This window comes from Psittacula echo, assembly GCF_963264785.1.
Source record: "Psittacula echo genome assembly, chromosome: 4".
NCBI lineage: Eukaryota > Metazoa > Chordata > Aves > Psittaciformes > Psittacidae > Psittacula > Psittacula echo.
The window spans coordinates 36924758-36984910 of NC_137738.1; the positions used below are offsets into that span (position 1 = coordinate 36924758).

At 43.6% G+C, this 60153-nt stretch overlaps 4 protein-coding genes across 6 annotated transcripts; 1 reads left to right on the forward strand and 3 right to left on the reverse strand.

Annotated features, from left to right (window-relative positions):
• Positions 1–19149: 19149 nt before the first annotated feature.
• PNLDC1 (PARN like ribonuclease domain containing exonuclease 1) lies at positions 19150–30141 on the reverse strand. Its single transcript, XM_080615487.1, has 17 exons — positions 29701–30141; positions 28404–28437; positions 28160–28283; positions 27369–27457; positions 26979–27079; positions 26292–26371; positions 25195–25332; positions 24276–24345; positions 23936–24021; positions 23663–23718; positions 22533–22597; positions 21652–21705; positions 21397–21439; positions 20735–20834; positions 20108–20283; positions 19846–19944; positions 19150–19283 (listed from the first exon to the last, which is right to left on the reverse strand). Exons 1-17 carry the CDS (start codon positions 29903–29905, stop codon positions 19211–19213), a joined length of 1593 nt encoding a protein of 530 aa, XP_080471613.1. The 5' UTR covers positions 29906–30141; the 3' UTR covers positions 19150–19210.
• A 1492-nt stretch (positions 30142–31633) lies between these two features.
• MRPL18 (mitochondrial ribosomal protein L18) lies at positions 31634–34991 on the reverse strand. Of its 2 annotated transcripts, XM_080615770.1 has the most exons (4): positions 34293–34983; positions 33381–33561; positions 32103–32337; positions 31634–31842 (listed from the first exon to the last, which is right to left on the reverse strand). In XM_080615770.1, exons 1-4 carry the CDS (start codon positions 34354–34356, stop codon positions 31771–31773), a joined length of 552 nt encoding a protein of 183 aa, XP_080471896.1. In that variant the 5' UTR covers positions 34357–34983; the 3' UTR covers positions 31634–31770. The 2 variants fall into 2 exon arrangements, with proteins under 2 accessions (XP_080471896.1, XP_080471895.1); XM_080615769.1 differs by having other exon boundaries at positions 31634–32337; positions 34293–34991.
• Positions 34992–35111: 120 nt separating this feature from the next.
• On the forward strand, positions 35112–43930 carry TCP1 (t-complex 1). Of its 2 annotated transcripts, none has more exons than XM_080615767.1 (12): positions 35112–35376; positions 36832–36917; positions 37660–37788; positions 38362–38459; positions 38792–38902; positions 39565–39746; positions 40383–40509; positions 40838–41013; positions 41549–41672; positions 42577–42769; positions 43071–43234; positions 43640–43930. In XM_080615767.1, exons 1-12 carry the CDS (start codon positions 35250–35252, stop codon positions 43851–43853), a joined length of 1731 nt encoding a protein of 576 aa, XP_080471893.1. In that variant the 5' UTR covers positions 35112–35249; the 3' UTR covers positions 43854–43930. The 2 variants fall into 2 exon arrangements, with proteins under 2 accessions (XP_080471893.1, XP_080471894.1); XM_080615768.1 differs by lacking the exon at positions 35112–35376 and adding an exon at positions 35910–36035.
• Positions 43931–44178: 248 nt separating this feature from the next.
• On the reverse strand, positions 44179–51876 carry ACAT2 (acetyl-CoA acetyltransferase 2; the record flags this gene model as incomplete). The annotated part of the gene is made up of 9 exons (XM_080615521.1): positions 51781–51876; positions 51563–51697; positions 50135–50316; positions 49173–49290; positions 48238–48381; positions 47893–48015; positions 47014–47168; positions 44896–45006; positions 44179–44346 (listed from the first exon to the last, which is right to left on the reverse strand). Exons 1-9 carry the CDS (start codon positions 51827–51829, stop codon positions 44179–44181), a joined length of 1185 nt encoding a protein of 394 aa, XP_080471647.1. The 5' UTR covers positions 51830–51876.
• Positions 51877–60153: the final 8277 nt, after the last annotated feature.

The window sequence follows — 60153 nt, forward strand, 5'->3', positions numbered from 1 at the left end:
AATATTCTTTCATGAGGCCTGGTTTCAAAACAGCTTCTTAAGACAAGATATCACAGTCTGAAAAACAGCATTCAGTAAACAGCCTATGAAGCCTCAGGGCTTGCTGGCATTTAAACCTGTGCTAAAACGTTACTGATGATCCCACCTGCGTGTTGACCATTCCACTGTCTCAGACACAGTCAGAGGGAACAAACAACATAGGTGGGAAATGTGGTAGAGCAGTGAGCGTGAAGGCAATAAGTAAATGCAGTGACCAGAATGAGTGGCAAGCCTCTCACAAGCAGTGTTCTGCAAAAACTTTAGAGAGAAGGTACTCAAACCCTGTGCTGCTGGAAGTGTAGTAAAGCTTCAAAGAGAGAAGGAGAGGAAAAGCTATCTACTTTGAGAGTTAAAATTAATACAAAAGGAATAAAATAATTAGAAGACTCAAGTATGAAGGAAAGACTCAAAGTATGAAAAGACTCAAGAAAATTCTTGATTCATATTGTATAAATAGAGCATTTCTCTCTGAAGAGTAAAACAAAGAAGAAAAAGTTCTGGACTTACTAAGGTCATTCCCACATGAGAGCATTCAGAGATGAGAATGGAATGAATCCTCGCCTTCCAGATTCATCCATGGTCTGTTCAGATTTCCCTGAAGTTGGTGAAGAACTCCCTTGAAGAAGCTGAAGTTTACCTTCTCCAACCATTTGCCTTTGGTAAGAGCAGGAGCAAATAGTGACTCTGACCATGACTCAGAAAGAAGTGTGCGCTTCTCCCATTGCTCCAAAGGTCTGAGGCATGCCAAATAAAGGGCCCCAGGCTCATCATCTGAGGCTGTGCTTCAAATGGCATCACTCGGTAACTGGCAAATCATCTAGCTGAAATCCTGGGAGTTAACTCTTGTGGGAACTGAATGGCAGTAAGTGGAAAGTTGTCTTGAGTTGCTACAATACCAAGAGACATAGTTTAAACAAACAAATGCAAAGTGAGTAGGAAATCTATTTGGAGATGATTCTGATGATAAGATCTGAAGGAAAAAAAATTTCAACTTAGAACTGTGCCACCACATGGCATCTAAAATAATACAAGTTGATGCATAAATTTATCTTACATTTTTTAATATGAGAAAACAAAGTGAGAAAGAGGGAGGGGGAGAATGAAAGAGAAGAAAGGAAGAGAAAAATGATAAAAGGAGAGAAAAAAAAGAATGAAGAAGGAAGGGAAGGAAAGAAAAATAATTCACAGAATGAAAAGAGAGAAAGAAACCACAGAGCAAAGAGAACAGCCACATCATTGTGCTAGTTTTATATATCCATTTCTCTTGGTAAAAACTGCACCTTGAGATTATTCTACTAAAACAAAACAATCCAGCAATGTGAACCAAATATCTGTTTAAACAGTCTCCCCTGAAAAGTTCAAACAGGCCTAGGAGTAGATAAACTTTTGGAAAAGTCCCCTGAGGATGTCCCCTGCTTTTGCCCCAAGCATTAGGTTGTTTTTATATTCAGATACTAGCAGAACAAGCATTCATAGCCAAAAAAGGAGAGAGTTTTCTTGGTCTTCTCCTTTATATGTTTCACTAAAACTACCAAATCCCCAAATGGGAAAAACTACTAACTAATGTGAGAAATAAATGACCCCAAATGGAGGGTCAGAATAAAGTTAGGAAAGAAACAAAGTCAAATAAAACAACTTCTAATTGCTTTTTGTTGGTTTAAGTTGTAACTTTACGTTCAACATGTACCTTACATTCAAAAACTATGGGACAAAAGATTTTAAGCTACCTCTGAAAAAGAAAAACCCTGTTTCTTTCCCGTAAAATGAAATATGCATATGCATAATGAGAAGGGTTATTGTAGGAATACATTAACATTTCAAGACTGACCAGGTACCTGGGCTCGTAGCCCACTGTGCAAATGCACTCAGAAGCCAGGGATGCTTTGGCCTTTGTGTCTCCAGAGGGCTGGTGGCTGGTGATACCTCTCTCACACGCACAGCACCTCCGTCATGACTGGTCCCCGGGGCACCATCAGTCATCATCTACATGGCCATGGCAGCAGCGTGAAACTTGGTCTTGAGGGAATAGGTCACAAACACAGCTTATCCTTCAGGAGAGGAAGCTTGGGTAGCACGTGGTGACCCCATGCCTGCTGACCATTGGAGTGTTTATATCAGATGCTGCCAAGAGATGGAGTGGCTATTTCTGAATCAGTTTAACTATTCAGATGTGGAACAAGGAAGCTACAATAATAAAACGTGGAGCCCATGGTATATGGATACTCTGTTAATTTCAATCTATACTGAATATACAGTAAGATGTGACATGAATGATAATTTATCCCAAAACTTTTCTCTCTGACACTAACCTGGTGGGACAGAGCAGCTTTGTAGTGCATGTAAATTGAATATACTGACATTTTCAAATATCCTGCATGTACAAAGCTAGCAGTGTTACCTTTTTATCATTTTTACTTTTAATTTTATCATTTTCATATTTGTATCTCCAATTCCTGGAAGCAGAAGGCAGTCTGAAAAGAACATGCAATTCATTCACTAAACACGACCCAACAATTTAGGCCATATATAAGCCATTTTAGAGGGATTGATACGTGAGCCGGTATATAAAAGAGCCTCTGAGTACCTGGGAGTCAGGTCTCCTAATCATATACTTACATAAGCCATAACAGAAACCCTGAAGGGGTGAGCTTTGGCAGCACTTTCAGGCAGTGCAATTTTTCCTGATGGTCCTTCAGTCATTACAACTCTCCAGCTGAAATTCATTCCATAAGTACTCAGCTCAAACAAAGGTTAGGAACTGAGCTGAGGTTTCAGAGGAGTGTGGACTAAAGAGCTGGGCTCAAACAACTAACAGAGGGTTGAGGGGCACACTGGAAAATAGAGGGGTTGTAAGGTAACCAAAGCCCAAACAGAGGGCTTTAGTGTACCATGGAGAGCAGAGGGCTGTGGAGCAGTGAGGACAGATGCATTGGTCAGAAGTATCTTAAGATCCAGTAAGGCTCACAGATACTAGATGAGGCAGAATGACATATAGTTACATAAGTGAGATGAGAGTATCATTAAAGTAGGAGTTAGGCTTAGGGTAAACCTTAGGGTTAAAGTTACCCTAAGTCAAAACCCACCACAGAACTCGCTAGACATCTTTTATCCTCCTCATGTCAGAATGATCCTAGCATATGCCCAGTTCCCTAAAGGGTGGTGACTGGTGGACTGTGTTTTATATGCAACAGGTATGAGAGCTGGATTTATTGTTGGCTTCTACAAAGCAAGGTTAAAGTATGTGTCACCAGCCAGTTTTGAGGCCAGCAGGGATCATCTGCTCATAGTAAAAGTAAGGCTATGGTTGAAGTTAAGATTTAAGAAAACAGAACATAAAGACTAACAAAATGAAGTCCAGAGTAAGGGTTAGGATGAAGACTCCTTAGTGGCTACTTAGTTGTTATAAAGCCAGTTGTAAAATCCTGTTAATTGAAATCACGGTGGTGTGTTTTTATGAGAACAGTAGGGAATAGCAGGCTCCAAACGGAAGGATTACTGCTTAATCCCAAAATCCTACTGAGAGATTTTGACAACTAAAGTTAATAGAGGTGAATGGGTCATATTTTTTTCTGCGTGGTGAAGACCCACCGCATATTGTTTATGAAAGTGGATTTAGGGTGTGTGGCAGAGGGCCTGAAAACCAGAGAAAACCTGTTAAAAGCCTTATCTGAGGTAAGAATAAGGTGGCTAGTGAGAGACGGGCAGTTTACGGTTAGCATACCCTAGGCCCCTAAAAATAGTTTGGTAAGGCTATTTTCAGATATCTTTTCTATTCTTAGCCAGAGGTATTTTTGGATAATTCATGCATTTTAGGTTCTGCTCTGAAATGCTTGATGAGAAAAGGGTTGATAATAGCAGATAGAAAGCTAGGGATAGATGGGCCCAAAACCAGTGTGTCGGGCTCTGGAAATCCCTGGAAGCAAAGTGCGATGTCTGTCCCATTACTGCATCACCCAGGTTGGTGGCAGGTTGGAAAAATTGTTTGCCTGTACCTTCATGGACTGATTGTCAGGTGAGCATGGGAGGATTTGGAGATGTTCCTGCTCTTGACTTGAGCCGCACCTTCGTCTTTCCTACTGGCACAGCTCTGGTGGCATGCCAGGGATCAGCACTCAGGGGTGATGCCACGTGGCAGGAGCTCTGCAGCACCAGAGTGAGGTGCGTGCTGCCCAGACACGTTTCTGCTGGCCAGGAGAGCAACTCCAGGCTGTCTTCACTTGTGCAACCCCACAGTTTCCAGAGGGGAAATCAGACATTTGTGTACAGAAGCTGCCAGATGCATCCATGGCCATGTTTAGTTGCCTAGGTGCAACACACGTGGTGTTCTGCATCTGACTTGTACCTCTGTGTCCTGTCACAGTGCTGGGGAGGAAGCAGCCAGAGGACAATTGCAGGGAGTTTCCCAAGTCAGAGAGGGGTGGGAAGAAGAGAGAGAGTGCTAGGAAGCAAGGAGATGTGAATGATGCTGTGAGCTTAGGAGAAACTGATATAAAATAACAAGGTTTTCTATTGCCCATCTTTCTGTGGGTTGGGGGGAGAAGAAGGAAAAAATATAAAAAAATTTAAAATATAAAATTTTAAAATGCATGAAAATGAGTGGAGAATTTGTTGCTGGGCAAGGAGAAGAATAAATGTCTTTATTAAAACCAGTCAGTGTTTACCTCTCAAAGAATCTCCATATTTCTGTATCTATTGTTTTAGAAGTGTCCTTTGCAAGTGGAAATGTGTTACTGCTCTCTTCCTGCCTCCCACCAAGTCACAGAGAGGGGGAACCTGGGCCTTAATGAAGTACAGAGCAGCTGTCTTCTTTCTTCACAAACCAGCCTCACTTCTTTCTGTATTCCGATCCGCTGTTGGTTATGCTTTGGCTGAGTCTTTGGCCATTGGCATTCAGTTCGCTGCAAAGCCTCAGCACCATTTAGTTCTCTATCTCCCTCTTAATGATAAATCACCATGAGTCCTTCACAAAACCTTGTTTATTCAGACAGCTTCTATCGTTAGCCATGCTGAATGTGAGGTCTCCTCTATCCTTGGGTTTCAGAGGCTCTTTAACTGTCTGTAGATCTACCCTTTAGCCCTAACGTGCATTACAGGTGGCAGCTCTTACCTTGGGGACAGTGGGGTCTGTCCCCAGCAGAAATTTACCCTTGCTAAAATCACTCTGAGTCTTACTTCCCTCTTGGTCCAGTCACCAATCGCACAAACGCTAGCACCAAACCCAGCATTGTGGCACATCACAAGAGAAAACACACTGCACCTGCCTGATGGCAGCCCCACCAGCTACCAAGCATTAGGGCAACCACTGCTATGTAGTGTAAGGCAATACAGGAAAGAGTATTTTTATTCTACATTTTCATTTTATACACGTAAGACAATACAGGAAACATTGGGAAGAGAATAGGATAAGAATGGAAGAAATAACTCAGCATATATGATTAACTCTTCTAGGCAGTTTAGACCATTTTAGCTTTAGTCATGCAAAGCAGAAGTTCCGGGATTAGAAAATATGAGAGATGTGACAGAAATGAGTCGGAGCTTTCCATGATAAAAGATTAGAAGAAAAAGTGTGAGTGCCAAGTAGCCGGTAAACTTAGCTTTTGCTTTTGTTTCGGTTGAGATTAGATGGTGTGGTTATATCCACTTACCTCACAGAGACTAAGGTGTTTTGTGTTACTGATAATGAAAGAAGGCTCTGGTACCATAGTGCTCTATTCAATCTGTGTTGTTCTTGGAGGTTCCCATCAACAGATATCCAAATCCTTCTTGAAACAGAGTTGTTGGTCAGACTAAGTTGTATGAAGTGTCTGCTCTAGGAAGAAAGATTGTCCTGAAATAATCTTTGCTCCTGATTGTATTACTCTGCCTGCCTTCTTTCTTTTACCCCTCTTTTTATTTTTATTGTGTATCACACACTCATCATTTACATGCATTTCCAACCTATCACAGCATTTAGCCATTATTCTTTATTTGCTCTCAGACTGCAGGAATAGTTGGTTAAGTAAAATGCTTGATGCCTGTTACTGTGAAACCTTAGTCTCTTTGGTTGGGTTTGCTGAACAGTCACAATTTTTCGGCTGAAGTCTGTGTGTCCACCTATCTCCCTCCACTCTTCTGCACACAAGAGAAAGAGCTATGGTGCTGAGGATCCCTTGTATTGAAAAATTATTTAAAAGGATGGTTAGCATCCTTGGTAAAAAATCCAAGTAGATGACATAGGAATTGTTGACAGCCTTTTCTGAACACTCTTGGGCTCAACCAGGATAGGTCTGTGAGTCCTTAGGGCAATATCTTTACAAGTCATCTAATAGCATGCTTGCAAATGTAACTGTCATGTTGGGATGTAATTAGGTAACAAGCAATAAACAACAAGAGCTTTGTAGGGACATGACTGAAAGAGCTGTGTATTGCCATGTGATGCTGGGATTTAATAAAGGAATTTCCATCTGAACTGTGAAAGTGGCCTAAAAGTCCATGGATTAATTCAGTATTTTAAAATCAAAAATTCACTGTGGATATCACATTGTGGTTCTGCAGGGAAACTGTAGCCCAGTTTTCTCATGTCTCCTTTCTCCTTTGCTGGATTAAACACCATGCACCATGGAATACAACTTTGCAATACAATTCTCTTTTTCTTTTGCTGTCCGACTGGGAGCCTGGCTGACAGAGATGAACCAGAGCAGACTGCATCAAAACTTCATTTCAGAAAGGAAATACTTCTTTCAACTCTCAAATTTTCCTCAGATGTTGGATTTTTAAAATGAAGAAACTCAAGTAGCCAAACATTTCCCTTTGACCTAAGTTTTTCTATTATTTTTGAACCACTTCTAATGCTAGTCTCTTTTCAAAGACAAATCGTAGGCTCAGGGATAATTTGTATTTTTAAGGTGATCCAGCTTGAATACAAATACAAAACAAGCTCATGCACAAGATTTACTGCATAAAGCCAGAAGTCACTGAATGAAAACACTGAACTGTCTGTCTCTTCTATCCAGCATATATAGAATCATAGAATCGTTAGGGTTGGAAAGGACCTTAAGATCATCAAGTTCCAAACCCCTGCCGTGGGCAGGAACACCTCACACTGGATCATGTTTCCCAAGGTTCTGTCCAGCCTGGCCTCAAACACCTCCAGGGATGGAGCATTTACCACTTCTTTGGGCAACCAGTTCCAGTGCCTCACCATCCTCACAGTAAAGAACTTCTTCCTTATGTCTACCCTGAACTTCTCATGTTTAAGTTTTAACCTGTTACCCCTTGTCCTGTCACTACAGTCCCTAATCAAGAGTCAATCCCCAGCATCCTTGTAGGCCCCCTTCAGATACTGGAAGGCTGCTCTGAGGTCTCCACGCAGCCTTCTCTTCTCCAGGCTGAACAGCCCCAACTTTCTCAGCCTATCTTCATACAGGAGGTGCTCCAGTCCCCTGATCGTCCTCCTGGCCCTCCTCTGGACTTGTTCCAACAGTTCCATGTCCTTTTCATGTTGAGGACACCAGAACTGCACACAATACTCAAGTGAGGTCTCACGAGAGCAGAGTAGAGGGGCAGGATCACCTCCTTCGACCTGCTGGTCACGCTCCTCTTGATGCAGCCCATGATACGGTTGGCTTTCTGGGCTGCGAGCGCACACTGCTGGCTCATGTTCATTTTCTCATCAACCAACAAGGAATTCATCTACTACTTCAACCTCACCAACACAATAAGAAACAAGTTTGATTCTAATACAGCAAAAACAAGCGGTCTTGGCTTTTTCAGTTTTCCACCTTTTCCAGCTTTCTCCTTTATACCTGCAACAGAAATGGGACAAGATGCTCAGCTGTGGAAATTCATCAGAAATCCATGGCAATCAGTGTCAGTAAACCAGGTAACTATTCAGCCCCTGCACGTGAACAAAAGCTGCTCATTAGGATTCCAGTTTCAGGATTTCTGTCTCCCACAGTGATGTGGTGGTTCATCTTGCCAAAGGTTCAGCATGAACATCTATACTAGCTGTGTCATTAGTTTGCTTCCAAAGCCAGTATTGACTTGTTCTCTTCTATTCATAGGTTGGTTTGGTGACAGCATTTGCTTTGCAGAACTGAGGTAACACAAAATAGGTTAGGTGGTGAGCAACAACCACCTGAACTGCAGCTGCAGATAAAGAACCTGAGGTTCTGCATTTTTTAGGAATTCTATTTCTTCTTCCTGCATCAAAGCATCAGGTTCCTTCATTCTTTGATGTGGAGAGGTTAAAGATGTCTCCACATTCTCCCTCTCCTTAACAAGGACTTCCAGGGACTCACTTGATGCCCCAGTCTTTTGTTAACAAAAAATATTTTCCTCAGAACTCCAGGGACTATTGCTGCTTTTATTTCCTGCTGAACACATTTCCTAGGACTATGTTTTTCTATCTTGTCATGCTTTCTCTTCATCTTTTGATATCAAGGACACGTTTTTTCTTGCCCTACGAACAACACACCAGCATTTCTGTGTGGCGCTTGGCCATACAGTCCATGCTGCTGACCGCAGTGGAGCCAGCCACAGGAAGGGCTTCAAAGGCATGTCCCAGGTGGGCTGTACTGCCTGCTTGTGCACTCACTGTGGGCCGGAGTGGGGCTGAGCTGGCTGTGCAGGGGAGAGCCAGGGTACCATAGAAATGTTCAGGGTACCACCAGCCCCCTAGCCAACACAGTCCCAGGAAAAAACACAGGATACAGCCCTGGCAAGGAAGCACTTAACTGCGCTTCAACTGCTCACAAGGCACTTGGGTTAAAAAGCTAGAAGGTCGGCAGCACTGCATCATCTGTCCTGTTTCTCTGCCTCACTGCCCTATATTTTTTTTCTCACAGTTCCTGGCCTAATCTTTTAATACCTTGTTGTGGTTTGCACCCACGTTCCCGCTGATAGGAATATATATTCTGATTTAGGAGCAGAGTTTACAAGCGTGACTCAAGGCATACTTAATACCCATAACAGATTGAGTTTTCTCCACCTACGCTGTTGTGTGGACTGTTCTGCTGTGGTATGAAGAAATCAGACTCTGATCTGAGATATATTCTCAGCAAAGCTATTTCCTTAGTACTCCTCCAAATATGTATTGGTGGAAGGAGATAACAAGGCGTCAGTCACAGAGCTATTCAACGCCTCCTCATCAGGCTGAATGTACCAATACTCCAGATGACTCTATAGTATATAAAATGCATAATATTTATACACACACACAAACCTTGCCAAAATACTTACTTATGAACTTACCACTCTCCTGGGTGAAGAAACGCTTAGTTTCTGGTGGTATTTTTGAGAAAGAGAAGGAAGAATCACTAAGAGATTAGGATATACCTGATGGTTTAGAAACCATATTAGTCAGAAGAAAAAAATCAGGTAAAGAGATCAGTAAATAACTAGATGGACTGTATCTCTTCAATTCACTATAAAGTTGTGGAGATATTGTGATGGCTGAAGACCAAAACCAGAGCTGTCTTTTGACACTGCATAGAGATTGAGTGTCATCCTTCAGATGATTCTGACCTTCAGGTCAGAATCCTGAAACAGGCAGCAGAGGGGTGACAAGCTGATCTCTCCTTTCCAAATAAATGGTATAGTGGAATTAATAGGGGAGGAGCCGAACTGCAGAAGGAAATGGTCTCAAAGTGGTCAGCCACCAGCAGGTCACCACTGTTCTGGGCCAAGCAGTGCTCCACTAGCCCTGCGGACAAGGTGCAGATGTCTAGTGCCAATGCAGAGCCACTGAGGCATCCTTGGTGTGCGCTACCTGCCCTGCCTGCTACCACAGCAGCTTGTCTTGGTGCTGAGGGCTGCACAGATCAATGGACCTCTGAAGCTGGTGCTATTATCCGCATCCGTACCCCTGCATAGTGATGATGAGGGAGGTTGTGGCACTCACCCGCTACTGTCAATGATCTGGGCATGATGGGGAGCTCTGGGAGAGCCATGGAGACAGTGGCTAGTTGCCACAAAGAGCCACATGCAGCACCATGTCAAGATGACGAGGCAGTGGGGTTCATCCCTCACCTGGCAGGAGTCTGTATCTTTTTTGTTGACTGTGCTGTGACAGAGGAGGCAATATGGGAGGATGCTGGCCAGGACCTGTAAATATGCATTTTTGTTTCATATCACCTGTGATAGTCTCCATGGGCAATTACTAGCCCTGTTTTGGCGGTGTTAAACTACAGTACAGAATTTGTGAGCCCAACAACAGGGAATAAGCCTCAGGCTGTAGGGTGCTTCCTGATCCCAGCTAACTAGGTTTGCAGGGGATTCTTGCATCTTCTCAGCTACTTAAGCAAGCTGGTTTGTGTACCTGAGGATGGGATGAGGGTGGAGCTTCTGAATACAAAAGCCTTGAATGGGATACAAACCACTAACTCTTCTGAAGGGTAAGCTCAAGTCAGCATGGTGTGAACGCATGGCTTTAATCACAGCACCTGAATGCAAACCTGTGTTCAGGCCCTTTATTCAATCAAGGCTTTAATCCTTCAGTCCTCACATTTTCATCAGCTGGGAAGGAACCGCTGAGGGGGTGGCACTGTCTGTTCCATAATTGCAAAAACAAATCTTTCTCATGATGATCATTAAATTGTAGGTGCGGGTTTCCTGCAGGCATGTCACACCAGGCAAAACAAGGCCGGGCTCTTCAAGCATTCATCTCCTGTGTCGGTGGTGAAACAGAATTCCCCAGTGGAAATGTGATTGAGTAAGACTAATTATACCTTCTGGCTTCCAAGAACAGGCCTTTATGTTAACGCAACATGAGATGCATTCTTTGCCCTAATTCACAGCCAAGAGCAGTCCCCAACTGCAGTAACCGGCACGATCCTCCAGAGTGGCAATACTTGTACTTTCCCTTGTTGCTCACATGTCTCAAACGTACTCTTGTACCACAAGCAGATCAGCCCCTTGTACTGCTCTTGGACATGGCTGTTATAGCACCATGAGGAGAATAAAGCGTACTTTGGAAAGCCTTTCTTCCCATGCAAGACGTTACATAAGAGTCAAAATTGTTCTGGAATGGGCACAGGTGGCCCCTCCCTTCTGGGGTCATTTCTTTCTCATATGCTAAAGCCAAGCTGTTTTTCTCAGATGAGGATTTGGAAACACTTCTGGGGAAAAGTGGGGAAGCATTTCCTTTCTGGGCCTCTGCCCTTGCCCCTTCTGCTCTTGGATAACTTCACAATCTGATGGATGCAGAAGCCAGAGATGCCCTCCTGGGGCTAGGCAAAGGCCTGGGATGCCAAATTGTCTGTTAGACAGCTGGTCTGAAAACAAACAGACCTTAAAATAGTATTTCTGCCATTGCATTGGCTTCAAACTCTCAGCCCTGTGTTGAATTGGACAAAGCAAAAGGAGCAGAATAAGCAGTGCTAAAGTGCCTATTGTGCCTCCTTTGTCTTTCATATCACTCCAATGTCTGCAGCTTTTTATTTCCTCTCTTCTTCCTTTATGTCTGTTTCTTGATTACTTTTTTGCTCTGCCTTTTCTCTCATCATCTATGTGCTCTGCAGCTCTCCCTTGAGGTGTTACCTTCCTTCTTGTGACAACCTGAAGCGCCATACGAGACTTGAGAGACCGGGTAAATTAATAGAAGAATGATAGAAAGGAAAAAAACTCTAAAGAACAAAGCCATGTGACTTTTTCCTTTACTTCAGTGCACACAGAGCCCTCAAAGCACAAGTAAAACCAGTATGAAGAGCACGTATCTTCAGTATCTCCCTGCAACATCTCATCATTTCATTTCTACCCAGTGGTTCTCCACACTCAGTCTTATCATACCCTGCTTCATAGAATCATAGAATCATTAGGGTTGGAAAGGACCTTAAGATCAGCTGGTTCCAACCCCCCTGCCACAGGGGGTTCCTCCCACTAGACCATGTCACCCAAGAATCCGTCCAGCCTGGCCTTGCCCTCCTCTTGTCATGCCACCAGCAGTCAAAGCTCTTCTGTCTGTACACACCCATTCCAAAATCACCCACTGGCTCCAGGGGGCTGCCTTCACCCCCTCTTACACTGTGCTCCTTCTACCTCACATAATAAATTGGATGATTTATTTTTGTCCAATTGTTTACATGAAGTCTTTATTTGGTACAGGTCTTCCAGGACTCAGACATACACGCAAACCAGGGGATCTCAGAAGCTTATTCGCTTTCCTAATTTAGGCAGAAAAGAAAATCTCTTTCATATTAACCCTTTAGATTCACTGAGGAAATATGACCTGTTTGGAGGCTTTGTGCTGGCCCTGCAGTTCCAATGTCAACCCTGGAGCTTGTCAGAGCACACACAGTGACCTGCCTTGGCTTTGCTTTTCGCTCTTGCTCCCACACAGCTCTTCTACAGACCGTGGGTCATCACTAACCCACCTGGTGGAGAAGTCATGAGCTGGATTAGCTGGGGTTCCTCTCACAACGAGCATGGCAGCTGCCACTGACCGTGTGCAATTCCTCTCATGCACAACTACCCGTTTTCCACCAAAATTAGCATGCCAGCATTGTTCCAGATGAAAGTAATTATTTTTAAGCATGTATTTTAAACATTTTAATTACTGCAGCAGCTGCCATCAAAAGATCCAGCAAAGCTCACTCCTTGGCTTGACTGGGAACAGGACCCAGCCTGAAACTTGCTTGAGTCTTGACTTACGTTTTTGCTCTGACAACCTAAAGGGCACTTCCCGTGAAGCACACTTTTTCCCTTTAGTTAGGAAATGACATAGTTACTTATGTCAGACATTATCTAATCTGAGAGTGTCAGAGTGCCTTGGCCTGTCTAACAAGATCGTATCACCTCTAGCATGGTAGTGCATCTGGGCTCCAAACTGATCTGGTCCTCAGAGAACTGCAGCTGCTGGACAAGCTGGGAGAAGAATGGGAAGAAAATCCTGAATGCTTTCAGGAAGGAGTATGATCAGCTTAAATATGGGGGGGGGGGGGGGGGGTGTGTGGGGTGTGTGTTAATGTAATAACAAGAAATTGGTCTTTGGGAAGTGCGAGCTCTCTTCTGGTCCTGTGTTCCCACTTACTTCAGCACATTAATGACTTTACCTCAACTTAGGGAAAAATAAATAAATAAATAAAATCAGTATATTTTGCTTTGCAAATGTTCTGCTCCTGGGAATTCTGGATTCGAGTGCTATGCCTGCAGCAGTAGTACTAGTGAAATCTGGTTATTTAGCTTTAATGTCTTTCATAGGTATGTCTGGGACTTTGACCAGGAGAGCCTTCAGCATCCCATTTGCTTTGTTTTGCAAGTTCTGCAAGCAAGAGAGTTGTCTGAGAAGGAAGGCAGCCATTGCCTGCAATTCCCTGGGGACCAGAGCAGCCTTAAACAATTGCAAGAGCAAGTGTATGCCCTTGTGGCCACAGTTCCTCATTCAAGGGAGCTGAAAAACACGAGAAGCTGCCACAAGGCTCATGCTGTGCCCCAGCAAGAGCAGCTGGGCGATGGTAGGTGTGGGTGCTGTCAGCATAAAAAAAGTAGTCTCAGCAAATGTCTCCTGGCCTACTTTGCTTACAAAAGAAGAAAAGTAATCTGAATTGCAGTACTGGTTGGTTATTGTTTTACATCAGTGGCATCTAGTACTCAGATTTTTCTGAGTCTTTTTGAGTAGTGGAGTATACAAACACGTATTTAAACAGCATAAAGGATTTTTGCCATTTCATTCAAAACTCAGAGATCAAATGCACCAGAATAAGGATTTCATCCCAAACTTATTTATTTTTTCCAGTTTTCATAGTCTTATTTTTAAAGACCAATGGTAAAGTTTTATTCTTATTTATATACTTTTAAAATGCCCCTGGGCATTCCCTGCTAGCTCTCTAAAAGCAGACTGATAAGGGGGTGCTTTGCCTTTGTTGACAGGAGATAACTCAGAACACCCTGGGAAGGTCACAGTGACAGAGCTGAGTACCCAGCCTTTCACAACACATACATTGAGGCTGTGTCTCAGAGCTCTGGGAGCACAGGCCTATGACACAACCAACCTCTCCTCTGTTCTGCGGAGTATAGAGAAGCATTGGCATTAGCGCACCAGTTAGATCCTTGGAGACAAATCACAATGAAATCCACGGCTCATGGAAAATGCAGCCCCTCTTCCCACAATGCACTGAACGTTATCAGCTGTTAGTACCAGCCTTTAAAGACAGGGCATCACTGCACAAGATTACTGAGGAAGGCTTCACAGCCTTCAGCAGAAGCAGATTTGGAGGGAGGGGAAACAAGCGGTGGGTGGTATTGTCAGAACCACAGTGTGACAGAAACAAAGCATTTTCCATTGGCAAAGAAAGGCAGGTTTTGGAAAGTTAAAGTCAACTATCTGCTTTCTGCTTTTATTTTTCAAAACATTGCCCTGTTTTTGTGGTGAAAGCTCCTTGCTGCAGCCTATGAGCTCCTCATGTCAGCTGCTCCAGCCCTCTCAACCATCTCTGGTCAGCTGGATGGGTTTAGTGCTAATGTTACAGATTAGAGGGCGAATGTGCAAAACCCTGAGAGAAGTGGTAACCTTCAGCGAGGAGGAAGTGATGTGCAGCTGAAGGTTCCAGAATCTCCAGTGCTTTGCGCAGCAGCAGCAGCCCTGCCTCCTGCTCAGTGTGACCCCGCCATGGGCCAGCAGCCACCAACAGACATGATTGATTCCTGCAGCAGTGACACTCAGTAGGGAGTGCATGTGGAATCAGAGGTGCCAGCCAGACTGTACAAGTGTTTGGGAGTCTGAAGCTGGTGACAGGTGCCTGTGGGATTAGGAAAAGCATTAGCTGCCTTCCTGTCCCCCACCACTGTGCTCTTCTTCCTGCTAAGTTACAACACATGTCAGATACTCATCAGTGCAAGCTGTGGAGCAAGAGCATCTCCCCTTCCACAGGGATGCCTCTGGCTGCAGCCAGCCCCTGGACACCCTTTGCCAAGCCCCAGTCCCAGCCCATCCCCGGGAGGCTGCCCAGCTGCTGGAGGCTGCAGGACCACAGGGGAGGCCCAGGAGCCCAGCACGTCTCCTGTGGCATCAGTTCCCATGACCCAGTGGCCCTATGGAACAATTACATCAAACTACTTCAGTCCCGCATCCCAGGGGAGGGGGCAAGTTCTGAGCACTGCAGGCAGCTGTGGGAGCCTCTGGGTTTGCAGATCCTCACATTCATGTAGGAATGGCAGAGCCCATTGTATGTGTTCCATGCACAGGACAAACGAGTTCCAGTGGGTGAGTGGAAGACTGCCAGATTTGGTTACACTGGCTGCACTTATTAGCAAGCAGCTTGTTAAACAATGAGAAATTCTAGACAGCGTGAACTTTGGTAACCAACAGCTGGAGGCAAAGCAGAGATTTCTAGCAGTATCTAGAGCAAGCCTAGACCATCCTATGAGCTCTGTCTGATCACAACCACCAAGGTTTATGGGACACGTAAATTAAGTTTGTATTACTTCAAAATATGGAATGAGGATTGACAATTACTCTCTCTCTGCGTAGAAACACAGGTGAACATCAGGGATGTCAATTGGTTGGATCAGGTCCAAAATTAGAAATACTGTAGGATCTCCTCAGTTTGTGTGTGCCTGGGTGGTGTTAATAACCCATTTTCATGCACTATTGGTTGTTGTTTTTTGGCTGGCATTTAAGTGGTTGTGGTTCTGCCAGGACACCACACGTTTCTCCTGCATTGTAACCATTACCTTTTGCAGATGTCCATCTGATAGATATTTTGAAAGCAAGCCTAACTTACAGCACTGACATTAGGTTCTTTGCCAACAGACTTGCTATTGCCATTTTCTTTTAAAGCCTGGCTGCAGAAAGTCTAGGTCTATGGCTTAGCACACTTGCTCCAGAAACAGAAAGTGTCAATCACTCCTGTGTGAGGAGGCCCTTGGCTGTCCTATGCAGAGAGCCCCATCTGCATCTTGCTGGTGGTGATACATCTGTCTGTTCATCTCTACATGCTCACCTTGTTGGGGAGAAGCTGCAAGAGGATTTGACTACTTGCCTGTTAGGATGCCAATGGGAAAAACACACTTGAATCCCCCCATGCTGAGGATCCAGGTCTTGTTCCCCTGCACAAGCTGCATGGGAGCATTTCAGTATGCAGTGCCTTGCTTCACAGCGAGCAGCCCTTGCCCAAGAACCCCTCAGCGCTGCAAGTGCCCCATGCTCTGTCCCTGAAGGGGAGCACAAAGGCGCTCACACAGTGACTGAAGTACTGTTTTTGTTAAAACCACAAACTTCAGCAAGGTAGGTTTTGCAGCGAGAGAAAGCACAGGTGAGCTGGGTGAGAGACGCTGAGCATAACCTTTCCCTCATCCCCCACACATCCCAGCATTACAACTTTTCTCCACTTTTCAAGGCCTTCCACTTCACAGTGAATTCACAGCTCCTCAGGGACCTCCGGCAGAAAAGCTTCCCTTCCACGACCTCTGCCTGCACGTGTTCTCCTTCCAGTCTCCATCCTTGCTGAGCCTCTGCTTTCTGCCTGCCCCAGCTTGTGCCCTGCAATCACCGTCTTCTGTCCTGAGAGCTCCATGTGTCTCTAGGGTTAAGGCACAGATAAGGTCCTTTAAGCATAAAGAGTGTCTGAAGAAATATGGCTACAATATTTCATGCACTGCCCCCTCAATTAATCCTCCGGGAGGGGATCGCCAGTGGTGGGGATCACAGCAACCAATGGAAAAAGGCTGCTGGGAAAAGCCATAGGAAAAAGGGATATAAAACCAGAAAATAAAAGTCAGATCTACTGCTGTACATGGAGAAAAGCGCAGACATGTGTAGAGCAGGGTTTTCCCATGTTTAGGGCATACCCTTCATCAGCACACAAAGGTCTGAACCAGCTGTGGTGCTGCAATACAGCTGAAGGCATTTTGACTTGCCAGGCTACGTTGCATCAAGGAGGTGATACAAGCACTTAGCATCAGGCTGTTTCACTCAATTCATCCTGCAAGACATTTGCAACCTCACCATTCCAAGATACACCAAGGTTTTAATCTGTGATGTGTTATGAATGAATGCATAATATTAAGAAGAATCATTGAGTCACACTGTTAGAAAACACAGGAATATATGAAATTTTCTTCTATATAACAAAAATACTGTGACTTTTAAGAGAGGTAAATCCTGCTCTCTTCCAGTGCCAGTGCGTATCTGCCATATCAGCACTGAAGGCACGAGAAGCAAAAATGAAGGAATATTTAAGATAGCATTGCCTTTTCCCTGCCTTCTCCCCAGAGCACAGATGTTCTCTCAAGCCCCACATATTTAATCTTGAACACGTCAAATAAAACCCAATGTACTAAAAATCTAATTGTTTTTGGAATAGATATATTGTGATCTGCAGTGCTCCATCTGCAGGGATATACTTTCAATGCACACCTTCACAACTTGAATTCTAACGTCTTGTTTCATTGAAGGTTAGAATTTTCCTTTGAAGCCTTGCAGCTGAAGTACGAGTGTCTCACAGTACTGAGAAGCAGGTGTGCTGTAACTGCTGTGAGGGACTTTGCTGTGGTTTTGTCATTGTCTTAGGTTTGATTTTCTGAGCTGCCACTCAGCAACTTTAACCCGTCCATCTTCAGAGCCAGAATTACAAGGCAGGTTCCACCACCGTAAGCTGGCTTCACCAGAGTCAGAAGTACCATTTGCTCCTTGCAGAAGACACACAGGAACAAGCATAATCTGAACTACCTCTGATACTTTCAACTTAAACTAGTAACAATTCCCTGTTCTGGAGCAGAAGCAAGAGCTGGGGTAGTAATAGCCAGATTCACATGTTCAGGGAGACTTTACCTTGATCTGTAGCCTCTCAGAGAAACTTGCAAATCTGCTCCCACAGCTAGAAGCTGCTGATAGACTAGCTCCCAGCTATTCATTTTCTTGCGAATTGAGTGTAGTATGTCTGATTAACTGACAGATCTCTTTAAAAGGTTCCGGACAGCAAGCGATCTACACAACACACAAAGCCTGTGCTCTCCTTGACATAAAGGGAGTGCCTAATGGTGCTAAAAAGACAAAAAATCATTACAAAATAAACAGGGAGATACTTACACTGGCAACTGAAGGAACACTGTGACAGACAGCCCCATCGCTGAAGGGGTTACTATAAAGAATGAAAAAGATAATAAAAAAACCTCAGTCACTTCTCTGGCTAGGAGCTGGTTTGTGAAATCAGAGCTGTAAGCCACAAGCTCTGCAGAACTCGAGAGCCATGTCTGAAGACACGCTGCCCTTTTCTCCTGGAGAGCAGCAAACAATTAACAGTAAAGAGCACATGATGCTGGGGCACACCACAGTACTGTGCTCCTGCGCAATACCCTGCTGCTGCTTTAAGGTGGCCTGCAGCAACTCCCATCTTACAGTCAACTAAAGGCCGATTCTACACATTAGATGATCATGGGGCCCATCCCATTAGGTCTGACTGATGAAATCTGGAGACTATTATTTACAAACCATGGATCAGGAAGCTGTTTTTGAGAAGCAAATTACTAAGAAAGATTGCTGAAGAGCACAGTCCCCAGCCTGACAAATACTCCAGCTCTATCAGAGAAACTGATCAACAAAGCATGCCCCATGGTATTTTTGGATAAAGGACTGATCACATGCTGTGCACTGGAAGGAAACAGCAGTGTGTGCCAACTCACCTGACCTGGATGTATTATACAGATTGGAAGCTGATAAATTCCACTTACCTGTGTCTACCCTCAGCTATGCTGCCAATGAAAATACCTCTGCATGACACCAACAGCACTGCAGATTATTTACTACTCCCCAGCATCTTCTGTGAGCCCCAAGAGTAGTTTTTTCATCAACTCTGCTTATTTTCATTTGGCAAACAGTGACATTTCCCCTGCTTTACAACTGAAGCTAAAATAGCCTCTTTCATTTCGTAACTTCCCAAACTTCACCAGAAATGTGTTTTATGCAGCAGCACAAGCACTGGGAACAAGCTGGGGTTATGAATAGCTGTCAAGAACCAACAGAGGATCAAAGTAAATTAGTTATTGAAAGAAGCATATCTCCTTCTTCAGAGAGGACTATACTTTGAAAAAATACAACAAATTGGAAACCAGCATATCCTCTTTGAAAACACGTTCCCAAGAAAGCAATTAAACCCACCATTGATAGCTTTTCTTTAATCATAATTTATTGAACGCAGTGAAACAAAACAAACCATAGACAAACACAAGAAGTTCCTCATGTCACATCTGTAAGACTTTAGAACAAGCAGCGAGGAGCTCCTCCAAGTACAAAGGCCAAGAGAGACCACAGTGCCACAACACTAGAGACTCTAAAGGGCAAGAATAATAAAATGCTGTTAGGCTACTTGTACTTAGGGCTTAATTTTGTTCTTACTAAGCACTGAGATTGTTTTCCAAACTGTGTCAGGCCAGAAGTTCACCCTGCATGACCACTGCTGTCACCACCTCACGAGAGGGGTGCACCTGAAATCTAGAATCCTCTCCTACTATAGAACTGTCAACTCTGCTGTAAAAAAGGAAAACCACATCCATCCCACCCCTGGGAGACTCTCCCTCTCTCTCCTCAAGCTTCTTAGAGCCAGTATTACAACTACGGATCATTAAGATAACCCTCTGTCCGTAATAACAGCACATACATAGTTTTGTGCTATCTATGGGGTAACATTCCCTAGTTAATCTGGATGAGGAAGTGCAGTTGCCCAGGGCTGAAAGCTCACAAGTCAGCAAGCAAATCTGCTCCTGAACCCCTTGTTCTCCTGGGAGGCTGGCAGAAGAACGCTGCACAAGAGCGCAGGCTGCTGCTGTGCCAGGGCCAGGCACCCCGAAAGGAATAATTTTCCCCTTCCGGTTCTTGTGGTGTCCGTTACTCACTGCATCAGGCAGTTCACGCCCGGAGAGTGCCTCCAGTGGCGATAGACGGAAATCCGCAGGTGAGGGTGATGTTTATAATCTCGCAGAACAAGCCTGACTCTGCAATAAAAGCAGATGTGATGAGCCGCAGCTTGCAAGGTGCTTATAACATCCCACAGCTCAGGACAGGAATCTCTTTGAGCTGTCACAACAGAGGGAGGGTGGGATGAAGGTTTGTATGAGAGAGGCTCAAGGGACAAAATAAGACTTTCCAGTCACTTACTGCTTAAATTTATTGGAAAGCAGAAGAAACTGGTTCTTTGAAAGCCGCCTGACATCAAAGCGACAAAGAGCTTTGAACTCCTGGTAAATCTCCCTTTCGTTCAGCCCTGGCCAGCCTCGAACATGGACAACCAGGAGAGGGGGATGGTGGCAGGGAACATCTTCCCCAGAAAAATTCTGGAAAATGGACAATACTGAGACATACCTGAGTTCAGAAATACTACAGAAGCACTACTGATATAAACAGGGAATATGTAAAACATGGCACATAAATAAGACAGGTTCTACAACACAGCTGCTGCTGCTGTAAGATAATGTTTCTTTTGTCTCAGGATTCTTTTAAACGTCAGTCATAAAAGCAAACAGTCACCATTAATAAGTACCCACAAGAGAATCAGCAAACTAAGCGGACTAATGCCATCTTAGAGGATAGCAATATAAATATATTTCACAAAGCTGAAATTCAGCTCAGTTGCCATTTTGAAAGGCCAGTTGTGTCACTTGTATGACAGCTTCTGCCAAAGTGGGCCCAGGCACTGGTGGATTTTTCTCCTCTAATGAAGCCATCAACTAGGCTACTGACCTACGCACCACCCAAACTGGTCACAGACCTGCCATTCATACGCACAATGCTTGAAACACCACCTCGGATGAAATTCACTTTGTTCAGGTGCTCAGCTAACACGGAGAGATACTGAGGGAAAGAGGGATCAGCCTCCACTGCACCGCTACATCAGAAAACAAAATGGAACAGAGGTTTGTTTCTCCAGTGCTGCACAGCGTCTCTGGAGCAAGCGCTCCCAAAGCAGCTCTTTAACTAGTGACAAAACAGGTGTTTCAGACCTTGGGATCCTGTACAGAAGCCAAACAGCTGCAAGCAAGGGAAGGGATTTGAAAAGTTGCCTCTTAAGAACTTAACTGAAGGCACTGAATCACACAGATATCAAAAATGGAAACTAATGGAAAATGATTTGACCCTTACCCAAGTGAACTAAACTCAAGACAGCCAGTTCAAGGGTAAAGGGGTCACAGTGCCATTTCCCAACCTCCAGGCCACCGCATGGCCCTTGATTTAATTTTTAAAATGTCAGCTTTGACATAAAGCTACTACTTTCAGATATATAAAATAAAAATCTAATTAGGACAGTGACATTTCCAGTAACACTTTCTCTCATCCAAAAGGAAAGCCAGCCTTCAAAACAAAAAGTCAGCCAGAGCAGACTGGCGACTCTTTCCCATAGGACCCATCCATGTAACGCAATTTTCAGTAAGCATTTAAACATCACTCACTCTGTGGATGTGCACAGTAGCAAATGGGCTGACTTCAGAAGAACTAGGAGGAGGAATAATGAGGTGGTATTAGAACAAAGCTAGAGACATAACTAAACAAACAGAAAGCAAAAACTCACTGAAGTGCAGCTAAGTTACTAAGAGCAACAGACTCTCTATAAACAAGTATTTCTTAGCATGCAATGGAGCTGCAGAGCAGGAAAGGTATTTCTGAGTCCCAACACAAACTGAAGAGGTGTTGAAGAGGCATTTTACCTGAACCACAGAGAAATGCATCATAGCCTGCCTCGTGAGGTGATTTCTTCTCAGCTGTAAGTGCCCAACAAAACCAAAAAGAGTGAATACCTTTAGCACACTGTGGAAACTGCCCCACTGCAGAGTCTTAACATTCATAAGATCCACTCTTTGGTTTTGGAGTTGCATCCTCCTACCCTCAGCTCTGTTTCCTTCCTCACCTTGAGATCTTTACACCCTATAGAAAGTCTATGCTTCTACCATGCATTTTAAAGTTATACCAACAAAAAGGCAGCAGTTACATGAATACCTGAAAAGCTTAGCAAGATGCACATTAGAAACTTTTATGAAGATCTAAACTGTTGCATGTGTTATCAATGCCATGGTAAGCATTTCAAAACACAAGGAGGCCTTGTGCTGCCAGAAGTCAAGAAATGCCTGCCTTGCAGGCAGTATCACACCACGTACTGAACACAGTCTCCTGCACACACAGCACCACTAACCCTGCACATGAGCCACCAAGCTCCTGCAACTTCCCAGGACTTCCTTGCCATTAACTCCCATTATTGTCCAGTCTAGGACCACAGTTTTCAGCCTCCCCTCACCCCTTAGAAGGGCTATTGATGCTTCACACCCACAAGTCAGGCTCAGTTCAACCCAACTTAGTGTAAATGCCATCTGTGCTAGCAGGACCATGGAAGCCTGCCCCGCATTACCCTCGGCAGCTACCAGAGATACACAGAACACTTTGGGAGTCCAGGCTTTGGGTCTGGACAAAAATGTGTATGTGCAAATTCAGGCAGGCATACTGGCACTCACTCATGGTTTGCACATGAACATCCAGACTGTAAAACAAACCCCTTTTTAGCTACCTGACTTTGAAGACTTGCTTAAAAACATACCATATCTTGAGCAGTCACTTGCAAGAGCTATCTCAGGGCACATTGAATCCTTGGGATTTGGGTTGCTGCTGAAGACAAGTGGATGTGTAAGATATTTTTCTTTCTTCAGTATGTTAGAGACAAGTTAGTGTTCTCTAATGAGCCATGGCTTCATTTCAGGGAAAGCTACTGAAGACTTTAAAAGGGACTTTGTCAGCATCCTGTGAAAAGGCTAAAAGATACTTAGATGAATAGTATCTACCAGTTTTCTTCCTGAAAACTAACTCCTAAACATTTCGTCACTCTCTTCCCACAGTCAAATCTTCTAAGAAGCAAATTTGCTGCAACTGCATGCAAAAAAATGTGATCAGAACAAAAAAAAAAAAAAAAAAAAAAAAAACACAAAGGAAAACTCCAAGGAAAGGGATTAAGTAGACAGTCCTATTTCAGTGGGGAACTCCAGAAGATAGATTAATAAACAGATATCCACAGAATGACTGAAATAAAAGAAAGAACAAGCAAGCATAAGACCTCTGAGAATCTTCAGTCTGAAAACAAATACACACACACACACACAAAAAAAAAACCCAAACCTACAAACCCACCTCAGAATCACAGCACTTTTTTCATAAGCACTAATTTTACATCTCCTTCTTAGGAGTAAACAGGCAAAATAAGAGAGAACTCTACCACATCACAGCTAAACTCATGAGATATGCTATTTGCTATTGTGCTCCATTTAAACATTTATTTAGTTACTGCTTTGGGATCAGTGCAGCCCTTTTTTGGGAGCTGGCATTTGAAATCGGGGTGTATTTTCAGAGAACTGAAAATCACTCATTCATTTCATAACACAACATAAGCAACATCCAGCTCCAAAGTTGTATGTACGGATATCTTCAAGGTAAACTTGTGACCAATGAGTTAATGGTGGTATGATACCAGAAGTGACTTAGAACATATAATTTACTCCACAATTACTTTATAAGAAAAGATGTGCAAATATTTTGCTTTTAAATTTAGAAAAACAAGAAACCAGCTGGAAAACATGTGGCAGGAGGGAAAGTATGAACATATGAAATTCCTGACTTAGAAATATCTTTCCCAAGAAAACAAAGGGTTTGCTAAAGGCCTTATAGCCCACCACTTACCTGCACAAAACTGCATACACCTCCATAAGACTAGATACCCGAGGAAACTGACATTTCTATAAGACAAGAACATGTTAGAAAACCAATCAAGACAGACCTCGTAGTAAGTGAACTCATTTGCTGTTACTGCCAATTCATCAAATGAGATCTAAAATCAGAATGTCTCAGGGCAACAGAGAACAGTTCTGTAACCACAGGACACTAAGACAAGACATCCTCTCTTCTGGGTGAAGACAAGCTTTAATTCTAAACCAAAAGACCTTTCCATCTCACCTTCCATATGGATTTTGTTACAGTCTTGGTGTCTATTATGACAGGAAACAGGTTGTGAATATTCCTTTTAAACTCCTCATAGCTTTCTGAAAGCAAAACGCATGTGGAGAAAGAAATCATAAAACACTGGGGAAAAGCCAATGGTATTGCAAATGAATAAGAGAGGTGAAGTCAGAGAAATAGTGCACCACTCCAGCAGTTAAGAGCTCAGAAGAGGCAACTAGTGCTGCTACTTGCTAAGCGCTGTGGGTGGCTGGGGTGATGAGCTGCCATTGTGCTTACTGTCCCATCCCCACTGCAAAGGCAGCAGCCTAGGGAGAGCAGCTATGTGTAGCATTACCTGGAAGGGGCTTGTAGAACTTGTCATGAAGATGCATAAGGTCCATGAGCATGTTGTGTCCCACCAGAGGCTACAGGAAAAACAAACATAACAGCCCATTGGAGCATATTTTTGAAGAGAGCTCTGAGATAACCAACTTTAGACATGCTCAGCAGGCTCCAATGCTCAAAGGACTACTGCTTTCAGGAGACCAGACCTATTGACTCTCTGAGGAGGGTGTTTTTTCAGCAGGCATTCTATTTTTAGTGGATGTAAGGAGCTAGGTGGATTCTCAGTTCAGCAGAGCACTGGTAAAATCTTCCATCAATCAAATTTATAGGCTCACCCACAAGGAGAGGTACAGCCTATGCACATCATCCATAGTCTCTTGAAGCTGAAATTCATTTAATAATCTCCATACAGAACATAACAATTGCCACATGTAATCACACCAATGGTCCAGTAAACTAATTTGTCACATGCTGAAAAGCATAACTTGCCCAAAAGGCAAGAATCTGCTCCAGTTTCTTCGATGGTGACTCATGCTGTATAACACAAGGATTTTTAACATTGCAGACTCCTGCATTTTCTCAAGTGAAGCAAGAACCACATTGCAAGAATGGGTTCTGGCTCCCTCTACCCTGGCTGCATTTGGTCTGCAGGAGGAGTAGAAAAGTAACAGGGAATAATAATTGTGTTTGGATCCACAATTATGAGCATGCTTTGGGAGTGGGACCTGGTCAGTAAGATGTAGTGTTTAATAGTCTTTTTTTCTCAACATGACTGCAATCTAAGAATTCATCTCAGTTTTACTGACAAGAGAATGATCACACTGAATTACTTGAGTCATTTAATGCAAATTACTACTTTATCTTCTATCATCCTTCTACATCCACCAAAAACAGAGCTAAAAAGTGACAATAGGGATAAGCCATTTTACCTTCTTGGCTTGAACAAGTATCTGGAAGAGGTTGGTGAAGCCCCGGGCAGACAGGAGAATGAGCTCCTTCTGGCAGCAGTCATAAGGAGAGTTCTCCAGAAGCTGGCGACGCTGGGGACTCACTTTTTTCACCATTACCTGAAAAGAGCAGTCATTTGGTATCCCAGCCTAGTGTCAGCTAGTTGCATGTACACTGCTTACTGGCATTCAGTAACACTGAGGACAGATTCAGCTTCCAGGCTACGCAGAATGAAGAGACAGTGCATCCCCTGGGACCTCAGGACTGTCGCACTTCCCTTCCTTATGGAGATCATATGGAAGCACTCCAGCAATAAAAAGGATGTCTTATTAATGCTTCTCTTGTTTAGAGGATGGTTCCTACCACAGGTTTTTCTGGAGCACAACTGATAAAATTCAGTTTAACTTGACACCAATGCAGTAAGTTCATGGCACAAAACCCAGAAATGAACAGCAATCAAAAAAACCAAACCAAGTCCCCAAAGGCTTATGCTTCAGGTGAGAAAGCTAGGTAAACCTGTCACTCTGCTAACACTGGTTACCAGACAAAGATAATGTTATTGTAAGCAACTGCCTGGTATCATACTCATACAATATTTTGAGAAGTCCACAGCCATAGGTTTAATTCAGAAAATATTGCACCAAACATAAGATAGGAATAGTTAATAGCAAAACAGCAAGACATGCAACAGACTTTCCAAAAGTCTTCAAAGCAGCTACATGGCAAAGGCAGCAAAAAGAAAACCATAATAAAAGGCTAAAACCTATACATTCTTGTGGAGATATTGAAGGAGAGATCTACCGAAGTCTGGAGACACAGAGAGGGTCCCTCCAGGAGTGCCTCAAGGACAAGTACTTCCAGCTCAAGGCATTTTGTGGCTACAGGACAAACAGATACCAAAGTTATTGTTTTCTAGATCCCTTTTCTTGGGATCCCACAATCAACACTTCCAAGACATTCCTTAGTCATTGTTTTCTCAAAGCACAAGCAACATTTCAGAGTCCCTGCAAGAATGCCAGTCCTATCAGTCTGGATAGAACCTATCTTTCCAAAAGGTCCACACACATTTCCATCTCACCTTCTTGATTCCAACAGACTGTGTCCAAACATTTTGGAGAGCCTGTCTCAGAACCAGCTGAACTTCAAGCATCTGATAGCCTGAAACCAGAGGAAAAAAAAAAAAATGCACAGTGAGAATTTCAGAAATTGCTCAGCTCCACTATAATACTCCAGAAAGCTAGCACAGGTGGTGAGTAACCTGTTTATTCCCACTGGCATACATATTTCACCATGGGGCTCCTGTTGCTCCACATATGAGGAAACTAACCTTGAAGGGAGACCTGCCTTTCCCTTCTCCAAGGCTAAGGCGGCAAACAAAAAACATATCACCCAGAATTTAAAACAAGTCAAAAGTTGTCCTGATTCAGAGCAACTACAAACTCTCCAGTTGCTGCTCTGTAGAAGCACAAAATGGAAGTTACCACGAAGCATGCTCCAAGCACCTAGACATGCATTGCTCCTAGAGAAAGAACCACTGTCCCAACGGAGCAGAAAACCAGAGCCCAGAGATGAATGCCTGAAGGAACTGAGGTGTAGACAGGGGAACAAGAGATTTAAAGGCGGGATGGGCACTGGTGCTTTCCCTCTCAACAGAGCAGTTTAACAGAACAGGCAGCAAAGGACAGTAGCAGCCCCAGAGGTTCAGGAGAAGCGATGAAGCCACACAGAGCCCACAGGTGCCTAAGGGAGGCACCTTGTTTCATACCACTCAGATCCTGCAGAATCATAGTCTCTTCTTCCTCTGCTTCAGCTATCCAACAGGTCACTTCATCAATAGCTTTCTTCAGCACATCCCTGTCCAGAGTACTAGAGCAGGACCAGGAGGAAAGAGGCATAGTTTGAGAAAAAACCTCTTTACAGATGGAGCCTTGTACCTTGCTGTGGGAATGCAAAAGCATCATTTAACAACAGCCACCCAAATTCTCCAGACTGTATCCTGTGATCTCAACCTTCCTTCAGAGAGACCACAGCATGCTAGAACAGCTACAGCAAGGCATTTGGGCCAATAGCCTTTAATATTTCTACAAAAGGTGATTTGAGTGAAGGTGAACTGCCAACACAGTACTGAGGAGCCACCTCTCTGAGTGGCACTCACCTGCTCACTTTCCTGCTACCCTCTAAGAGATGCTGGTGAAGGATCTTCTCTTGTGCCTCATTCATATATGGGATTCCATCTTTGAGGAACTGAAGGGTGGAAAAAACGCCAGGTTGGTTATTCTCCCCTGGACTTTCTTGTAGTAAATTAGAGAATAGCAGCTGAGCCAGGTTCAAAACTGGCATACACTTGGGTGATGCAGATGTTCCTCATTCTCAGACTATCTTCTCCAAAAATACGAACTGTAAGTAATCCAAGCTGCATTCTTACATAAAGGAACACATGTTTATTTATGGAGGGAAGGATTTTTGTTAACTGGAATCATTTTTTTCTGCTCTGCTTTTACCTTTCCTTCAGTGAGATACTTCAAGTGTTGAAATACCACAATACTTCCAAAACTGCTAAACAGTGCTCTTAAGTGATGACACAGTCTAATTTTTATGAGAAATGTGGCAATACCTAAAAAGCAGATAAACCAAGACTTCCCTATCTTCAGTGCTAGTAAAGACTCCCCCTGAGGTGAGTTTAGTAAGTCTTCAGATCACCAGAGACAAGTTTTCTTTTTTTGAGGGAAATGTCTTAGCCTGACAAAGATGAGGTTATTGCCTCTATGGCAGTTCAGAAAAACAAGCACATACTCTCTCTGTTGATAATGAACCTACCCATGCATTCATACTTTAGCAAGGTCCCATTTACCCCAGAAATGTAGCATTTAGGGATATTAATCCTGATTTCTCCTGTAATCGCACAGACTTCCTCTGTTCTAGATTTCTGGCAGAGAGATTACATACCTTATTATAGTCAAAGCCATAATGAGACAGGAACTGAATGCTAGATGCAGAGAGGGTGAATTCGACATCCGTAACCCCCCATGTTGAGGGAAAGAGAAAGAAGTTGTATGAATGCACCACATACCTACAATGAAAAGAAAAATCTCTCTAGAAAATTGTTACTGGAAGTAACTCCTCCCAAGAGAGAGAATAAAATCTCAACTGCACTGTCTTCATTGTAACAGAAAACTGCTTTTTAACTTACTTGTTTGAACTTTCATTTGAGAATATTGCCAGCCCTGCAAGAGAGAAACCTCTGTTGAGATGGCAATGTTTAGCTGGATGTCTTGCAGATTAGGTAAGGGATGTGGGGATCCCCTGATGGAGTACACGTTTTCCATTCACTAATGGCACAGTGCAAATCATTAACAGCTTTAACCGCCAGGCCACTCCCCAGCTCCCTGAGAGCTGAACAAGGGACAAGCTTTTAGTGCTAAGTGGGAAAAGGAGTAAAGTCCGATTAAATAGCAAATAGATTGAGCAATGGATGAGAAGAGATGATTTGGTGATGAAAATCTCCAACTATGTATACACAGGTCTGTGGGTCCAACTACACTACAGAAGCATTTGGAAGGAGCTAGGCACCACAAAGGACAGAAACATTGTTTTTACTACTTAGGCTTTGGGGGTTGGGTTTATTAGTTTGTTTGGTTGGGGTTATTTCCCTATTATTCCCCAAGAAACACACTAGTGGTAGGACAAAGGGTAACACCTTTAAACTGAAAGAGTGTAGATTTAGATTAGATATTAAGAAGAAATTCTTTACTATGAGGCTGGTGAGACACTGGAACAGGTTGCCCAGAGAAGCTGTGGCGGCCCCATCACTGGTAATGTTCAAGGCCAGGTTGGACAGGGCTTGGAGCAACCTGGTCTACTGTAAGGTGTCCCTTCCCATGGCAGAGGGTTTGGAACTGGGCGAGCTTTAAGGTGCCTTCCAACCCAAACCATTCAGTGATTCTATGAAGATCTTACATATCCTAAAGCTTTGAACAATATTTTAAACAGTTTTGGAGCTGATTTCTTGACCTCTAACTGGTTCTTAACTGCCAATAACCATCTACCACCACTACAGGACCATTCTTGTTTGTTTGTTTGTTTGTTGGGGGGGGGGTATTATTTTAGGAATATAGAAATACTAGCCTTCACTTTCCTCTGATAGTCTCCCTACTCATACACTATATCAAATGACACAACTTTGAACAGGAGCTCCTGTCATCTACTTCTTGATTGCATCCTCTGTTTTAAAAGCCCTGTATTAGTACCTGCAATCTTTAAATATTAACTTTAGACAAGTAAAAAATATATGGCCCACCTGGGTTTATGTTATTTACAATATTAAAAAGGTGATAATATTAAATACCAGAAGGGGGGAATGCAGCAAACAAATGTCTCTGTAAGGAGTGAATTAAGACCAGAGCTACTCGCAGGGCCTGACAGCTGGCAAAAGGCCAGTTACCACTGAGATCTCAGGAGGTTATTGTCTGTGTCAGAACAGCACTTACCAAGCTGAGTAACGGTGAAGTGCTGCACACTCTGCTTGGCCTTCAGGTACCGCTCCACAGGGGAATCAAACAGGCTAGGAACAGAACCAGAACTGGGGGAAAGAGTGTGGAAACAAGGCTTGCAACACATAGGTAGCTCACACAGAGCTAGAGCAGCAAGCATCCCTCTCATTTGAAGTCTAGCAGCTTTACCTGAGCTTGTCATTTTGTAGGGAAGCTGAGTATAAGCCAGTAAACTCCATATCAAAGGCTGTTGAGGTAGAAAGAACACACACACACAAAAAAAACACTATACATCAAAATGAAGCATGTGTTTCACCAGCATCAGAACAAGGATCTCCAAAACATCTCTCTTCACCGTAACCTCTGTGTGAAGAAATCTCCTGCTCCCTCATCCCAGTGACAGAACGAGGGACAGGATCACTCACACCACCTCCTCACCCTCTGGATTATACCTCCGTAACTAACACCCCAAGCTGCCCAACCAACACCAGAGAGCTCACTTTCCAACCTCTGCTGCACCGCTTTAAAACAAACAGTGCACAGCAGCGCCATTGTCTGCTGAAATACACCTCAGTACCCGCGCCCCTTCGGCCGGGCCCCGGGCCGGGCAGGAGCTGCTCAGCGGGGCTGAGGGTACTGGTACGAGCCGGCAGGACCCCTCGCACCCCAGCTCACCCAGGAAGGCCGCTCGGCGGACACGGCCCCTCAGGCTTGGAAGGCTCCGCCCGAAGTCGGCCGCCCCCACGTCCATGATACCCTCCGCGCTGCCCCGGCCTACGGGTGGCCTTAAAATAAAGGGGAAGGCAGCGCCCCTCGGTACGGGAGTGGCGATGAGGGGGCCGGGCAGAGCATAGGCAGCTGGCGAGGCGCGGCTACAGCGAACAGGTGGGTAGATTCGGCTGAGGAGCCATTCCGCAGGGCCTGGCTCCTAGGGAAAGCAGACATGGCTCCTGTTGGCACCCTCATTCTCCAGAAATAAAGATCGCACAAAGGCTATCACTGCCTATGCGCTATTAGATATTATGAAACAGCACCAACTAAGAAGACTTGCTGGAGCAGGTCTAGAGAAGGACAATGAAGCTGGCAAAGGGTCTAGAGAACAAGTGTTATGAGGAACAGTTGAGGGAATGGGGGCTGTTTAGTCTGGAAAAGGTTCAGGTGGGAACTTATCACTCTCTACAACTACCTGACAGGAGGTTGTACTGACGTGGGGGTCAGTCTCTTCTCCCACGTAACAAGTGATAAGACAGGGGAGGTTTAGATCAGATATTAGGAACAATTTCTTTACCAAAAGAGTAGTCAGGCATTGGAACAAGCTGCCCAGGGAAGTAATGGCGTCTACAAACACTGGGCCACAGGCACAGAGCTGCACCGGCGTGACTGGCTGCTGAACCCCAGTGCTGCTCCTCCAATGGGGTCACACATGCTGTGGGGAGTACACGGCCTGGATGTAACCAGGAGCCTTGACCATCCCTCAGGGAGACAGGACAGTGGCATTGGTCTGCAGCCGAGCAGTGGGCACAGAAGGAGGGAATGGGGCTTCTTACTCCCCACAGCTGGCATTTCTGCAGCCTCCCTCCTGGACAAATGAGGTTTAAGTTGTTAGAATCCAAGGGTTGCAAGAAAGTTGCAAAGGTGAGTTAGGGGAATTTAATCTTTTCACCAAGTTTAGCACATCACTGTATTACACGTTTAAACAGTCACATAATGACTGCATTTTGCTAAATTAGACCAGCAGTGTACAGGGATAAAATATCTAAGCATTTGGAGAGTTCAGTTAGAACAAACACAATATTAAGTATTAAACAGAAAACGTACTTTAAAGTCACTGAACTATGAAGTAAAATCTGTTACTCTATCAGGCTCAACTATGGTAACAGTTTCTTCTAACCTTAAAGGTGTTGATAATTTTAAAATCAAGAATGACACATTTCTGTCTGTTTAAAAATATTTTATTACGAGATGCCACGTTCAAGTTTTTTCCAGCTCTGAACCTTCACTGTGCCGGCGCACACACCTAAAGAAGTGATCGTCATCCCTTGTGAAGCTTCCCCAGTGCTCTTCATTTTACTTATAGATCCTTCGTGGCTCACGCAGAATGACACCACCCTCCTGCATAGCTTTTTCAAATTCCTGAATCTTGTTTAAAAGAGGGAGATAAATAAATAGGAAGAAAAGTCATTGGCACCAAAGTATCAGTGGAGACATGTAGCATGCAGGAGCAGAGGTAACAGCCTCACTGAAGCATAACAACAGAACTGCAGCTTATCAAAGCTACCTTTTTGAGTGTCACAAGAAGGCACTGTCAAGCCACAAAATAAAAACTAATGGTGAAGAGGTGTAAAATTAATGCTTAAAAAGAAAAAAGAGCCAAATAAGTGTAAGGAGATGGTACTTGCCGAGTCACAACGATATTCCCAGGGGATAACAGCTTTAAAGTTCACGAAGTTGATTCCTGCTTCCAAACAGCGCTGTGCCATTACGCGGCCAAGGTTTTTGCATGCTGCTACTCCCTTGGGACTGTACAGGTGTTTCTTTATGGCCCACTCCCGGGTAGAGGCAGACAACACAACATCCCCGTTAGAGCGCTCAACAAAGGCTTCTACATAATGCTGTGTCCGCTCAAGCCGTAACCTGAGTGAGAGAAAGAACTAACGTGGAGTTACCATGTCTTCTCTAGATGTAATGACAGAAACCATTCAAATGCTTAAATGCATAAGTGACTCACTTCATTAAATAAAAATGAATATGCTATGACTATTAATAATGAATTGATAATACTGCTTTTGTTATCTAGGGTTTTGCTTATTAGGAAATAAAATAGGACTTGTATTACCAGTTCAAGAAGTGAAATTCCAAGAACAACTTCTCCCCAGTTACTCAGGTGCATGCCTACACTGCCCCACACCAGAAGTCCCTCCAAATCAAGCACTGTGCAGCTACACAGTGTGGTACAAGTATGTGTGAGCTGGACTGGGGAACTGCTTTAGCAGGAATGTAACATCAGGTGTGCTAAGCAGTCTCTTAAAGGCTGGTGCTTACACAGCAGGAAACAACTTGTCAAGATTGACACGTGGTCAAGCAGTACTTCATAAACCACAACACATAACCACAGGGTATTAGGAGCAACTATTTCTTACTGCGCTGAGACAATATCAGATTTTCAGGTATGAACAAACTGGATGTGATTCTCCCCTCAAGAACAAAATAATGATTTTTGAATCTCCAGCTAAAGATGAACTTATTTTCCAGGGGACAAGCAATCAGAATTTTCTACTAAAAGAAAACAAAAAGCACCTAAACAATCTATCATGGTGCCTCAAATAAAACAATGATGCATGGTCACCACAGAACTAGGAGAATTCCAAGTTAAACAGCATTGGCTTAAGCAAAATTACTGCTACCTTGACAACAGATGGGAAGATCTTGAACACGTACACTAACTTTCACGTGACACTAGCCTACTGTTCTCTGAACACAGTAGATATTTGTTAATTAAGAATAATCAAATGGGAAACTGATTCAGCAACCCAAAATGCACATTTTGTAGAATTTCTACCTGGTGAGTTTCTGGGATTTGGTTTTAGGTGGTTTTCTTTGCTGTTGTTTTGGGTGGGAGATTTTGTGTTTATTTTTCTTTTCGAGTCTTCATTTCTGCTGGTGGCTTTCTGACTCACCTATGCCAGAATTCACGCTTTGGCCACGTTGTCTTCCAGCCACGCTCTTTCCTAGCCAAGGCCAACTGCTCCAAGTTCCGAGGATTCCTGTTAGTGAAGCTTGGGGCAACAATCTCATTTTCGCTTGTGTCCACTTGGGTCTCAGGCTTGAGACTGGCTGTAGTTGATGCAAAACGAAGACCTTGTGGGGGAAAGCAGGAAATAAAATTCCAGACACTTAAAAAAAAAAAAAAAAATTAAAAGTAATGCAGACAACAGAGCAAATACAATACAGAATCATGCAGCTTGTAAAAGTTAGCAGGGCAAAATCTGCTTTAAAAAAACCCCAAACAACAAACAGATAGATTACCAGAGCTCAGTTTCTCCAATTTATGCAATGAACTGTAAGCTAAGAATAAAAAAGTATACTAAGCTTTAACACTGGTTCATAGCTTGCACATGAAATATAAATTCAGCTTGACTAGAAGATTCCTAGAATTAAGGCTTTACAAAATACTGAAAGTGAAATACACAACCAGTGGCAGCGCTACCAAATAACAAGGTAAAAATCATCGATCCTGTCGGGCTGATCATCACTAATTAACCTAATAAATACCAATTTAGTTAGGCTTCCAAGCTCACTCTGCCACTCAACTTTCCGGCCCAGAGAGTCAGCGAGAACCTCTCACCATAATAACGGGGACGGCCTCTCCTTGTCAAACTACTCGCCTGCCCGGGTCGGAGACGCACCAGCAGCGCCCCCGTCCCACAGCAGCCCGAACCGCCGTTCCAAGCAGGAGCACGGCACAGGCGGAGCAGTTCTACAAAGGCACTGGCCGCGAGATCGCCCCGAGAGCGGACCTCCGCCGGCAGCACAGAGGACGGGGAGCCGGGAAAGACCGGCACAGAGAGCTGCAGGGGGACCAAGCTTACCCGCTCCATGTATCCGGAACCTGCTGGCGGCCAGCAACAGGCGACTATGGCTGCTCAGCGCCATGAGGAGCCGGCGCCCACCACAGCTTCAGGCAGCAGTCACCTCCCCTTTACTCAGAGACACCTGGGCGCCACCATTTTGCTGAGGTGGGCCGCTTCCCCAGAAGCCAGCTTTAAGGACTTCCGTCGGTGGCTGATGATGTCACGCGAAAGCTCCGGGAACGGCGCAGCGTGACCTGTGACCAAGCACCCGTGGTGCAGGCTTTGTGGGGAGCTGCATGGTGCTGTCAGTCGCGTTACGGAACAAAGCATTAAACTCTTCCCTGACTCAAGAGATCGTGTTTAATTACCCTCTCCGCGGGAAAAAGGGCGCGAAGAGATACCGACCAGCCCGGCCCGGGGCCACGCCTCCTTAAAGGGGCCTAAAGAAGCGGCCACGGGAAAGCTACCAGAGCCGCCGCAAAAGCCGCTTGCCGCTGCTAAAAGCAAAGCTGCAGCTCAAAAGCTGCAGCCTACAAGTCTATCGTCTACCGGATCGGGCGCAAGGAGGACCGGGAGGCGGGCGATGCCGCCCATCCCCCTGCAGGATTAGCCTGAGCTCTTACAATGCGTAACAATGTGTAAAGGACAGCCCCCCACACCTTTAAGCGGCGGCGGCAGCAGCAGCGAACACTTTCCGCTGCCGCACCCCAGAGCAGAGCGGGAGCCACGGCTCATGCGCACTAAGTGCGCCTTGCCTTCTAGAAGCTCCTGGAAGCGCTCCTGCCCCTCCCTCGGCGCGGCGCTTTCGTTCCGCCGCGCGCACCAATCGCAGCTTGAGCCCGGGCCGCACCGCGCCCCGCGATTGGACACGCAGGGTCTGGCCCCTCCCCTCCCGTGCGTGATCGCGCCCTGACCCTCCGCGCTGTGTCGGGAAGGGGGTGTACCCATTAGCCCTTGCGGTGCTCTGTCTTTTTCATGGTTTGGGGCGCTGCTACTGCTCTCCCTGTGGCACGGCGGCTGGGCGGGAAGATGGCGGCGTTGGAGGGTCCCCTCGCTGTTTTCGGCGACAGGACCAGCGGTGACACCATCCGCACGCAGAACGGTAACGGCCGCCCCTCTGCCGGTGGGGGCTTGAGGAGCGGTGCGGGGAGGGGCAGGAAGAAGGTAACATGGCGCGGCCGTTACCGCCGCCATGTGCTTCCTCAACTCTGCACTTGTCCGGTAGGGTCCTCCTCCTTCCGCCAGCGTCTCAGTGCCGGCCACTGGAGGCCATAGGGATGGCCGCTCTGGAGCCTCCACGAGGAGACTGTGGGCTCCCGCCACCCCCGCCGCGCTTCAGCGGCGAATTGACCCCGCGGACCGTTTCCTTTCTTGGTAGAAGCACTCACTGGGAGTGGGGCACTGCTGACCAGAGGTCTTCTCGGTTTCATCCAGACCCTATAGGGCGTGAGCCGGCGAGGCCTGCAGACTGGCCGAGGAGCCTTAATGGGGAAAAGGCCTATGGGGAACCTTCCTGCTCCCCAACACGGGGATATAGCCTGCTTTTGAAAGCGGGAAGCACCCTCAAGATGAGCGTTTTCTGCTATAATTCTCAAAAACGTTCCACGTCTCTCAGGATTTTTATCCTAAGCCTTGAGGGAAGGCTGCAAGTTTCGAGACTGTTCTCAATTAGTGGATAAAAAGCAAAGGAAGAAGCTGAAGACCTGCTTCCTGACTATTGTGAGAGTCATGGCAGTTCTGACAATAATTTAGCCAGAACAGGTAGTATAAAAGCAACCTTAATCTAGGGCTAAGATTCTACCTTAAAATGGCATCTTTGATATAATGGTTCTTTGTTTCAGAAAGCTATTATTCCTCTAAAACAACATAAAAATTCTTTGTATTGTTTGAAGTCCAAGGTGCAGATCTGAGTTACAACTATTCCCATTATACTACCACTTTTTCAACTTCCAGATTAAGTGGCTATGCTTGTGGGATAAAGAAAAGCTTGCCACGGTCTGAAGGAAAAGGTTGATTGTATCTTTTTCCTATATGAAGTTGGCAGAACATCCTTTTAAACAAGCCACTATGTTAGAGGTTTCATAAGTTTTGTTTCAGTCACAGACCTGATTGGGACAAAAAGATGTGTTAGTGATTGGTACATGGCGATACTGTTGTTCTGTATCTGTCTGGAACTGAGGAGTAAATGAGAGTGAAGTTTCATGGCACGACTTGCTGCTGACAAAATAAATAGTCCTATCAACCTTTTTTAAGCTACCACCACTGCTCTTCTGATCCTGGGTAGTGCCTTCCATCTTACCAAGACAGCAGGAAATGCGTCTTCTGATCAGTCAGTTGTGCTAGGTTAGTTAGCTGACCCAGCCTGGGGGGAAGAGTGAGCTTTTGCACAGATTGTATTGTTTAGTAGCAGCCAGCTATTAGTTTAGGTTGGCTGAAACCTAATCCTAAATTAGGCCAGTATCAGGTTTCTAAATTTCAGGTTCTTGAGACATTTTCTTGTAAGCCTGAATTGCCCTAAAGTTGAAAGATAAAACTTCTTTTCTTTTTATTTGTTCAGTTACTGCAGCATCTGCTATTGCCAATATTGTGAAGAGTTCTCTTGGTCCAGTTGGCCTGGATAAGATGTTGGTGGATGATATTGGGGTAAGTCAGCTTTCCTTAAGAAGTGTTAGGAGGACTTGTATTCCTGTATAGAAGTGCGTCCACTTAGTGTACTTCCTAGGTTGGATGTGCACATGCCTGGGTTTTTCAGTAGTTCTGAGATGGTATAGGAGGAGAGCTGTGGTAAAACTGAGCATCTGGTAATGTATGCTACATCATTTTGGTTTCATATACTATTGCAGTTCATGTGATACAGTTGTCTCCTTTCAATGTGTAAATTCTTGTCACCACTTAAAAAGTATTGGTCAAGTTAACAGGGAATAAATATCACAGTTAAAGTCAGGCTTTGTGGTGGTGTTGACTTGCGTATCTTTGTTTCCACATGAGGAGAAATAATAAAAAATTCAAATAAATACTGCTTTAAAATAGTTCTAGTACTAATATTTTAAAATATTCCGAGCAAATGAGGCAAGTTTGCTGTTTTACAGGCAGCTGTAATGAAATATTGTATTAGAGGTGAGCAGCACTGCTGCTAATCTGGTGTGTTCAAAATGTTTGATGAGGTTTTGTAACATAAAGATGTGTGATAACAGTGGTAACATTTCTGTTGATACAGTGGGACTCCTGGTTAAAAAACAGCAGTAGACGTTTGGTATAAATAGTTCTAATATATGGAAGTTTGCAAAGAAAATAAACTCATTCATTTGTATGAATGTTATGAAACACAGTAGTCAAAATGTAATAGAAATACACTTCTTGTGCATATTTGATTTCTGAAAATTAGGATGTGACCATTACTAATGATGGTGCAACCATCCTGAAACTGCTGGAAGTGGAACATCCTGCTGCAAAAGTTCTTTGTGAGTTAGCAGACCTGCAAGATAAAGAAGTTGGCGATGGGACAACCTCAGTGGTACGTAGAAAGCTTTACAGGAAGATATACGGAAAGTCAGTATTTTATTACCAGAGTGTGGCTTTTGATTTCTCCATTATGAGTCTTGGTGCAATGTTGATCAACTATACAGAATGAAAAACCTTGAGGTTGACTAAGCTGTTTTTTTAACTAGATTACTGAACAAAGAGCTTCAATCTGTGGATTTTTTTTAGAGGTCCTAATTTTCATATGTAGTTGGTGTTCTGGAAGGGACTGCATAGTGCAGTTTCATTATCTATTTTTTCCTTTGTAAAGGTTGGGGATAGATTCTGGAACAAGGTTTTTAATTTTTAAAAACCATGTGAAATTAAAGTGCTAAGGACTAATAAAGATGCCGTGTGTTGAAAACTTGCGTGAGACTTCTGGCACCTTTGGGACAGGCAAAATGATGTGGCTTTTACCTGGTGTCAGAAACTATTTCCAATTCTAAGTACTTGCGTCCACTGAGTAGACATTGGATAACTATTTGTGATTCTACAATGTGCTTAATGCCAACAGGAAGTTATTGTGTGTGTGTGAAATATGTGTATTTAGTGTTTGTATTCCAAACAGGTAATTATTGCTGCAGAACTTCTGAAAAATGCAGATGAGCTGGTCAAACAGAAAATCCATCCTACCTCCATTATCGGTGGATACCGACTTGCTTGCAAGTAAGAAACAGTTGAAGTACATTGCTTTCTTTAAGGTGCAATAACAGCATGCTCTTTGTGTATCTGTATTTGTGATTCCATTAATAGAGACTTCTTGGTGCAAAGTGGATATGGTGTTTTGTTGAGGGGGAGTGCTGGGGGGGTTGTAGGTTCTTTTGTTTAAATTTCACATATCTGTAATCACATAAAAATGCCACGTTCCTATCTTAGAAGATGAATTGCTTTTATCCCTGTGTTCTTTGAGGTAACATTTAGAAGGGGTGAAAACATGGAAGATTTTTGTCTTTTTGTGGAGGTGGAGTTCTTTACTGGTATTTATATTTATTCTACAGGGAAGCAGTTCGCTACATCAATGAAAATCTTATTATTAACACAGATGAATTGGGCAGGGACTGCCTAATTAATGCTGCTAAAACATCAATGTCTTCTAAAATTATAGGAATGTATCCTTTTAACTTGATGAAGAGAGTGATTGATTGGAGAGCTTAAGTAGCTAGGCTGGTTGCCTTTGCAGCAGTTTTTATGACTGGGATACAGTATTCAAGTTGTTGTTCTTATAATGGGCAAGAAAAAGGTTTCACAGATACTATTTTCTGCCATGGGAAAAGATGTCCAGACTCTTCTGATTTGTGTAAACCTGTTTAGTGACATAACTGGCTTTAACAACATATTACTTCCTTATGACATTGCATGTTAATGAGACTAGTAAGGAATTTTGTGAATGGAAGCATGTCAACTACCTGGGAGGTGAAACTACAGGGAGGAAGGTTGCCTTTGACTCCCTAGTTGCAGAAAACACTGCATTTTTAGCTTCTCTGCTAACAGAGGAACGCAGACTGACCACAAGATAGGTAGCTTTGTTGAGGAACTAGGTGCATAAGACGTAGGCATTGCACTAGCCTGTCCTAATTTTCTTAACAGTGTTTGTGTTAAGAATTACTTGTTCCTTTAAGGCAGTGGTAAAGAGAGCTTGCACTCCCATGCCTTTTTGTAGTTCTTCTTTGGAAACAGTTTTTGATTCAGTTTGGGCACTGTCAGTGACTTTTTTTTTCCCTTAAGCATAATAGTGGTTTTTTCTTCAGTTATAACCTTAACAACATGTTAGTGATGGTGATTTCTTTGCCAATATGGTGGTGGATGCAGCACTGGCAGTTAAATACACCGACCAGAAGGGTCAGGCTCGGTACCCAATCAACTCGGTTAATGTTCTGAAGGCACATGGCCGCAGCCAAAAGGAGAGCATACTTGTGAACGGTTATGCTCTGAACTGCGTGGTGGGCTCACAGGGTAAGAACATGCCACGTTTCATAAAGCTTTTGTGTGAACTCAGTCCTCTTACTTGTCCTACATGCATCTTCTTACTGATTGCATTAGTTGCAAATCATTGGGTTTTCAATTCCAGAACAATTGGACAAGAACCCAAAAAAACCTTACTGCTTCACCAGTGGTTTCTAGGCTAGGGTCTGCCAACTAGTAGTAGTGATCCGCAGGGTGTTCGTAAGGTACTGTGGTTTTCCTAGCTTGGGTTTAGCATGGTAACACTGATATTCTGGAACATAAGTGCCTCCTTTATGGGGAGCCAATGGCTGTTCTGTAGGGAACTGTTACACTTAGCAGAGCTCTGTTGTGATCAAGTAACCTAAAGGATGTGAGACTGATGGGTCAGCTTTTCGTGGTCATTCCCATTTTGGGGATGGGTTTGGGAAAAAGGTAACAGGTCGCAGGAGAAATCTAAAGAAAAATAATTCTCTTTGAAAGTTTTTATTAGCATTTTTCTGTACTAGGGCAGAGCTGGTGGTGGAGAAGCAAACTGGGTAGAGATCTGAAATGTGAAAGTAATACCAGTGTTAATCTCCGCTGCTGACTTGACATTCTTAACTCGGTTTTACAAAATCTGTTTGCTTTCTTGTTTTCGCTCATCAGGTATGACCAAGAGAATAGTTAATGCAAAGATTGCATGCCTTGACTTCAGCCTGCAGAAAGCAAAGATGAAGCTTGGTGTTCAGATTGTTATCTCGGACCCTGAGAAGCTGGACCTGATAAGGCAGAGGTGTGTGTGGAAGCTTGAGTAACTGGGACAGTGGGGCTTCACAAGCTTTATTGGTCTCTCCAGATGAGGTGTCTCAGTGTAACTTTGGCTGAGTGCAAGAGGTAAAAATGTTATAAATGTTAAGATTTCCCCCAAATACGAAATACTAATGGTAAAAGTCTTCACTTCTGGGGGCAGAACTAGTATTAAGTCAGGTTTTTTGAGAGAGCCAAGTTTGTGCAGTGGTGCCTTCTTGCAAAGCTCTGCATTAAGATTTTGGGAAATGGGTTGACAGAATGTGGCTGTAGATTTTTAAATACACTTTAAAACTTTAACTTTATACTTGCAGAGAGTTAGATATTACCAAAGAAAGGATCCAGAAGATTTTGGCTACTGGTGCCAATGTGATTCTCACCACTGGAGGTATTGATGATATGTGTCTGAAATACTTTGTTGATGCTGGTGCTATGGCAGTACGAAGAGTTGTGAAGAAGGACCTTAAGCGGATTGCTAAGGCATCTGGAGGTATGTATATAGTAACTACAAAATACAGCTTCTTAACATGCAAGGAGAGGATGAGTAGAGCTGAGACACTCTTCTTAGTAACTTAAAGTAACTACGTAACAGCTTTACTGTTACTTCTGTCAAAGTAGATGAGTATCATAAGAGTTGACTGCTGAAGATTTACCCGGGGGTGGTTGGGGAGGAGGACAAAATGCTGCCTTGCTCTGGGAAGACTGTCCTCTTGTGGAAATTAGCCAGAATCTGTATTGATACAGAAGTCTTTATTGAGTACACATTCATAAGCCTCTGTTTGGACAGTTGTGTTAGGTACATTGTTCAGATTGTTCAAGAAAAAACTCTTTAAGTCATTCAATACATACTGGAAAAAAATCTGGTATAGATTTCTGTCTGTCAATTCTTGAATTTTCAGGAAAGCATTTTCATTATGAGAAAGCACAGGAGCTTGTACTTCTGTTTTCTTTCTGTATGCCTGTTCCGGGAAGTAGGCAAAGGATGTGCTGGCATGGAAGGCTAATTTAACTTTTCTTTGTTAAAGCGACCATATGTTCAACCCTTGCAAACCTTGAAGGTGAGGAGAGTTTTGAGGCATTAATGCTGGGACAGGCAGAAGAGGTGATTCAAGAAAGAATCTGTGATGATGAGCTGATCTTGATCAAGAAGTAAGAATCCTTTTTAAAGTACTCAGTTTTGTGTGCATCTTCAACTAAGTTTGAGGGAAAATCCCATTTATTTACTTCCATGCTATCTCAGCAGTATGAGTAATTACATGCATGGGAAAGTCCACTGCAGATAGGAGGTGAAAGTATCAGTATTTAATCTCTTCTGCTGCAGCTGGGCACCTGTTTCATCAACCATAATGTATGAGGAATCAGGTGGCTGGATAGACTTCACTTACAATTCTGTTCATAAACAAATTTTTCTAAGCTGTCTTCCATTTACAGAGGCAGTAAAGGGAAACAGTTACTATCTGAGTAATTCCATCTGAATAAGGTGGTGCTAGCTAGATCTGACCATTTGTAAATAAAGACAGTTTATTTGTGCTGGTTTCACTGAATCAGTCATCCACTTGGTAGTATGAAATGGACAGTTACTGTTGAAAGTTTTTTGTGTTTAATGGGTAAGAAAGCAACAATCACTGGCTGTCCACACATAGAACTTTCCCTTGAAGTTTTAGGATGCCAGTGCTATCTGTTTCCTGAGAACTGAAGTACCTGTTTAAGAGGAACATACCTCAGTATCTTTTTCCACTGCTTCAGTATCTCTTCTTAGTGTTCAGTCTTCTGCAGTCTCATTTGTGTGTGAATGAAATACCCTGACCATGACACTTGCGTGGCAGTTACGTGACTATTATACTGTAATGTTGGCAGTCATTTGCTCACTTAATGCCTATGCAAGAGGGAACTTTCTCAGTATCTGATTACATTTTGCCTCGATTTGATGGGAAAACTAAACATTGAAAGAATTTGGCTTAACTGAATTTGGCTTTGGAAGAAAACTTGTAGCAAGAAGAGTTTATTTACATTCAGTTCAACACAGCTGACTTCTCATTCCTTTTTTCCCTAGTACAAAGGCTCGTACTTCAGCGTCAATCATCTTACGAGGAGCTAATGACTTCATGTGCGATGAAATGGAACGGTCTATACATGATGCCCTCTGTGTTGTTAAAAGGGTATTGGAATCCAAGTCTGTTGTCCCAGGTGGTGGTGCTGTAGAGGCAGCGCTTTCAATATATCTTGAAAATTATGCAACCAGCATGGTAAGTCTTGCAGGAAGAAGTGTGTCTGTGTTACCCTAGGACAGTGTGAATTTTAAAGCATTTCTTTTTTGTCCTAGAAGTTGGTTCCACGGTCAGTAAAAACTGCATGATCTTAAGAGTAAAATGGTGCTTTAAAATGAATGATATTAATTATTCTTTCTATGAAAATTAGAATATATGGTTCTTTGCCTCAAAACCAGGGTTTGCATGTGAAAACTCCTACCTGCTATTGGCAGTTTTGATTGCAGCTGTATTGGTTCTTGTTGCAACAATGGGTTTAGAACCTTTTTCCTCTTCCTAGGGATCACGTGAGCAACTTGCAATAGCAGAATTTGCAAGGTCCCTCCTGATAATTCCAAACACACTGGCAGTGAACGCTGCTCAGGACGCCACAGATCTTGTTGCAAAGTTGAGAGCGTTCCACAACGAGGCTCAAGTGAACCCAGATCGCAAAAACCTGAAATGGCAAGTATCTGCCTGGCAGGAGGCTGTTAAATGTGGAGTGGTGGCTTGTCAGTTTACTGAAGTGTGAAGTTCTTTACTGTGAGGGTGGTGAGGCCCTGGAACAGGCTGCCCAAGGAAGTGGTAAATGCTTCATCCCTGGCAGTGTTCAAGGCCGTGTTGGACAGAGCCTCGGGCAGCCTGGTCTAGTGTGAGGTGTCCCTGCCCATGGCAGGGGGGTTGGAACTACATGATCTTCAGGTCCTTTCCAACTCAAACCATTCTGTGATTTATTTGCATGCGGAACAAAGGGTGTAGGCTATCGCTGAACTTTTCTGTCTCTGCCCTTAAGTCTTGTATATGTCACTGGGAACTAGTACTAGCTGAACTATATTTCTACCTTTTCTTAATCTATCCATCTATTTGCAGGATTGGTCTTGACTTGGTCAATGGAAAACCTCGCGATAACAAGCAAGCTGGTGTCTTTGAACCAACCATGGTCAAAACCAAGAGCCTAAAGTTTGCCACAGAAGCGGCAATTACTATTCTTCGAATTGATGACCTTATTAAACTGCACCCTGAACCTAAAGAAGAGAGAGGGTGCTACGAGGATGCAGTTCACTCTGGAGCGCTTGAAGAGTAACTTAGGTTTTATTTATGTTTGTCTAACTTACACTTCCCACTCTTGTAACTAAAATGTTAATAAAACAGGTGCTTGAATGCTGCTGCTATTTTCTTGTGAACAAACATTTTTCAAAGCAAGGTTGGTCCTCCCAGTGAGAATTCAAGCTCATGTGTAACAACTGAGGTGAGTGTCTACAGTAGCCACTAGTCTGTCAAGGCAGTTACAGAGTGGCAAGAAGTAAGGGAGTAAGCTTACTTGATTTTAAGCAACACAAACTAGCTCCATGATTAGAAGTTTATTAGGAAACTTTCAAAGCTAGTTCACATTAGCTGTTCACTCACACTCATCTCTCAACACACATAGCTATTCCCATTCCTCCTCCTATACAGACAGCAGCAACACCACGTTTTCCACCAGTTCGTTCCAGTGCATGTAGGAGAGTAACAAGGATGCGGCAACCAGAGGCACCGAGAGGGTGGCCAAGAGCAATGGCTCCACCTTGGATATTAACCTAAAACACAAGAGCCAACACAAAAGGTCAGGTTAAGAAATCATTTAACAAGCTTAGCTGAGTTTCAACATGAATGACTTCACTGGATACAGTCCTAGATGGTGACTAAACTTGAAATGTCAGCTACCACCAAACTGCTAGTATTTCTTCTGAAAGGGGTCCATCTTTATTCCTTGAAAATCAGGTGAAATTAAGGAGGGGAGAGTATTACCCACACATTTTGCCATAACCAGAAGGGTACAGTGGCAAATATGCCACAACTTCAATGTCTGAAGTTGTAATTACAAGTGTGCCCAAGCAGTTACCTAGATCTGCTTACAAATCCACTATGATGAAGTTAGGGTCTGTTTGCTTGGAAACCATGCCTGCTAGCAGAGCCAGCCTGCTGCTGAGCAGTGTGAGGAAACACTGGTGGTCCCATTTTTCTCATGGTGAAGTGACTGCAAGAGGACTGTTCTTGCTTGTTTGGAATATGATCCAGGTGCACTGAGTATAACAAATTTGAATTAGATAAGGCAAACTACTCATGCCCTCAAATGTATTCAATACCTTTTCTGGATTTACTTTCAGCTCTTTTGCTATTGCAACAGCCAATGATGCAAAGGCTTCATTAATTTCAAAGAGGTCAACTTGTTCCAGAGTCCAGCTGGCTTTGCCAATCTGAGAAAACAAAATAAGTAGAGGCCTTGTTATCTTTTAGGTCTTCCTCAGCACCACAGAAAGCTTTCTGTAAGACTTTAATGGGGTGAATTGAAGCCATCACTTCTAAAAAGATGAAGGAAACAGATTTGGTTTTTTTATAGCCAGAGTTGATGACAGAATTCTTGAAGGCAAAAGACAAAACTTTGGTGTCAGCAAAGTCAGTGCAATGTGCCATAACCTGCTGGGTGCTCTTAAAAAAGCTTGACTAATCTTACACACGCGGTGATGGTGGTGTAATTGGAGTCAAACTGTCTGTGCTGCCTTTAACAGACAAGCACTGTTTTCAAAAGCGGATTTTAGATTAAAAGTGGTTTTTTTTCAGGACATGAGTCTGGTCCCATTAGAGATTCTATGCTTAATGCAGATTTTTACATAGGAGACAGAGAAATGACCATTAGTGATGCTGTCAAGTGCAACTTGTCCAGTCTCTCCTGCCTTGAAGTTGAAAGTCTCCACTGGAAGACTTACAGGCTGTTTGGGAAGATGGTTTGGCTCATGTTGTCACTTGAGAAATCCTTGCAGTGCAATTGCCTGCTCGGGGGCAGGCGTAGGCATGTTTCACATCTCTACATTTTTACTTGCACTTTCTTTCTAACAACAATGCTTTATCAGCAGAATCAAGCAGAGCAATGCTGTTTCACAAACAGCTCACCAGACTGGTGCACCACCAATGCTGCAGTCGAGGAGGGCCTCTTGCTACTGGGTATTATTGCAGAGAGGGATTGGAAACTGTTCACTCTTTAAGATTTACTATATTGCTGCAACACTAAAGTGCATGGCCTAGACAGTCTCTCACTGTGAAGTGATACCATGAAATTCTGAAGAGAGAACCTGGTAGATGTGAAGTGTTTGATAACACACAATACAAAATCTACGTTAAAGAGTAGTGTGTCCTTTTTCAGAGTACCTATAAAATGATAGGTACTGTTAAATACACTTGTCTGTTCTACAATTTAAACTAAAAATGTTTATTGTGTATACATCTGTCACATTCTTGATTGAAAAGAACAGTTTGAGATCTGGTAAGAAAAGCTTCAGCATTACAGTTCTGATTTTCCCATCAAAAGCCATAGAGCTTGGGTGAGTCCAAGTTAGGCTTCTACACTGCTAGGACATTTCAGACATGAACAAAAGGCCTTTGTATAGTATAAATAAAACTAAGAGGAATTCTAAAGCAAGTCTATCCTTACCAGCTGCACAAGAGCTCTTTTCACACTCAATTTCATAGCTCAGTTTTAAGAAGTGATCAGCTGGGGTTGCCATGGGCTATGTCTATATTAGCCAACACTGTGGTACCACAAGGGCTGCTCACTCAAGGCATTTTATCCAAGAACCTCATCCTGTGGACAGAACAAAGGGCACATCAGCAGGTGCCATAATGGTCTGGGCACATTAAGATGTGGTTCTGGAGTGCACCTTCTTGTTCACTTTCATCTGATAGGAATCCAGTTTGCATGCTCCAACCCTTCTGAAACACAAAGGGTACCATCGCCTTTCCTCATGCAGATGCACCCAACTGGCCCTTCTTTCACAATAGTGTTGTATTATTGCAGTACGACCAGGTAGTGATCTGAAAATTAACCTGGCCAGGCTCAGCATCAGAACCATATTGTGTTAGGACAAAATCACCCCCAAATTAGGTTAGTACACACATCCATGAAATAAAATCTTTAGCCTCCTAGGTTTCTAGGTGGCTTTCCACAAACCTGACTAGTTTATCCTCTGAACTCCATTCATACACCTATACATTTGTGTTTTGTTTGCTTTTACAATGAGTAGGCACTAGGCTGGTAGCACTAGAAATCTTTATCTTGTATATTATCCACTATTTTAAGTCTTACTTTCACTTAGTTTATGTTTTCTACTAAGTTTTCCTTAGAATTTAGGAAAACAAAGGCATGGCCAGGAATTGAAAAACAATTACAAGCAAGAGCTTTTAAATAATAGATATAGATAATTACTTACAGCTTGTCTTATTGCTGAAATGGGCCCTACTCCCATTATGGATGGGTCTATGCCTGTCTGAGCCCAAGATACAATCCGAGCCAAAGGCATAAGACCTCTCCTAACAGCTTCTGATTTCTTCATTAGAATTACAGCCGCAGCTCCATCATTAATACCTGTGGAATGACAAACAACTTGTATGTATTTGTTGGGCTTTGTGGCTTGTGCCACCTTTTCTCGCTTCACAATCTAGACAAAACAAAAATCACAGATCTCTTATTGATTTAGGTCAGTACTGTTCAGATCAGCCAAATCTGACCTCTGACACAAAGGCTTAAAATGAGCACCATAAGTACACTGCTGTAAATGCAACACGTTTGTGATGCCATGTGGAAGGCAGCAGGGGGAAGAATTGAGGCACAATCTGAAGAGGGAGCACATCAGATTTATCTTGCAGACTTTGGAAGAGGCAGCAGAAGGACCAAGGAAGACATTTTAAAGCTGCCTGTGGCAGGAGTTATTCCCACAGGAGTAACATCTTCAAACACGAACATTAAGTTTTCCTTTGTCCAGACCTGCAGTATTAGCAACCACTGGACAGCTAGTTTGAAAAAGAGAGAAAGTAGTTTCTATTTGTTCCAGCCTATCAGGTATTGCTATAATTGTCCAAACACTCATATTGCTTCATAAAAAGCAAGCAAACAAAACCAACTCATCTGTAAAGAAACCCTCCACCACAGTTAATATCTGAGTTCTACTATGTTGTCAAACACGTTGCCATTTCCTGCAAAATACATTCAGCAGTAACCACATGGCAGACAAACCCCTCGCAGAGACCCTGCCTTGAGCCACAAGCAGCTACTGCCCTTTGCCATTTCAGTTTTAGCCAGATGGACCAACCTGAAGCATTGCCTGCTGTTACTGTCCCAGTTCCATCTGTCAGAAAACAGGGCTTTAACTTTGCCATTGTTTCCAAGTTGCTCCCATGTCGAGGGTGTTCATCTGTTTTAACCTCTATTGGACCTGCAAAGCAGAGCCACATTTAGGTATTCAACATCTCCTTTACTTCCCTTATTTAAAACAATAGCCCCTGAAAGTTGAAGAACAAAGCAGGAGGCTATATCCTTACAGAACAGCTTATGGAAAAGGCTTTATAAGTGAGAATCCATCCACTGATTATAGGAGACACAGTAGAAAACAGACTTTTTTCTTTAAAATCATCTCTCATTATCCCCTCACACCTACCTTTTTTGGAGGGTACAAGAACAGGAACGATTTCTTTAGTAAAATAGCCAGCTTTCTGTGCTGCCTCTGCCCTGTTTTGTGACTGTACCGCAAGTTGGTCTTGTTCCCCTCTGCTGACTTGCCACTGACTGGCCACATTTTCAGCTGAAATACGAACACAATGTAAATTGCCATCAGGAAATACTAAGATTTTAAGCTGTAAAATTGTAAGTACAGAGGTAACGGATGATTAATGATTGCTGTAGCCTGCTGAACAGCAGAGTCTGCTGAACATTTTCATTCAGATTTCCTCCTTTTGTTTGCTCATGATTCTCCACTGTGTTTTCTTTTGAGGGTGGGAATTTCTGTTCAGGATCACCTCCCAGAGAGGAGTTACACCAAATTACATACAAATGCAAACAAGCATTTCTAGTCTATTGCTTCTCTGGATTATTATGCTCAGATCTCTCTACAGCTACTTCAGAGGAGGGAACAGTTCTGAAGTGACTCTTTCACAAGCAGGGTCTGAAAAAGCAGTTGGTTCACTACCCCATCCAAAGGCACAATAACCTGCAGTTGCAGAACTGTGTGTATGCACAGTACACTTAATTCCTCCACAGTGTAAGCCTGTGTTGCTGAATGCTCGTTACATGCAGGAATTATCTTGTTTATTTTTCCTGAAATTAAGTCAGATTGCTCGGATGCAAAAGATGCAGAGAGAACAGCTCAGACAGGAAAAAACAAACCAAAACAAACCTAACAAACCAGCAGCTTTACAAAGCAGAAAATGCCTTCACCATCTTTCAATATTAGGGATTTCTTTCTTTTTCATGACTATAACTGAAGGACAGCTTGAAACACCTCACTTGAAACTTCAGATTTCTGAGACTTCCCATCAGTGAATTCTTCCCCCATTCCGAGTTAACTGTTTCATTTCCTGGGCTGTCACCACTTACCTGTTATACCCATATGATACTGATAAAAAGCATCTGTAAGGCCATCGAGGATTATAGTGTCCTGCAAGGAAGCCTCTCCCATTTTAATCCCAGCTCGCATGTGAATGACATGAGGAGCCTGCAAGAAGGTATTTCAACAGGAGTCAGATGGTTTCTATCTCCAGTGTATACTGAAGAGGCAGACCCCTGCCTTGGGGCTGCAGGTTGCTGCCCCAAATCCTGGCAGTCTCCCTGGTTCCCTGTTCTGTCTCTCCCCCAGTCTCCTTCTGGTGTGGTCTCTTTGCCCTCTTCATCTCCCCAGTAGGAGATGACCAAGCAGTGAGTGTTTCCTCTCCACAGATTTAATCTATCATCCCTGGGGCCATACAGCCATGGGTCCCTCATCTCTAGGTGGTTCCCAATTGCAGTCTGCAGCCAGTGAACGCAAACATCACTCTCGGCATCCAGCAGAAGAGGCCACTCCATTCTTAGGCATCAGATCGCTACCCCAACACCGTTTCTTAATACAGCCTTAGAATGGACACTTCAAAATAAAAGTGCTTTGCTTTCTTTCCAAGCTCAAATTGTTTGGTGAACAACAACGTTTCCAGTTATTCCTTCCTTGGGCTTCTCGTAACACAGAAAACCCTGTCTAGGCCAGGTGTCACAAGCAAACAAATATGTGTTTGCATGGCACCTTTTCAGTAGCTACAGTGTCGGGTCTTTGGTTTTAAGAAAAGAAAGCAAGCAAGCTACTGAAGTCAATTGTTGCATGTGTCAATTCACTCCTAAGTGCAGAAACCGAAGCTGCTCTTTCGATCTACCTCTAGAGCATTAGAATCATAGAATCATCTAGGTTGAAAAAGACCTTTAAGATGATCAAGTCCAAACTTTACCCCATTAGCTTTGAAATATAGGGTTTCAACGTGATGCTGTTTGTTGCTGGTAAGGCAGTGCAATGTGAGTTCAGTGGTTTGCCTCACCTTGCTCATGCTTTCCATGCCTCCTGCAACCACGATGCTGGAGTCTCCTGTCAGTATGGACTGAGCAGCCAGACACACAGCCTTCAAACCTGACCCACAGATCATCTGGCAGCTCCATGCAGGCACAGTGTAAGGGATGCCTGCAGCAACACTCGCCTGCCGGACGGGGTTCTGGCCAGCACCTGCAGGAACAGGCAGCACGTTTACTTTGTTCTTAAAACACAAACATCGGCCTTGCCACTTCTCACAACAGGTACCCTCATTCCACCAAAATATAGAGCTCGCTCCTATCTTCAGCTGGAAGACAAAGAAGTTCCAAGGGGTAACCTGTAAATAAGAGCTCGGTTACCTCTCTCCTGTATATAGTTGACCAATAAAATACCTGCAAGATCAGATATGGGACTTGTTACTGACAGCTTTAACATCTGCATCTCTGCCTTTGATGGCAGGTCAGATAAAACACCAACTTCAAATTAGCACTATCCTGTTGTACACGTGTAAGAGGAGAGCTCATTTAAATTGCTACTTGCTGAAGGGTTTCTTTTCAACATCATCTGTACACCACCAGCAGGCAACTTTCTCTAAAAGTCCCTACGGGAACCAAAAGCACAATAATGCAAGGACAGTCCTGAAAGCTTCCATTCTTTGTTGTAATTCTGATGGAGAAAACAGAAGCGCTATATTCAAAGAAAACACTCTTCATATACATCTCCCCAGGCCAGAGTAATGCCAGCTCTTTGTACACAAAGAAATGGATAAGGAGAGCACATCCTTCAGCGAGCTAAATATATACAGGAATCTGGATCAGCTTTAAGACAAAGATATTTCCATTATTTTCTTCCCTCATCTTTAAAACGCAAACCCGCCCTATGACTGCTGGTTAAACATTACCCTGGGAAATGCAAGGGATGGTTCAAAGCAAACAATTCCCCATCAGCCATGTTTTCAGTAAATCAAAATACTTGTCTCCGAGCAAGTGGCATCACAGATCTCACAGAAGGGTCTTACACACAAACACAAACTCAGGACCCGCTCTTAAAATCTCAAGAGTTATCATTACGTATGATGATAAGTTTCAGAGAGGAGATGACCAATGCCCAGCGCTGGAGAAGGGATGCTGTAACAAAGAAACGAAACTGATTTTCACACACAGACAGTTAGCTACTTTTGGGACTTAAAGAAACCCCAAATTATCCCCCCACCACGTCCTTTCCGGAAACCCAGCGATGGCTTTGGTCACCCAGAGCGCACGGAGAAGGGACCAAGGTGCCGCTCGCCTCCTTTGTTAAGGAACCACGCTCTTAAAGCAAGGAACGACGTTGCGAAACGCGACCCCTGGGCTGCTCCAGAGCGAAGGAGAGATGCGGCCGTGGCAGGGAAGAGCCGGGCCACCGCCACCGGGCCGCGGGAAGAGCGATGGCCCCTTACCTGCGGTGAGGACCTGCCCCAGGATCACCTCCGACACCTCGGCAGGGGCCAGCCCGGCCCGACGCAGCACCTCTCGGATCACCGCGGCACCCAGCTCGTGTGCCGGCAGCGCCGACAGGCCGCCGTTGAAGGAGCCTGGGCGGACACAAGACACAGCACCATCAGCAGCGGCCCGGGGAGCGGGGCACACACACCGCACACCCGGGCCCGCCTCTCACCCACGGCCGTCCTGGCTGCGGCGACGAACACTACGGGGTCCGCGCTCATGGCGACGAGTGTGGAGTAGAGCGACAGCGCGGATCCTGCGCGGCAGCCCCGGCCGGAGCTAGAGCCCAGTCGGCGTCGGGCCCGCCCCTCACCCGAGCCTCTGCCGGGGGCGGGAGCCCGCCCGGGTGATCCTTGGCCGCGCCCCTGGGCCGGGCCAGGCCGGGGGTGGCCGCGCTTTCTCTGCCGCTGACTCACGGGGCGGTGGGACAGCGCCCACAGTGCATCGAGACCTGCGGGTCTCGGTCACCGGACCCTGCCGGGCTGGGCAGGGCCGGGCCGGGCCAGCGCCTTTCGCCAGCGGCGGCAGTGCTCGGTTTATTGTCTTTGACAGCATAAAACGTGCAGGTCAAGTGCTCCGTTATCACACCGCGGCTTGAAGGGTGGGGGTTTTGTCCCGGTGGCCTTTCACAGGATCTTTGTGAGAGGAAAAAAAAACCCAGTCAAACCAGTAGACTAATAGTTTAAACCAAATGACACAAAATTGTCTATCACTTTTCCGCCCGGCAGAACACTGGCACCCAGAGATTGCCAACACCCAACGCATGCGTCTTTTTAACTTAAGAGAACCCTAACACATATATATATTTTCTGAACACACACACACACACACACACTCACACACTCACACACTCACACTCACTCTCACTCTTTCCTGTGCTGAGACCTGTGCTCTCTTGCTCACAGAACAGATACTCAGCCTATTGGATGTGCCAGCTAAAGCACTGCATTGAAGTTGTGGCTGAAGGCCAAGAAGGTGGTTAGAAAATGTGCTGTCACTCCTACCTTAGCTAGAGTATCAACAAAGTTGAGAGATACATGTTTTTACCCATATAATAAAATTTAGTAGGTTTTGGGGCAGGGGAGGGGAAGGTTAAAAAAGAACAAGTTAAGTCCTAGAAAAACACCTCATATGTGATGGCAAACACTGATAAATACGCACCAATACAACTGTGATCACAGTTTGCAGGTTGGTTAATCCGAACTTGGTGGTATTAAATCTGCATGCACAAAATGTATTTGAACCCTCTGTGCAGAAATACTGAACAACAGGAGCAATACAGCACCCGAGTTGGATTTCTCTGGCTCCTATCAGTCACTCTTCCTGCTTTACAATGTAAAAAGCTACAACATTACCAGACAGGAAAAAAAAACCAATTAACTTCAGCTATGGAAAGACTGTTAGACTAGATTTCACTGTTCAGCCATGCTGGTCAGAGTAACTCCAACACTCAAAATACATTTCGCTCTTTAGATATTTCAGTCAGACTGAAGTACAAGGTCAAAGAAAGGAACCATGTGCCATGAGATTTCTTCAGTTACTCTGGAGTTTCCAGCTTTTGGTAAGAGAAGAATCTGCTCAGATATCTTCAGGAAAGAAAACCTGTGCAAAATCCCCTGAGCAGCCAAATGCTTGAGTGGACCCAAGCATCTAGAGTAGACCTACTAATTTCCTAAGGATGCATTAATTGACCACAGGCACCTGCTACAGCTTTTCTTTAATGCACTCAGGGCAGCTGGTAACACTAACAAAACCCTTAGGTTAAATCTGGATGGGAAAAACCTTCTTGGAGTCTTTTCAAAAGACTCATCAGTAAATAATTAGTAGACCTACTGTACAAGCAAAACTCAGGAATACATGATTTTAAGCAACACAGACTTAAAAAAGTTTTTTTTTTAAAAGTTTTAAAGAAATACTGTACAGTTCCTGAGCAACCCTATACAGCTGAATACAGTCCCTGAACCTTTCCAAAATTCAGTAGAGAATGAGTAATATATATTATATATATATAGGTGCATGAGGGCAGCACCACGTAACCTGGTTCATTAACTGTACATACATCACTCTTCATGTAACGTTTGATTGATTACAACTTAAGGTCATCGATGCAAATACAGAATCAATGATGTCAGATGAGCTCAGATTAACCGAAAATGTCAGCAGGTGTGCAAAGTCCAAAAGGAACAGTACACCTGAAGTATGCCTTACAGACAGGATTCCCCTGTATTTAAAGCTTTACAAATATCACCATAATTACTGAAGAGAATATGAAAGGGGCTTCAGCCCCTTCCCTCCCTACACTTCACTTTTAATTCACTAATGAGCAGAAGGAGTTTGAATGTGAAGCAGTCCTGGGGCCTTCAGGGCAGCTCACCTCACTGAGCTGATCTGCTGTACCTTTGCTCTCAGCCCCAAACAGCACAACTATGTGCATTCATCACCACTGATGGGCCAGGCTGCAATGCTGCATGGCCCTGAAATGACAGAGAGGAATGAGTTGTATCTTGGTGTCTTTAGCAGGTTTGCAGTATCCTATCTAACTGTCCTTGGATGGTGTCCAAGATTGAGATCCAAGTGGATAAAAGGGACACGTAAAGGAACAAGATAACATAGCAATTGCACAAAGGCAAATAGTTATGAAACGTGTATGCTACAAATCAAAGTGAAGTTACTTTTTAAATATAGATAAAACCTTCTTAAATGTGGCTAGGCAGCTGTGCTTTTAAATTCAGTGTAGTTAATGAGCAGCATAATACCCACTAGCAAACTACTGCCCCATGCTGGTGAATTTTACCATTTCTTGGAAATCTAAGCTCTGGGAAATTAAGTCAGTCAGTAAAATTAGGACATCAATTCAGAGCAGAGAGCTTACTTGCTATCAGTAAAACAGTAAAGCTATGTTGCACAAAATTTATTTTTCTATAAACACAATGAAATGGACTTGTGCCTTACATGAAATACTCAAAGTGCAAAGATTTTGGCATTTTCATTTGGTAATGGTGGTTCAGTTTTGTTAGAAATAGGGTAAAATTTAGAGCATTTCAGTGTTCACTGATTTACTTTTCTGCTTAAAAATGTTTCCTAAATTGAAACTTTACAGAGATCAGTGTGGTTACCAAAATGTGAAACCTTTGCTTTTCACCATAAATCTGACAGATGGTTGGTGAATATTTTAAAAAAATAATTTTGTTGGAGATGTAAATTTGATAAAAAAGCTAAGCTGCACCTTTTATAGACAAAAAAATTGCAAAGAACAATTAACTGAAGTTCATAAATCTTGATATGAGATCATTCTATATTTTTGAGAAAAACTTAATTACAGGAAAGTTTACAACTTTCAGGAAATTCTCTAGTCTTTAAAATTGTTTACACAAATAATGGTACTAATGTCTGCTTTTCTGGGATCCTTACAGGAAAAAAAAATGCACATGGGATTCCTCAGGGAAGGAGATGTGGCTCCTGCCCTTCCCTGGTGATGTCACCTTGCATCTTTCCATTTTTGCATAGCTGGGAAGAAACTGCTGTGCTTCTCTGGTCGCTCATGGAGATTCAACATTATTCACACCCTCATTTGTGTTCAGCTGATCTGCACCTGGGTGGGAGCACTCTTGACAATGAAGTAAGCAAATGCCAGTGATCATGGCCTAAGTTTGAAGCACAAGTGATCCATCTTCATATTTTATGGCACTGGCCCTTTGCTGTACAACATTTGGGACCCTTTGGCCAACACTTGTGACTTCTGTTATTGACAGAAATAACAGTAACCTGCTTTTCTTTGTTTCTCCTTTGGTTTTTATTCTTCGCTGGCAGCATGGGACACACCTGACTACTTTTGCAGTAGTGTGCATTAAAGGTGGCCTCTTCAAAGATAGGAGTCAAACCCTGCCACAATAATTATTTGAGACATCTCATAATCCTTGACGCTTTTGGGGTTCATAGTTCTTATCTGAAAGCATGTAAGAGGCATCATCCTTTAGATACAGGTTTTCTGTGCTTTATATGTGTTTAAAATTACTTTTGTTCCTGACAAGGAATAGGAATCGTTCTGTGGTTGGTCTAAGCAAAAAGCCAGCTTTTTGCTCTTTGACAAAGGGACAGCCAAGTCAACATTTTCTTCTCTCCTTAAAAAAATCACATCAGCTACCAAAACAGGTAAGCTCGACAACACTTTCCTGAAAAACAGGGCTTTTTTCACTTGGGAAAGATTAGAGGAAGCCTTTCCTTTTCTCCACATGCTGCAACATTGTGTAAGGATATATAGGACACTCAGGCTTGCTGAGCACCTTTAGTACCTTAAGGCCCCTTCTTAGGTCTTGAAAGGCAATTCAGGCTTTCTTATCAGTGGGCTGACAGTCAGTTGTCTATAGGAGGGTTCAGCACGAGGCAAGTCTCAAAGAACAGAATGTTTTCCCAGTGAGGATGAGATTTGTATTTTCTAAAATTCCTCAGCCTCAAACTCCAACCTGACTGATTGGGTCCTTGGAAATAAAGTTCCTGATAGGCAAAAAATGTTCTTGGCTGTACTACGAGCAATATGTGTTCTCCTTGAATCTATTTTTGTCAGGGAAAGCCCATAATCTAATCAGGGTTTAAAGAAAATGCTGTCTCCCCCTTAGACAAAAAAAATCAAAATCAAACCACAACCTTTGCATTATTAAAGCCATCACTGCCTTTCTGTGGCTTAAAGAAAAATTATGGTAAATACCTGGTTTTATAACCCTCACAAATATACACACACCTGTACTTCAAATGCAAGCTTGCAGTATTTCTCAAGTATCCCAGAACTGAATTTGAGTCACCATTTGGTTGTAATTTGTCTGAATTGATTATCAAGGTTTGATAATGAAAGGTTTGACTTGATTATCAAGCCCTGGAGAGAGACTTCATCAGGGACTGTAGTCATAAGAAAAGGGGTTATGGGTTCAACGTTAAAGAGGGGAAGTTCAGGTTAGATATAAGGAAGAAGTTCTTTACTGTGAGGGTGGTGAGGCACTGGAATGGGTTGCCCAAGGAAGTTGTGAATGCTCCATCCCTGACAACGTTCAAGGCCAGGTCGGACAGAGCCTTGGGTGACATGGTTTAGTGTGAGGCGTCCCTGGCCATGGCAGGGGGGGTTGGAGCTATATGATCTTAAGGTCCTTTCCAACCCTAAATCATTCTATGATTATCAGCCAGGGGATGTCTTCGGGAGAGGCACTGGAGTTCACTCACTGGTGTGATCAGCCCCTAACAGAAGCAAAATTGCTGATCACTGTGTGGCTGACACCAGTTCACAGGTGTGTGGCAGCATCACAAATGCCGCTGTCTTGGAGATACAAGAGTTGCAAATTCAATTGGCTCTATAGAGCTGTATGTTATCATTCTGATGATTTTATATGCTTTCATGGAGTCTTGTATATGTAACTGCAAAAATTTACTGACAATTAAAAGAGAAGTCCTTAAAAGAGCTCTCTGAAGAAGTTTAATTACTTCTTGCTTTAGAAATGGAAGATAAATATGTGGTAATTTCACTAAGAGCCTTATAAAAACATCTCACCAGGGGGTATAACGCAAGCACTAACCCTGTAGCTTAGTATTCAGTAAGCTTCTGTAAGAGAGGGAGAGTTCATGGATGTCAAATTTAGTTTTTTTGCCACCCTGATCTTTACCTAGTAGTTACCTGGAGGACCTCTCTGCATCACTTTCTTCACAGTGCAGGGATCCACAATTTTATCTTTCCCAGGCACCTGCAGGCTGCAGGAGCCTTTCCTGGCACGTACCAAGAGCTTGTTTCCTGCTCCAGCAGCAGATGTACCACAATTTTTAATTCCCCCATCTCATGTCCTTACAAGTCAAGGACAACCTTTGCCAGAGCTGATTAGCCTTTCTTTAGTTCCTGATATTTTAAGGTCCTTGAAAGTGCTAAAAAATCACATAACAGAACTCCAAGCATTTTTTTTCTTCCAAACAACGTCTTATCTCCCCTTTTCCCTATTTTTCCTGACCTGCAAACAGAAAAATGAGCCAAAAAAAAAAATATGGGGGAACAAGCAGCATCCCTCTGAGCTTAGATGTGTCTTAGTCTTGGTGTCATTCCAGCTGGCTTCCACCTGAAACCAAGGGGCAAAAAAGAAACCCAGGACTGAGCAGGTAAAAACAATTCCAAGCATTTCAGGTAATGAAGAATTAAGTTAATGAGTGCCATGTTGTCACTCAAGGAACCAAAAACTGGATGAAATAATATGAAGGGAGTTAAAACAAAGATGAGAGTGGTTGCTGTAAATATCCCCCAAGAGGGCCCAAGGAGAAGAGTGGGCAGGGGTGTGGGAAAGCATGTTTAATTGCACAATGCTGTCCTGCCCACACACTCATAAACTGGGTCCTATTTTACCTTATCATTATAGATGAATGAATATATGAATTTTGCTTTCTTGATGGTGCTTGGAGAGATTGTTGTCTGTCCTCTCATCTCAGGACAAACAGTGCTACTGGGGGTTATGCTAGCACCCATCACCTGAAAAGCAGATTTACTTGTTACCGCGCTGTAAATGCAACTCAGTGCAAATGTCAACACACTTATTCCAGTAGCACCAAAAAGTCCTGAGTTAGATCTCACTGTGCTAGGTGCTGTGCAAACAGTGAAAGACTATTTCAGTTAAATGTCTTCTCCCAAAGGTATCAGAGGACCAGTCAGCAAACTGCTGCTCTTATTTTCTTGAACAGAAATTGCAATGTTCACATGTTCATTTGAAAAGACAGAAGGAAGGCAGACCAGAATATAAAGTTTTCCAGACTGATTCCACTTTAGATGTCTCTGGCTGCCTGCCTCTTGCTCAGCTAGCATGTTTCCCACAGATGTAATCCACACCTGTAAAGATAAATTTAAAGTAACTAAGTGCTGACAAGGAGTGCAAAAATGCAGGAGGTGTTTCTACATGCTCATGAATACAAACAGCAAGCACTGGTGGAAGGTTTACAGCCCCACACCTTACAGTGTATCTGAGCTAAACCTTTATCTGTACTGTTAAAAACAAACAAAGGAGGCCCTGTTTTTGAACATAACAAAACCCAGCCAAACTCCAGGCAAATATTGGGAGATCTTGTGTTTGAATCGCTGCTGATATACTGAAAATGTCAGAATAGGAATACACAAAGTAGAAGCAGCCTTGCGTGTATCTCTGCTATACGGAAAAAGTTTCAATTTGTTGTCCTGCTCGGCTTATACATATTTTCATTACTGTAATTTTTACATCTGTGCAGGGGGAAATGAGGTCAATTTGCTACACTGATGTTCATATTAAGGATTACTCTGGTATTTCACTGTTCCCATGCTGCCATATCCCAGGATGCTAATCTGTTAATTAGTATCTTGAACGCTTAAATATCTGCAAGGTATTTGTAGAGCAAAGCACAGGTGGGAGCAGGAAACCCCAAACAGCAATAATCACAGCATTATCTTTTTCAGTTTAAAAATAAGTAAGACTTCAAAGGAATTAACTCAACCTCTCTATCCTTTCTGGGTAACCATGTCAAATCACTTGTAGCATAGCCTGGGTTTCAAAATGCTGCAAGTTCCCATGGCAAAACCTGTGTATTTGTGTATACATATATATATGGATGTGCATTGGAGTGTATATATATATATATATATATAACATATGTTCTTTCTGTGAGCAGCAAGAGCCACGAGAGGTTTCTGGAGTACCTGCAATGGTGCTGTAGCCAGTGACAAGCAGCTACACCTGTGCAGCTGAGCCAGCAGAATAACTCAGAGACTTCATTGGCAAGAGGGGAAAGTGTTTACTTGTCCCAGTAGTGTTGCTTGAGAAATTATGGATAATAGGTAAGACAGATAAATTAAAGTAGCAGCTCAGTGCTAGACTGCAAGTACAGGCAAACAGACTGCAGGAACTGGGCCTGTTTAGAGAAGACTGACAGGGGATCTCATTAACAGATATAAATATCTCAAAGGCGGGTGCCAGGAGAATGGTGCCAAACTCTTTCAGTGGTGTCCAGCGACAGGATGAGGAGCAATGGCCATAAACTAAAACAGGAAGTTTCACCTCAACATAGAATCATAGAAGGAACATGAAGAAAAACTTTACATTGAGGGTGGCAGAGCACTGGAATGGGCTGCCCAAGGGGGTTGTGGAGTCTCCCTCTCTGGGGACATTGAGAACCAGCTTGGATGAGCTCCTATATGTAACCTGCTCTGGGTGATCCTGCCTTGGCAGGGGGATTGGACTCCATGATCTCGAGGTGTCTTCCAACCCCAACCATTCTGTGATTCTGTGAAACAGTCTGTCTTACTCTTTATTACTGCTGAAACTGAAATTTAATTTATCTGAAAGCAGCTGGAATTTAATTCTCTTTGCTTCCGTCGCCAATTGACGCTACCGGTACCGCTGAGCTCTGTTACTCAGAGCTAACCTGTTCACCCCGGGCCTGGCAGGAGCCTCACCATTCCCACCGAGGGCCCGCCTTGGACGTTGTTAACCGCTACGTCCACTCTTCCTTCATGGAGGTGCCGTCTTTTCCGTCAGCCTCCCGACAAGGCACCGAGCAG

What these genes read in the sequence shown, in the direction of transcription:
- PNLDC1 (XM_080615487.1), bottom strand. Translation starts at nt 29,905, where the DNA reads ATGACAAGCTCAGGTAAAGCTGCTAGACTTCAAATGAGAGGGATGCTT. An exon ending in GTGTATGCAGTTTTGTGCAG is followed by an intron (nt 22,598 to 23,662) that starts GTAAGTGGTGGG and finishes TGTCTTCAGCAG; the next exon opens with CAACCCAAATCCCAAGGATT. An exon ending in AAGTGACTGCTCAAGATATG is followed by an intron (nt 21,706 to 22,532) that starts GTATGTTTTTAA and finishes GGGCACTTACAG; the next exon opens with CTGAGAAGAAATCACCTCAC.
- MRPL18 (XM_080615769.1), bottom strand. Translation starts at nt 34,356, where the DNA reads ATGGCGCTGAGCAGCCATAGTCGCCTGTTGCTGGCCGCCAGCAGGTTC. An exon ending in GTTCCGGATACATGGAGCGG is followed by an intron (nt 33,562 to 34,292) that starts GTAAGCTTGGTC and finishes TTCCCCCACAAG; the next exon opens with GTCTTCGTTTTGCATCAACT. An exon ending in AAGCGTGAATTCTGGCATAG is followed by an intron (nt 32,338 to 33,380) that starts GTGAGTCAGAAA and finishes TCTCTCACTCAG; the next exon opens with GTTACGGCTTGAGCGGACAC.
- TCP1 (XM_080615767.1), top strand. Translation starts at nt 35,250, where the DNA reads ATGGTTTGGGGCGCTGCTACTGCTCTCCCTGTGGCACGGCGGCTGGGC. An exon ending in GCGATGGGACAACCTCAGTG is followed by an intron (nt 37,789 to 38,361) that starts GTACGTAGAAAG and finishes TATTCCAAACAG; the next exon opens with GTAATTATTGCTGCAGAACT. An exon ending in CTGCGTGGTGGGCTCACAGG is followed by an intron (nt 39,747 to 40,382) that starts GTAAGAACATGC and finishes TTCGCTCATCAG; the next exon opens with GTATGACCAAGAGAATAGTT.